At 44.4% G+C, this 71,474-nt stretch overlaps 3 protein-coding genes across 3 annotated transcripts; 1 reads left to right on the top strand and 2 right to left on the bottom strand.

Moving 5' to 3' along the window:
• Positions 1-3,594: 3,594 nt before the first annotated feature.
• LOC144260541 (uncharacterized) lies at positions 3,595-8,398 on the bottom strand. Its single transcript, XM_077809193.1, has 3 exons — positions 8,158-8,398; positions 6,238-6,384; positions 3,595-3,763 (listed from the first exon to the last, which is right to left on the bottom strand). The coding sequence occupies exons 1-3, from the start codon at positions 8,303-8,305 to the stop codon at positions 3,741-3,743; spliced, it is 318 nt and encodes a 105-aa protein (XP_077665319.1). The 5' UTR covers positions 8,306-8,398; the 3' UTR covers positions 3,595-3,740.
• A 34,097-nt stretch (positions 8,399-42,495) lies between these two features.
• On the bottom strand, positions 42,496-44,984 carry ALG2 (ALG2 alpha-1,3/1,6-mannosyltransferase). Its single transcript, XM_077810875.1, has 2 exons — positions 44,496-44,984; positions 42,496-43,936 (listed from the first exon to the last, which is right to left on the bottom strand). Exons 1-2 carry the CDS (start codon positions 44,982-44,984, stop codon positions 43,034-43,036), a joined length of 1,392 nt encoding a protein of 463 aa, XP_077667001.1. The 3' UTR covers positions 42,496-43,033.
• Positions 44,985-45,169: 185 nt separating this feature from the next.
• SEC61B (SEC61 translocon subunit beta) lies at positions 45,170-53,319 on the top strand. Its single transcript, XM_077810876.1, has 4 exons — positions 45,170-45,308; positions 45,392-45,489; positions 45,937-46,038; positions 52,955-53,319. Exons 1-4 carry the CDS (start codon positions 45,306-45,308, stop codon positions 53,040-53,042), a joined length of 291 nt encoding a protein of 96 aa, XP_077667002.1. The 5' UTR covers positions 45,170-45,305; the 3' UTR covers positions 53,043-53,319.
• Positions 53,320-71,474: the final 18,155 nt, after the last annotated feature.

Here is a 71,474-nt window from a genome sequence, read left to right as displayed (position 1 = left end):
CTCTAGGACCCTGTGAGGTGGGACAGTCTCAGAGCTTGGGCTCCTGCTGAGGCAGGAAGTCTACACAGCAATGAAATAGACCTGCAGCCTGAGCCCCGGGAGCCTGAGTCAGCTGCCACAGGCCAGCCAGGGGTTTTTCTTTGTTCTGTAGATATGCCCATACTTCACTTTTAAGCATTACTTAAGTTCCATTGAAGTCATGTGATTTAAAGTTAAGCATGAGCCTCAGTGATTTTCTTAACACAGCTGCTTTCCTGAAATGGAGGCTTATTTTTAATCCATTTGCAGCAGAGTAAGTGCAGCTCCCCTTCTGCCACTCATTCAGCTCCTCCTTATCCAAGCTCCTCTCTTTTTGCTAAGGCAACTGACTAAGTATTTTATTCTAGAGTAGTTGTAACTGGGGCCAAGAAGAATTTCTCAACGTCAGCTCAGGTAGCAGCCTAAGAATAAGGAGGGAGCAGAGCTAGTCGTAGGGGTATATGATGCATGCAGATTGTGACATTATCTAATTAAAATATGACCATGTAGATCATTGCTGCTACCACTGTTACATAATTGCAACAAATCTTGTACAAAGTATGTCAAGTAAGGTGTCTATGGAAAGGTTATGATTTGTTGAATGTGGTTATGCTATTTGTATGTATGTATCATTTTTGTATTTGAAGTTCTGAATATTAACTATGTACCTGTTTCAAATGTTTGCTCCAGTGGTAACACCCACAAAGTATTTAGCCTGTACATCTTGAAGGGACTGTTCTAGTTAAATGGCTCATCCAGGTATACTTAACTCACAATGGACCATGGAAGACACCTCTCTACACTTAATGGACTTTCCTGTGAACATTCTAACTATGACTAAGCGAAGCATGCATGGGCATGTGACTTGCTCATGTGACTCCAAACACCATCTTGTTCCCTGTAATTTTCCACAGAGAGAACAACGGGTTTCCGTTCACATGGCAGAAGCTGTAAAAGGCCCTGGAAACATCTCCATTTTGCCTCTTTCCTGCTCAAATCTCTGGACTATGTTGAACTTGTACTAATGGGAGCATTCTAACCAAGGGACTGAGGACCTTCCAGTGATTTGGAAGCAACCAGAGACTTAACAAGCCAGCAGTTTATTCTATCACTACTACAAGCCTGATCCAAGAACTTTGCAATTATTTTATGTATTTGATTCCTTTAACCAATTTTAACTCTCATCTTTCTTTCTTTCTTTCTTTCTTTCTATACTAAAGGATTGGCAACAGCATGCTTATTGGGTAAGATCTGAGTTGTATATTGACCTGGGTATGTGGCTAGACATTTGGGATCAGAAGAACCTTTTGTTTGATGAAATTGGTTTTAAATAACCACGCGTCACTAAGTCTAGTGTCTGGGTGTTGAATCCAGGACTGGAATGCCTAAGAAGACTGCTTTTCTGACTTCTTGTTAGCCAGTGAGGTGAGACAGAAGTTTATTTTTGTTGGTGGTTTGGTACATCTCATGGAAGAATAACCACCAGTTTTGAGGTGTGTCTGCCCTCTCTCTCAGCAGCTTGTCCTGAATTTGGTATTCTCAGTTGTGACCCATGGAGGCACAGTGACAAAGGTGCACAGGGCTCCCTCCCCGAAACTAGTTATGTGACTCAGCACTTCCCACACTGGCAAGAAGCTGCTGGGGAGGGAATGCTGGTGCCCCGAGACAGAGGTCACCTGTGCTAAGTTAGTGCCTGTAGCACCAGAGGCCTAACTCCTTCTAGACTATGGGAGGAAGGAAGCAGGAGTGAGGATCTCATCCCCTAAGCTCGGGGTGGGGAGAGGGAATGATGGTACCCTAGTGAGAATTCCTGGTAAATTCTCTCCCTTTGGGATTCAGGGTGGACATGAAGTAAAGATTTCACACACCACACAATTCTTTCTGATAGAAGTCTCTCTCTCTCCCACTCCTCCCCCCCACCCCACCTCACTCCATTGGATGTGAGGAGGACCAGGAAAAGAAGCTCTGCAAGGTTTATGGAGGGAAGGGTGACCAACCAAGACCATGGGAGGAAAGGAGGAGTAGGGATTTTGTATATGTATGTGGAGGACAAGATTGTGGGAATATGTATGTGAGGGAGCAATGATATGTGGGGGCAGGGGAGTAGGAATAGAGGAGTATATGTATGAGGTGGGCAGAAAATTGGGGGCGGGCAGTGAGAAGGTATGTATGAGGTGGGCAGGAATGAGCAGGGCAGTGAGCCAGTGTGAATGTTGGGTTAAAGGTTAGGGAAGTGAGTTGATTGGCGTAAGGCTTTCCCCTACACAAGAGAAAATGTGTCCTTCTGGGCTGTTCTTAGATGTCCTACAAAAATGTGTAGGAGTAGTTTTGATCTTTTAGTGACAAAACTGCTGTTTCCTAAATTTTGAGTGGAGTGCCTAGATACTATGCACATTAGAAATAAATTATAGACAGATGAAAATATAGATACACTTATGTTAGATATTGAATTGCTTGCAACAGGGCCTGATTTTCATGCTATTTCATGTCGACACGTAAATAGCTCTGAATTCTTTCAGCTAGGGCATTAATTACATTATGATTTAATATTGCGTCACAATGGGAATTACAGATAGACGTTACATTGGCATGTGGTATCCTGTGCTGATGCAGTATCACATCAAGACAGTGTCGGGCACCTGGTATATCTCCTGATGACGTCATGACACTATAATATTTTCTTGTGTGGCAATTGAAGGAAGGCAGCCCTAATACTTGAACTCAGTGTAGTAAAGTGGCTATAAGAAACCCATGATCCTCCTTGAGTTAGCTGTTCCTATGTTCTACACTTGTAGTCCTTACTGCGATGTCATAGACTCGTGGTAGGTAGGCACAATCTAAAGGGGAGGACACGCGACTGTCCCACATGTCTCCTCCGCCCAGGGACAACCCCTGTCCTACACCCAGCCTGGGACTGCGGTGCTCTCCCCACCCCACTAGAGTTACCTGCGTGTGGTGGGGGCGGCGGGGGGGAGGGATGGCTCTGTCCTTCTCCCGCTGTGTCTGCCCCTGGCGTGTTCAGCTGCTCTCCCTGGCAGCTGGGTCCAGGCTGGGAATGGCTGAAGCTGCCTGAGAGAGCCCAGCTGGGGAGGTGGCACAAGTGGCAGGCCACTGCCTACCCGGTCCCAGCTGCTGGGGACAGGAACTGAGTGAGCTGGAAAAATGCTGGGGATAGAGAGGACTCCGGATCACTCGACCCCTGTCCCGGGCAGCCGGGCCTGGGCTGGTGGGGGCTGGGGTAGGCCACCACTGCTGCTTACCACCTCCCCAGCCAGGCTCTCACAAGCAGCCACTGTGCTGCACAGAGCAGTGACCCGGAGTGGCCGGCGTGAGAAATGGCTGGTCCTGCCCCACCTGGCCTGGCTGCCAGGGACAGGGGCCGAGCATCTGGCTCTGTGTGTGCACCTACATTTCTGAGAGTATTTCAGAAAGTCATAAAACTCACTCGCCAGACTCACAGAAGCTTCATTAGGGAAAAAAAGCCTTTGGAGGATGCATTCCGTGCCAACAAAAGAGATATTACCTTAATGAATAATTAACACACAACTCGAAAAATCAAATTTCCTGCACAAGTCCGGTACTTCAACAAAGGTTTTATTCTGCATGTTAAAGCTCTGACACTTCATATCAGTAAGGTGTGGGGGGGAAAGGTCGCCAGTTATGTCATCCAGGGATGTGGTGTCTGCAGGGCTGGCAGGCTGAGCAATGCTTCTTTCTTCATTTTATTTTCCTTTACCACCCATTGCTAAAAGAAAAACAGAGACCTTTATATTAACATTAATGACCTTAAATTATGTTTATTTAAGTTAAGGGGAATTTATGGAATATAGCTGCCTTTGACACCTGATCAGCTGTTCAAAACCTGACCAGACATAACCCTTTGAAAATTACTCAGTGACGTATGTAAAATGAGTCGGAGGTCTCAATGGAGTGTCTAGTATAGCACGAAACCCACCGCCATTATTAGCACCTGCCCTCGTTGGCAGTCTCATCAGGAAAGCTAAGTAATGAATGGGCTGTAGAGAATGAACTACATCCTCACTCGTAGGAGTAGTTCCTCAGCCAGGTCTAGGCTGAGGAAACTTGGCAGTGTAGTGAGAAGTAGGTTGCACTGCTGTGTTACCCACTTTCTGTGGCTAAGTGCAGATTCCCCTCCCCCAGAACCAGCAGGGAGATTCCCCTTCTGGAGACCTTTCAGGGACCGCCAGCCAGGAAACGAGGACTTGTGCAGCCTCCAAGCTCCAGCCACGTGGGGCGTGGGAGAGAGACCCTCCAGGCAGGGTCAGCCTGTGGGCAGTGGAGGCTGTAACAAGAGCAGCAACAGCTCCTTTGGAACTTTTGGACAGTGATGTCATTGGACTTTATCTTCTCAGGAATGTTTCTGAACAAGTTTTACTCCTTGCTGATTAGCTACTTGCTCTAAGCCTCTCCCACTGCTGCCAGTTCACTTCGAGCCTTCCATCCTCCCCTCTATACCTTCCTTCCTCCTCTCCCCTCCTTCCCTCATCAGTATTGTCCTTCCCTTACTTGGGAGGCAAACTCGCCACTATTCCAGGGCTGCTCACTCAGCTACGATGACTCACCCCCCTGCAGTATCTCATCCCTTGGGCATGCTGCAGCAGCTTATCTCTGGGCACAGCCCAGGTCAGATGGCCCCCCAGATACAGGAATTCACTCTCACTGCCAGAGTGCAAGTTAGGCTGTGCAGCGGCAGGGCTTGCAGCGGCAGGGCTTGGTTAGGAACCTCCTGCTGCCTCACAGTGTTACACACTCCCAGCCTCTCCCTGTCCCCGCCTCAGCATTACCTGAGCCTTGTTCCAGCCCGCCTCAGCCTTGTCCATGGCCTGTTCTGACTCTGTTCCAGCCCTGCATCCACCTGCTGCCCCCCAGACCTTTGGACTGATTCCAACCTGGCTTTGACCTTCAGCCAGCTTCCATCTGACCATGACCCTGATTTGGCTTGCTATGGACTCTGACCCCCATTCTGATCCTCGGCCTGCCCTTGGACCCTGGTTTCAGTGCTGCCTTCAACCCTACATCTGGCCTCGAACACTGCTCCAACCACCAGGCCGGTCTACCTAGAATCCAAAGCCTGACATACCTTCCTTTTTCCATGCTCCTATCAACTCATCCTGTCCCCCTTCCTTCTGTTCACAACATCCTATAATCTACTTTGTAGCACAATAGAGCACCACTCTTGATTTGGGACCTTTAGGTGCTACCGGAATCCACATAATGTATACTATCAATAATAATAAAAATTGCAGGATAATTCTTCATGGTGGATGAATTATGTACTTTTCCCAGTGTAATTTTAAATGTGTCTAAGTATGTTCATATTCTTTCAGTACTTGTAGAGAGTCTTTCTTTCTCTTTTTCTTTCTTGTAGCACCTGAATGAAGGCCGCATGCAGAATTTAAGCCCTTTTGTGCCAGGCACCGTACAAATACAGAGGTAGATATATTCCGTGCCCTAAAGAGTTTACAGTCTCCTTCCAATGTCGTAATACTTTTCCTTTGTCTATACTTCCAGTTGGTCAATATATTTCTGGTACTGAGATGCCAGAACTGAATGCAGGGTTCCAGGTATTGCTAACCCATCTTCTACAGCCACTTTCTGTATTAGGGAATTTTTCTGAACATTTCCTATCATTATAACTTGCTCATCTGCACTGGTTTCAGCAATGTTGGGAGTTGTAGCATAGATGATTTGCTGGTTGCCGCCACTGTTTTTAACAGTGTAGATTATACCCGCTGCGAGCAGAGTTATATCTCATGGTGATAAAAATGCCAGCAGTAGCTGGCAGTCCAACTCTACTAGGACTTCTAGAGAAACCAGTGCAGTGGAAACAGTATTAGCAAGAGTGGGAAATTTTACAGATTCTCTAGTGTGAGCATGGCCCCATAGAAGAATTATTCCCTCTGATGCCAATGCAAACCCAAAACTCTGTTGGCCTTTTTTTTTTCTGCCATAGCAAATATCACACTTTGTAATCCACTATCTGCTGTCACTCTCAGCATTACAGTTTTCCAGCAGCTTTCCAATTTCTGTTCCTGACTGAATATCAGGTAACAAGCAGGAGAAATATTGTTCAATGCCGTGGCTTTGCTTAGCCACACCCTGTTCATATAATGACATTTCTGAAGTAGATGTTGACATTTCTGAATGAATGAATGAATCTTTCACTGAATTATAAACAATAAGAGGACTTTAACTTACAGACAGACTGGACGGTGGATGTTGTCCCACCCTTTGGTGTTTGTCCTCCATGAGACTTAGCTTCGTGGGACATCATTCCAGATGCCTTACTTCCACTGGAGATCCCAATAGAGGTGAAACCTGATGAATGGGTTGAGCTTTTGGCACCTACAACAAAGAGAGTTATAAAGAGTGTGTTGATAAAGATCTCCAGGCTGGAAGGGGCCTCATGGGACAGTATGGCATTTTAAAGCTATAAAACACTTAAATTCCACCAAATGTTTCAAATAGTGATATCAAAAATAAATGCAAAGAGATGGCTAGTCACTCATCCCATTCCACCAATATGCAAGAATACTAGCAATGTGCACTCTTTTGGCTGCTACTGTTTCCAGGGTGGAAGGACACCAGGAAGGAAGCTAGGAAACCAGTTCTAAATTTCCATCACAGTTTCCTGCAGGGGCCGTATAATGCATCTCTAAGTAAGAGTCCTCCACTGTAAAAGATCAACTAAAGCTCTGGGGTGAGGAAGTGGTTAACAACACTGCTCATTTGGCTCAATAGAGCTTTCTACAATAAAGAACTAAGGACCGTCACAAGCCTCACCACCTTCCACTCGAAGTGTAAGGTGCTTTTGTTTGACTTTGCATTCTCAAATATCAATTTCGAGCAGCATATTGCACTTTCCCCCTGGGAGAGAGGATGAGAGAACAAACAACATGTGTAGTCATGGAGCTTAATGCACAGCTGGAAGGTGCTCAGATACCACGGTCATGAGTGCGGTATAAAAGCCTATACTGACTAGAATAGAGTGACACGGGACACTGCTCAGATGCTGCCGCAGACAGAAACACTCCCCTGCAAATGTCCATGCTGGGGTAAAGGTGAGGGGCGTATGTTTATCCAGGGGGAAAAGGTTAAAACACAGTGTTAACGAGCAAGGTTTCCAATGAATACCTGTGCAAGCGAGACTAGAACCTCTCATTCTCACCCAGGCAGGCACAGCATGCATGGCAAGCTCTTACACTGCAGAGAGCCAAAGCCGTCACCTACCTTGGTGGCATTACAGGGCTAATATTTTCACAAGGATAAGAGCGATCTTGGAATATCTCCAAAAGGCACAGGTACGATTTCCTTTGGCATCAGGCACGCATCCTTCTCTTCTCCAGAAACGTGTTTCCCATAAACACACATTTGATATAGTCGTTGCAACTGTAACCCGATAGTCTCTGCTAAAGTTTCAGTCCCTGTCTGTGCCTCTGAATGAATCTCAGCTCTGAAGGCAGCGCCACTGTCAGCAGCAGTGCAGAAGTAAGGGTGGTAATGTCATACCAAGCCACCCTTACTGCTGCGCTGCTGCCTTCAGAGCTGGGTGGCCAGAGAGTGGTGGCTGCTGGCCAAGGGCCCAGCTCGGAAGGCAGCAGTGCAGATGTAAGAGTGGCGATACCATCTCACGCCATCCTTATTTCTGCTCTGCTGCTGGCCGTGTTGCTGCCTTCAGAGGTGGGCTCCTGGCCAGCAGCCGCCGCTTTCTGGCCACCCAGCTCTGAAGGCAGCGCCACCACCAGAAGCATTGCAGAAGTAAGGGTGGCAATACTGCAACCCATTACAATAACCTTGCGACCCCCCCTACCACTCTCTGTTGGGTCAGGACCCCTACAGTTACAACACCATGAAATTTCAGATTTAAATAGCTGATATAATGAAATCCTATGACCATGAAATTGACCAAAATAGACCCTGAATTTGGTAGGGCCCTAGGTATATTGGTCAATCATTTTTACTTCAATTAAAATTGTAAGTGAGAAGAGAATACTTAACAGAGATTATTTTTTAGGGCAGAATTGTATAATCAATACTAGGTTCTTTTTACCCCTCCTCTCTAAGGTGCAGTAGCCTTTAATTTCTTTTCTATGCGAAAGAAGAAATTCCAACTCATACCCATTTCTTGTAGGGTAGAAGTAGGTCCTCCAGAAGGCACACCTCCTCCATGGCTCCTCGCCTCTTTGGACATTATCTCAGAGGCAGTTGATCTTCCTTTTATCCCACCTGGGGTAAAACCAGCCTTGTGCACATTTTGGTCTGCCATCCTTCCTTCTGCTTTTCTGGACTGAACTGAGCTCCTGGGCAGAGCCTGTGTCCTATAAATACTGCTTTGGGGCAGGGGGAGAGATTCAGTGCAGGGAAAGAAATGAAACTGAAACTGAAACCTTAGCTGCTGCAGTTTCCATTTACTGAAAAACAAAACTGATCACAGCTCTGTGAATCAATTCTGTGATAAGTTACAAAGTAGCAGCCGTGTTAGTCTGTATTCGCAAAAAGAAAAGGAGTACTTGTGGCACCTTAGAGACTAACACATTTATTTGAGCATCAGCTACATTTATCGTGAGCTACAGCTCACTTCATTGGATGCATTCAGTGGAAAATACAGTGGGGAGATTTATATACATAGAGAACATGAAACAATGGGTGTTACCATACACACTGTAACTAGAGTGATCACTTAAGGTGAGCTATTACCAGCAGGAGAGTGGGGGGGGAACCTTTTGTAGTGATGATCAAGGTGGGCCATTTCCAGCAATTGACAAGAATGTCTGAGGAACAGTAGGAGGTGGGGGGGGGGGGGGAATAAACATGGGGAAAGAGTTTTACTTTGTGTAATGACCCATCCACTCCCAGTCTCTATTCAAGCCTAAATTAATTGTATTCAGTTTGCAAATTAATTCCAATTCAGCAGTCTCTCGTTGGAGTCTGTTTTTGAAGTTTTTTTGTTGAAGAATTGCAACTTTTACGTCTGTAATCGAGTGACCAGAGAGATTGAAGTGTTCTCCGACTGGTTTTTGAATGTTATAATTCTTGACATCTGATTTGTGTCCATTTATTGTTTTACGTAGAGACTGTCCAGTTTGACCAATGTACATGGCAGAGGGGCATTGGTGGCACATGATGGCATATATCACATTGGTAGATGTGCAGGTGAACGAGCCTCTGATAGTGTGGCTGATGTGATTAGGTCCTATGATGGTGTCCCCTAAATAGGTATATGGACACAGTTGGCAACGGGCTTTGTTGCAAGGATAGGTTCCTGAGTTAGTGGTTCTGTTGTGTGGTGTGTGGTTGCTGGTGAGTATTTGCTTCAGGTTTGGGGGCTGTCTGTAAGTAAGGACTGGCCTGTCTCCCAAGATCTGTGAGAGTGATGGGTCGTCCTTCAGGGTAGGTTATAGATCCTTGATGATGCGTTGGAGAGGTTTTAGTTGGGGGCTGAAGGTGATGGCTAGTGGCATGCTGTTATTTTCTTTTTTGGGCCTGTCCTGTAGTAGGTGACTTCTGAGTACTCTTCTGGCTCTGTCAGTCTGTTTCTTCACTTCAGCAGGTGGGTATGTAGTTGTAAGAACACTTGATAGAGATCTTGTAGGTGTTTGTCTCTGTCTGAGGGGTTGGAGCAAATGCGGTTGTATCGTAGAGCTTGGCTGTAGACAATGGATCATATGGGGTGGTCTGGATGAAAGCTGGAGGCAAACACCTACAAGATCTCTATCCAGCATTCTTACAACTACAATACCCCCCTGCTGAAGTGAAGAAAAAGATTGACAGAGCCAGAAGAGTTGACAGAGCCTATTCTGGGGCTACATTATATGTACAGGGACATATAGCAAATGCATAAAGTACTCTTAGGAATTAGGATGAGGGAAGGGTGGCCCGTTCACTCAGCTTCTCCCTCCCCTTGGATCTGCTTTGGAAAGAGATCAGATAAATCCAAACTTCTTGTATGCTGATTTTGTCTGTCTCTATGTTGTTGCTGTTTATTATTTGTATTGCAGTAATGTTCAGAGGCCCCTCCGAGGATCAGGATTCCTTGTGCTAGGTGTTGTACAAACAGAGTAAAAGACATTCTCTGCCTTGGAGAACTTTCAACCCAACTAAGGATTGGTCTACACAGGAAAGTTTACCAGCAGAATTATACCAGTAGCACTTAGAATCATAGAATCACAGAATATCAGGGTTGGAAGGGACCCCTGAAGGTCATCTAGTCCAACCCCCTGCTCGAAGCAGGACCAATTCCCAGTTAAATCATCCCAGCCAGGGCTTTGTCAAGCCTGACCTTAAAAACCTCTAAGGAAGGAGATTCTACCACCTCCCTAGGTAACGCATTCCAGTGTTTCACCACCCTCTTAGTGAAAAAGTTTTTCCTAATATCCAATCTAAACCTCCCCCACTGCAACTTGAGACCATTACTCCTCGTTCCGTCATCTGCTACCATTGAGAACAGTCTAGAGCCATCCTCTTTGGAACCCCCTTTCAGGTAGTTGAAAGCAGCTATCAAATCCCCCCTCATTCTTCTCTTCTGCAGGCTAAACAATCCCAGTTCCCTCAGCCTCTCCTCATAAGTCATGTGTTCTAGACCCCTAATCATTTTTGTTGCCCTTCGCTGGACTCTCTCCAATTTATCCACATCCTTCTTGTAGTGTGGGGCCCAAAACTGGACACAGTACTCCAGATGAGGCCTCACCAATGTCGAATAGAGGGGAACGATCACGTCCCTCGATCTGCTCGCTATGCCCCTACTTATACATCCCAAAATCCCATTGGCCTTCTTGGCAACAAGGGCACACTGCTGACTCATATCCAGCTTCTCGTCCACTGTCACCCCTAGGTCCTTTTCCGCAGAACTGCTGCCTAGCCATTCGGTCCCTAGTCTGTAGCGGTGCATTGGATTCTTCCGTCCTAAGTGCAGGACCCTGCACTTATCCTTATTGAACTTCCCATTTCCCATGTGGACGCTCGACAATAAGAGTGCCTTTCTCTAGTTTAGTTGTATTGCTTTGAAAGCACCAGAGGAACATGAAGCCAGACCACTGACCCAATTTTTGTTTGAGACTCTAGACCCTGACTGGAAAACCCCTGAGTCTGGGCAGAATCGGATCTGGCCTAATCTGTTTGTTCTTTTAGGGCTGTGGGTGTTCAGCTTCTCCAAGAAGAACCGTCACTCAGCTGCTGAGAAATTTAAATAAGAAATACATGGAAGGCAACACTTTCGTTTTTCTAACATGCTTTTAAACCATTAGTTTTTCCTGTCAAGAGGCCTCTTCAGCTCACTGTTTTCTTGTCAAGAGGCCTCTTCAGCTCACTGTTTTAAAAAAAAATTGCCTTGGTATGGTCTTTATCCACCTTTCAACTGGAAACCAAATGCTCCAGCCACTTGAGCTCTGATGGCTAGTCCCTGTTGCCACCCCCATTTACTCCAACCCCTAAAACGTTCTCATGCACAACTCACCTGTGACTTTCTCCATATTCCTCCTTCCGCTGGAATCATGAGAAGACTCCTGGTTGTGGTCCAGAATCTCAAATAAAAGTTGGGTCAATGGTCTGGCCTTGTGATCACATTCAGCAGTAACTATCCCCATTGACCTACTTTCAGGACATGGTCTGGTGTCTCAAACTCCAATTGTGTCAACATTGTATTAGTTTCTTCAGTTCGCACAACTTTCCCTCATAACTTATCTTCACAAGCCACTTGAGCGTTGGTGAGGCTTGATTCAAGGGACTTTTAGGCACTTCCATCTTTAATCAACAGGCTTCGCAAGTCCATTGGTCTCCCTCTCTGTGCAAGGAGGACTTTCTGGCCGGGTCATAGTAGAATGGGGACGGTTGTGGAAAGGGAAGGAGGTAGGGCAAAGGCATTGACAAAGTTAGTTTTGCATTGTTTTTATGTTTTATACTTGGTAGGTTACAGTTTATCAAAAACGAAAGGCATATAGCCTGTTTCTCGGGCAGGGGCCCCATGTGCTTGTGTATGTGTGGTAGGCACATGGGTGGTATGGTGTGTGGGCCAGCACAAGGTACCTCTGAATCTCCCTGTGATGGGGCCCCTTCACATCTTGTGAGTGTGTCCTGTCATCTAGGTGTGAACCTGAACTCTCTGTCTGCTCATGGTGCCCCCTGTCGGCTGTTGCCCTTATCAGGTGGATCTTCAGTAACTCAGCCCTCTGACTAAGTCACACAAAGCCTGAAATGGATGAACCCCTCCCAAAGTAACAAAGGTCCAATAAGGACTACTGCTGTGCCCTTGTCAGTGTCTGCAACCTTGTTTCTGGGCTTAGTTCTCAGCCCCTTCTAGTCTAGCATGGCCATGGCAGAACAGGTAGCAGGAGGGACTAGCCACCTGAGTACATACCTAGGATCTTGGTTGGGATTGTACTCTGGTGGCTAGCCTGAGGCACTGCCTGTGCCAGCAGGCCCACACCGCTGTCTTTAGCATACTATCTCAATCAGCATGTACGCTACCTGACCTGGGAATTACACCTCTCAGCTACGGATTCAGTGCTTGTGAGAGGCAAAGCATAGCCTACTAAGGGTACCCAGGAGATGTATTTAGTTTTCCCAGGTTTCTGTCAGGGGCTTACACTGCTTTGGTTTTGTAATTTTAAGAGGAAACCCTAGATATGGAACTTGGTCCTTATTGCTGCCAGCAATACCTGGCAGAAGGGTTACATAAACAAATCGAATTAAAAGGAAGTGAGTTAATATCAGAATGTCTAATTAACCTAATTATCAGGTTGATTAAAACACACCAAACAAATCAACAATTCCTTAAAGTAACAGGCCATCAATTTCAATGCAAAATTCTACATTTATGTTCCTTCGTTCTCAACCTAGTACGGGGAAACTCAAGTTACTCTCAGGCTGAAACTAATGTTGAGACTACAGCTCTGATGTCAATTAAAGCATGATACCAGTCAGCTCTGTGTTCTTTGGATACTGTGCCCTGGTTCCCCGCCTGTCTGTCTGACTCATGAAAGACACCCACCCACCCCCGCCCCCAGCCTCTGCTTGAACTGAAACCAATCAGAGAAAAGACTTGCAGAAAGCAATGAAGGGCGGTGGGAGACACACTTAGATCCCTCCTGACAAGGGTGACAAGATTAAAGGCAACTCCCCTAGCTTCATCTGCATCAAAGATGGGACAGGGAGGCATCTCCATCAGCATACAGAATGGAGAACGGAGATTCCAAGGCAAGAACCGCACTGAACTCTGGGACCAGAAAAGCAGGGAAGCACTGCATCATGGGGGATCTCTGTTCCAGATGGTAATGAACCTATGCCTGTACACACCCAGCTCAGCACTTATCAGACCAATTCTAGTAATGAATCCTTGATTGATATCCAAAATATTGAAGCAGCCTAATTGCATTGTGAGCTTCCTGGAAGGAACATCATCCATAGCCAAGAGTGATCAGCTCCTATTGTCTAGCCTAAAGAAAACCCTTGAGTCATCAGTTTACCCATAAACAAACCTAGTGTTCTCCCTTGAACCATTGTATTTTCCCTGCAAAACCCCTGCTCACACTCCGGTAGGTGTTCTGATGCATGGACTCAAACTCTGCATCGGTTCCACTGGGACTCCATCTTCTCCTGACTGATCGTGCTGGGGGCTCTGTCTGTCTCCAGAACTCAGGACCCTGAACTACCACCATCACCTGGAAACCCCAACCAGTTCAGGCTTCATGGAGCAGTGAGATGCTTCTCTCTCACTGTTTTCCTTTCTACCTCAGGTATTAACCTTTAATAATGTAACTGTTATGTTGGTTTAGGCTCTCCTTGTGTAGTTATCACTATTATTCAATAAATAACTTTTATGGTTAAGCTGGTTGCCTCTCTCTCTCTCTCTGAACTTTACTCTTCTATGTTTTTAGCTTCCCCATTTACCCTGCAGCAACGCTTCTTTTACCTAAGCTAAAAATCCCTGTAGCGCCCAAAAATACTGTGGGGTTTGCTCATCAAGTGGGTGGGATAGCGCAGTGGTTTGAGCTTTGGCCTGCTAAACCCACGGTTGTGAGTTCAATCCTTGAGGGGGCCATTAAGGGATATGGGGCAAAAATTGGGGATTGGTCCTGCCTTTGAGCAGGGGGTTGGACTAGATGACCTCCTGAGGTCCCTTCCAACCCTGTTATTCTATGGTACTACCAGAACAACTGTGACGTGAAAGTGGGGATAGGGACGTGCTGAACCCGTGACATACGAGGGTGGCAGCTTGAAAGTGCTGCTTGACCCAGTCCATGGAGTCCAGGGGCACATAAGGGTGGCAGCCTGGACGTGCTGTTCGACCCAGCCTGCTCAGGCTCACTCTATTCCGGTGCGGTACCTGTGGCACATAAGGGTGACAGCTTGAAAGTGCTGCTTGGCCCAGCCTATGGAGCCATGGGGCATATAAGGGGGGGAAGCTTGAAAGTTCTGACTGACCCGGTCCGCTCAGACTTGCTCTGTTAATGTGTGGTTTCAGTGTGGTTTCAGAGTAGCAGCCGCGTTAGTCTGTAATCGGAAAAAGAAAAGGAGGACTTGTGACACCTTAGAGACTAACCAATTTATTTGAGCATAAGGTTTTGTGCATCCGATGAAGTGAGCTGTAGCTCACGAAAGCTTATGCTCAAATAAATTGGTTAGTCTCTAAGGTGCCACAAGTCCTCCTTTTCTTTCTGTTAATGTATGTGTGTGTCTGTGTGTTCATCTGGTTCTGGGGCTGGAGTTACCCAGAGTTCCCAGCAGATTTGTACGCGGAAGCATACATTGATCCAGTTTCACTCTTCTACTAGGTTAAAGCTGAAATCATACCCTGTGATTGCAGTGGAGACATACACGTACCCTAAGGGTCAATTGGTGTAAATAGGCGTAAGCTCCACTGAAGTCAAAGCAGTTGAGGAACACAGGAAATGCCATACTGGATCAGACCATTGGTCCATCTAGTCCAGTGTACTGTCACAGGTGGTGGCCAAGACCATCTGCTTCAGAGGAAGGTGCTCGAAACCCGACATTAGCCAGTTATAGGATAACCTGCCCTCATAGAAAACTGCTTACTAACCCCCAATAGTTAGAGTTGGCTAAAGCTGTGAATCACAAATGTTTACATCCCTTCAGAAATCCTTGACTACTTATAATATTTATTATGTGGATACTCTTGTTATACAGATAAAAATCAAGTCCTTCTGGAAACATTCTGGGATCTTGGCCTCTGACTACACATGGGGGAAGTTTAATTAATCTTTTGGTTTTCCTTCTCCTATCAGAGTTTTGATGAGTTACTCTGAGCTGAATGATATTCTGTCAGAGCCTGAATATCAAAGCTAGATTCAAAATGTTTATTTTCCCTGCATGCCTCTCGGACAGGGCTCAGATTGGGCCAGCTTGGAGAACAAGGACTATTTTCTTGAGGTGCCCTTCTTGTGCTTCAGAATCTCAGCTTTCAGTTTATTATTTTTAATTATTATTATTATTATTATCATCATCATAGTCATAGTGGATCACAAGCTAAATATGAGTCAACAATATGAGCTGTTGCAAAAAAAAGCAAACATCATTCTGGGATGTATTAGCAAGAGTATTGTAAGCAAGACACGAGAAGTAATTCTTCCGTTCTACTCCACACTGATTAGGCCTCAAATGGAGTATTGTGTCCAGTTCTGGGCACCACATTTCAGGAAGGATGTGGACAAACTGGAGGAAGTCCAGAGAAGAGCAACAAAAATTATTAAAGGTCTAGAAAACATGATCTATGAGGGAAGATTGAAAAAACTGGGTTTGTTTAGTCTGGAGAATAGAAGACTGAGAGGGGACATGATAACAGTTTTCAAGTACATAAAAGGTTGTTACAAGAAGAAGGGAGAAAAACTGTTATTTTTAACCTCTGAGGATAGGACGAGAAGCAATGGGCTTAAATTGCAGCAAGGGCAGTTTAGGTTGGACATTAGGAAAAACTTCCTAACTGTGAGGGTGGTTAAGCACTGGAATAAATTGCCTAGGGAGGTGGTGGAATCTCCATCACTGGAGACTTTTAAGAGCATGTTGGACAAACCCCTGTCAGGGATGGTCTAGATCAGAGGTGGGCAAACTACGGCCTGCGAGCCACATCCGACCCGCGGGACCATCCTGCCCGGCCCTTGAGCTCCCAGCCGGAGAGGCTACCCCCCCAGCCCCTCTCCTGTTCCCCCTGCCTCGCAGCCTCACCTCGCTGCCAGCGCTCTGGCCCGATGCTCCTGCCGGGCAGGGCGGCGGCGTGGCTGTGAGCTCCAGCCGCTCTGAGTGGCATGGTAAGGGGGCGGGAAGGGGTTGGATAAGGGGCAGGGAGTCCCGGGGGGCAATCAGGGGACAGGGCGCAGGGGGTGGTTGGATGGGGTGGAGGTTCAGGGGGTGGTGTTCAGGGGACAGGGAGCAGGGGGGTTGGATGGGGGAGGTCCTGGGGGGCAGTTGGGAGGGTGTGGATAGGGGTCGGGGCAGTCAGGGGACAGGGAGCAGGTGGGGTTGGATAGGAGGTGGGGTCCCGGGGGGCAGTTAGGGGCAGGGGTCCCAGGAGGGGGCGGTCAGGGAACAAGGAGTGGGGAGGGGTGGCGTTGGATGGGCGTTCTGAGGGGGCGGGAAGTGGGAGGGGCGGATAGGGGGCGAGGTCCAGGCTGTTTGGGGAGGCACAGCCTTCCCTACCCGGCCCTCCATAAAGTTTTGCAACCCTGATGTGGCCCTTGGGCCAAAAAGTTTGCCCACCCCTGGTCTAGATAATACTTAGTCCTGCCTTGAGTGTAGGGGACTGGACTAGATGACCTCTTGAGGTCCCTTCCAGTTCTATGATTATATGATTATATTATTTTAAAATAAGCTTTTGGTTGTGACTGGGTGAAACAGCCAGGAAAGGGTTAAAGGCTACCTGCTTGACACATTGTTAGCCTGAGACAGTTGGAACTAGGTTTTACTTTACAGAAGATGGGCTATCTGCAGTGTTCTGCCCCCTCCGCATCTATCACGGGTAATTGTGTAGCTAAGACAAAGGCAGACTGAGGTTGCAAACAGTCAGGTGGTATGTATTAAGAGTAACAATAACAGGCTAAGACTCCCTGCAAACTAAGATAACACAGTAACAGCTCGGTTGTTAACACAAATGATGTAAATGGGGGTGAATCCCAGAGCCCCAAACCCTATACACAATGAGGTACACAGGACTAAACAAGAAGGACTATACCATATCTTGCAGACACTGGATGGGAGAACAGGAACAGGAACACAGATGGGAACCAGGATCTCAGGGACAGGTGCCAGGAACAGGAACACAACAGGAATCGGACCTCAGGAACTTCGGTGACAGGTAAGTAGATCTTCAGTATGATTTCTTCTGTCTTCTATTCTTGATGTCATCATCCTGCGTGCTGAATGTGAATGCTATCTCTTGTGATGATGGAACAGGTGAATGGAGGTAAGTTAAGGGAACCTTGGTAGATGTTACTGGTTCACCTCAAGTCCTAATCCCTCAGGGCTCTAGCTAATAGCAAGGCTGGTGTTCTGTGGGAGGGCTTCTGTGCCTCACTGGGGTGACCTGCTTTCACAGCACCTAGAGTGCCCCTCAGAGGGTGACACTCCCTTGTATGCATTCTCTCTTGCTAGGCAGATTCTGCTGCCACAAGACACTATCTTTCCCGCCTTTTCCTTGTTTTGGTGCCAAACTCGAAAAGTTTGCCAAAAGTTGAAGGAGAAGGGATGGCAAGATGGAGGACAGGTTGTCCTTTTACCAGTCCAAAATGGCGACTATGTACACTAAATAAATTGAACCTTTCCTACCCAACAACATGACCCAGCAGGGGACTGAAGTGAAGGGGGAGTGTCCTCCTTCCAGGACAGAGAGGCAAAGGGGAAAGGCCTCTGGGGACTGCAGCCTGCTTCGGGCAGGGGAACTGTTTGGTTTTATGCAGCAGTTTTGTTTTTGTGTCCCTGCAAGTGGCTGGTTCTTGGAGAATATTTCTACTTATTTTTTTCCCAGTCTGACCATTGGAGCCAACAAGCCAGAAGGAAGAAGAGCACAGGAGAGGGGAACATATGAGCTGAACCAACGTAAGAAGCCCGAAAGAGCCCAAAGGCACATCTGAGTCTCACTGAGGGGGAGCCAATCCTGTATTTAAACATAAAATTTCCTGTGAATTTCATGTAAAATTTTCTGTGAATGGCATCTCATTTTGACATCTCATATGGGTGGAGCTTCGTTTGTGGGCAGGGCTTTGAAGAGTTCAGCTTCACTTTTTTTTTTTTTTCAAATTGACCCCTATTCTCAATACATCTTCTGTTTCTCTACACAGTGATCACTCACCTTGACATGTCCTACTTCTCAAACTGTGCAACAGCACCTGTGAAAATGTGATAGTCAAAGAGCTTAACTTAAAAAGCTATCTGATCAATTACATTGTGGAGACCCTATATTTCCAAAGCAAATGTACGGAAAAAGCTTTTAGATTCTCAGATTGAAACAAAGTGGGTTGGGATCTTTAAATATTATAGACCAATTTTTCAACAATAGCCTCTCAATGTATGAACCCAATTTTTTCCATGTGCAGTGCCAGGCACTGGAACTTTTATACCTGCAAACTAAATATCTGGACATTTAACTATTTGACTTTGTCACATGGAAAACTGAGTTCGTGACTGTCTAAACATATGTGCCATCAAAAGTGCATTCTCTTTTATGGAGACTGCAAAATCAGAGGCTTGGCTGAAACCACTTGGAAAATATTACCCAGAGGTATCCTTTCCATCTTTGGTTTCTTTAAACATGTAATAGCAAAGGAGACAGATGTACATGTGGTTCTGGTATATTTCCCCAAGGAATGATCTGATTCACTTGTATGTGTGTGGAAATATATTGTTGTCCTTTTAGTATGTTTTCCTTGAAGTCCTGATTGATGTGCTACTTAGGTATATTTTTCTCATAATGAAGCTTGGCAGCTGATCGTGAATATTAATCTCCGCATACCCTGCTTTTGATAGTCACCTTTTTCATTCTAATAACACTTTCATTGAAGTCACTTTTTCATAAACATTTTCCCCATAAACCTCTATTTAAAAAGAGATTATTCAAACAGCTTTTAAACAATTAGTCTTTTGAGGGGTTTAATTGGAGAAAATAAACCTGTAGAGAATCTAACTGCACCAAAGATCTCCAGCATCCAAGATTATCTATCTGTCACCTTGTGACCTATTTCCTTCACACTACCTTTTAATTTTTGTAGCAATTATAGTGTATATGGATAATACCTATTAGCATATTTATGGTCATTGCTTCATATTTATTGTCTGCACAACTCATTAATCTTCATCTAGTGTGTGGGGCTGACAGCTCAATCTATTTTGCAATCTCTGGGCAGCAGCCATATCCAAAAAGCCTTTGTTTCTCTGTAAATAAACTGTGTTCAGGAGCAGAGGACAATGGTGCATCATACAGTGATTGACACAAGCCATGGCTGCTAATCAAAAGTAGATTTTATTACCAGCTGAGTCAAGTGCATTATGGGGCCATTGTTCTAGTGCTGTCAGGGCAAGAGCATACGTAGTCAGTCACCTTCTCAAGATGGGTTGATTGTTCTCCAAGATTAGACAGAGTTGCCTTATTATCCATCCTAGACAACAAGGCATCTCACCCAAACAGACGCCTTTGCAGAAACTGCCTGTACATTGAATTGATTTGAATTGCTAATGCGTAATCTGTCCGGCACAGATGTGCAATGAATATTTGGATGTTGTTTTGCATGTCAGTTGAGAAGGCTGAATGATGAGGTGATGATTATTCAATGATCGGTACTGGACATTCGCCAACAGTTGAGTTTGAGCACTCACACTGACAGTAATCAGATCAGCTTCCAAAGTCTCTTTTCTTCATTTTGGTGACAATTTATGTTAGAAGATAATACAACTCTCTCATAGTTAACAGAGTTGGCAGTAATTTGCACTTTTTCAAATAATTAAATTTTTCACTTTACCCAAGATAAGAAAGATATAAGCCATATGCAGCTGAGGTATATATTCCTAGACACTTGTAGAGCACTCTATTTGAAATGGCAAAAGAAAGCTGTTTTGAGAAGTCCAAAAATACATTTTCATTCTTTTTTCACAAACATATATGGCACATATTTTGTTAGTTGCAAAACCGTATACTTTTAAAGATGCAGATGTATTGGGAGAAGGTAGGAAGCTTGTTATCAAAACATACTAGAAAAGTAATCCAAAATGACAAAATACTAATAATAGTTGTTAAAAATATGAATATGGCACTGTGCCTGAGCGAAAAGGTTAAAAGTGTGCCTTCTGGACTGGTGTGATACAAATAGTGCTTTGTGATTTTCATTTCTGTTCTTATCACGTCACCACTAAAACCAACATTACACAAGAATGAAAGCAGATACTTTATAATGATTCATACCTGAAAAGCAGGAAAACAATGTACATTTAGAATACAATAGCTTAGTGGCTACTTCTAGGCTATCGTCAGAAACTCTGAGATTGATGTAGACATCTCTGTTTTTTCCAGAGACACTGCAAACTTTATTCTTGCTCTCAGATACGTTTTGCATTAGATCCGTATTCACAAATTTGCACATAATGCACCTGACTGACAGGGCAGAGCTAGCACCTCCATCTGCTCAGGATCCTCAGCAGTAAACCCTTTCCAGCAGTTAGGCACCTAAACCAGGTCAGATGTTTAGTTAGCCTGTGCCCTAGCAGCTGGAACCATTTTGTGCATTCTCTTTCTCTGACTCCAGATCATACTCAGTACCTCTCTCATGCTTTACTTTACATTTCCCTCTTTTGTGTGGATGCTGTGCTGCCCTCTCCCACCTATGGGAGGCTTGCATCTGGTCCTCCTGCTGCAGGGTCTGACTGGTATCAGGTTATAGGTATGATCAGAACCTGATAGGCATTCCTCCCACCCCAGATTTGAGAATCCTACTTCAGGGCCTCCAGGTCTTTGGTTTGAGCTAGGGCTCCAAGCCAATCATAAGCTTTGGGCCACGTCAGTGCTTTGGCAGCTTTGAGAATGCCAACTGGCAGAAACATAGGCACCTAAAGGACTTAAGTGTCTATGGGATTAGGTTGCACTTGAACAGTGGTTTTGAAAATGTCAGTAGTACCTAAATGGTGGACTTAATACATCAGAGGATCTGGACCTTAACTCCCAAGCAGTGTCTCAAACAGAAGACCATTATTCGCCCCTTAAAACTCCCTCCCTTAAAAATAAAACTTTTATTTGCCAAAGTATTAACTATATCTTTGCTTTAGTTGCTTTCAAATAAATGCAAACAATAATGTGTCTTTATTTTGAGGTCCAAATCTAAAGGTAAGGAGAACTAGGAATGCTCACAAACCTGATATGCATTTGAATAGAAAACAATATTGCACTGTATTCTGTCAAAGGAACATCTAGATACTAATAGGGGGGAAACTTGTAAAACTATAATCTGCTGATTGAAAGTTCCATTTGGTCACTGTATTATACTTTTCCCACATATGAAAGTCTCTTAACTAAACTTCCAGCTTTAAGTGATATGCACGCTTATAGCCAGAATATCTGAAAGAAAAAATGTATTAGTCGGTTCCTGGAATCTGCAGGAACAGACAAGAATGAAACAATGACATTATGATAATAAATCCTTCAGGAACCTGGAGGGCAAGCTCATGAAGCCAGAAGATTACATATATAAGCAGCTAATTAGTTGTAGCTCTCCCCCAAGACATTATAAAGTTTTCTCTGCAAGAAATGTGGTGGAAATAAATATAAACAGTGAAGAAACTGAATTAATAGGTAAATTATTACTTACTTGTAAGAGAGCTGAGATCCTTGCTGCTATTCAAATATAATCAAAATTGCTTATTGAATGGAACGCACTGCCAAATATGCTAATTGTGAACATTACATAACTATTTGCAATTATAACAGCCTTTAAAACCAGAGTTCATTAGTTCACAGACACTGGATGAGTAACCCAAGGATATGGCACAATGTAACAAAGAGTAGGAATTTGAAAGGGAAGTCTGACTCTCTAGCAGAGGCATTAGGGTGTTGGTACTAGTGTACATGAGGCTTAGGGGTGTTCAGAAATCATTTCAATTGAGTTATGTGACTAGGCACTTTTGAAAATTTGCAAGATGCATATTTACATCTTTAGGCATCTCAGTATCTGGTCCTTAGTCTCTCCAGCCCAGATTTGTAAAGGTATTTAGGCATTGCTCTACTCAGTGTGGCAAGGCCAAATGACCAGACCCTCAAAGGTATTTAGGTGCCTATCTGCCTTATTAGACACTTAAGTCAATCATTAGGCACTGTGGACATTCGAAACTGCTGCTCAGCTGCCTCCTAACCCCACAGGTGTCTAAATCCCCTAGGTGCCTGAGATTCTGCCAGTCAGCGCTTGCAAAGGAGCCTAAGCCCTGATGCCACCCCACAGCTAATGAGCAACTCAGAGCCACAGCTCAAGCCAAAGCCCACAGGCCCTGAAGTGGGATTTTCAACTAGATGGAGGAATGCCTAGCTTGTCAGAGGGGCCCAATCCTGTAAGTGTGCTCTGAGCCTACCTATAATCTAATACCTGTCATAACCTAATACCTGTCAGACCCCCGCAGCAGGAGGGTCAGACGCAGCCCACCAATAGGAGGAGGGGCAGCACAGCACCTGCACAAAAAACAGCTGAGGCCACAGGGAAATGTAAGACAAGTGTGAGAGAGATATTGAGTCAGAGCAGGTGACAGAGGAGGACAGATGGTTTTGGCTGCCAGGGCATGGTCTGCCTGAGTGTCTGACCTGATCTAGGTGCTACTTCCAGGGGAGGGTTCACCACTGAGAATGCTCAGTGAAGGAAGGCACCTAACTCTGGACCACCAGCCAGGCACACCAGGTCAGATGTTTAAGCCCGCCTCCTTTCCCCTCCCCTCCTCTCATCATTCCACTCCTGGCTAGCATATGCAGCTCCCCACTCAGACAGCTGGCTTCTGAGGATCCTTTTGTTAGGCTCCTAACTCTCCCTGTGCATTGCGGGGGAAGTCCTGGCACCTAGCTGAGGACTGAGGATCCCACTAGCCAATAGCCCAGCTAGGGGTTAGGTGTTGCAATGCCGAATGCAGCAATGCCTAAACACATCTGAGGTTCTGGACCCGAGTGACTTAGACGGCTAGGTCCCGTTTTCAAAAGTGACTGAGGAACTTCACAGGGAAAGTCTCACTGAATGCCAGTGGGACATAGGCTCTTAAGGCTCAGATCTTCAAGGTATTTACACCCCTAACTCCTTGCAATGCTGAGCAGAGCAGTGCCTAAATAGCTTTATAAATCTTGGCCTGTCAGTAAAATGGAGATAATAGTACTTCCCTACCTCACAGGGATGTTGTGAACAGTAATACATTAAAGATTGTGAGTCGCTCAGTTGTTATAGTAATGGGGGCTATATAAGTACCTGGGTAGATAAGTATATTGCCAATTCTAACACAGGTAAGTACTTGTCAGAGTATTCGCACTGGAAGTGCTCATGGCCATTTGAAAAGATGTTGATAGAATTCGTACTGTTATGTTGGGGGATGGGTGAAACTCACTGACGCTGGTGGGTGTAATCACTGCTCTTCATTCAGGGTAAATGTAAAAAATCATTTAAGCGCCTCAATGGAATAGAGAGCTGAAACAATAGGAGCTATCGCCGGTGATGAGCTGCCAAAATCTTAACAACCGGTTCCCTCTTCACCCCACGAGGGGGTCGTGGCCCACTCCCGCCCCCCGGGGGACTCCTGCCCCATCCAACCCCCTGGGTTCCTTGACGCCCCCCCCCCAACCCCTGCCCCATCTACCCTGCTCCCCTGTCCCCTGACTGCCCCCAGAACTGGGCAGGAGGGTCTCATGGGCCACCATAGTGGGTGCCCCCCCTGCCCCTAAGAGCCAGAGGGACCTGCCGGGGGGTGAGGTGGGGAGTCCCGGTGGGCCTTACTGGGGCAGCTCCCAGGAAGCATCCGGCAGGTCCCTCTGGCTCCTGGGGGGGGGAGCGTAGCTAGGGGGGAGCAGGGGGAGTGACCGCTCCCCCACTGATCACATCAAAAGTGCTGCCTTAGGCGCCGACTCTGTGGGTGCTCCAGGGCTGGAGCACCCACAGGGAAAATTTGGTGGGTTCAGAGCACCCACCGGCAGCTCCGCGCTCGGCCCCAGCTCACCTCACCTCTGCTCGGCCTCAGCCTCCTCCCCTGAATGCGCCGCCCCGCTCTGCTTCTCCAACCCCCCCAAATTTCCCGCGAATCAGCTGGTCGCGCAGGAAGCTGGGGACGGCTGAGAAGCAGGCGGCGGCTTCGTGCTCAGGCCCAGGGAGGCGGAGGTGAGCTGGAGCGGGGAGCGGCTCCCCTGCACACCCCCATCCCCGAGTTACCTGCTGTGGTGCACGTGGCCCTCCTCGGCCCACCCCCCCCGACCCAACTCACCTCCGCTCCACCTCCGCCTCCCTGGGCCTGAGCACAAAGCCACCGCTTGCTTCTCAGCCCCCCGCCCTGCCCTCCCGGCAGCTTCCCGTGCAAACAGCTGGTTCGCAGGAAGCCAGGGCTAGGCAGAGAAGCAGAGCGGGGTGGCGCGTTCAGGGGAGGAGGCGGAGGTGGAGTGGAGCAGAGGTGAACTGGGGCCAGGTGTGGGGCGGGGCGCTGCAGGTGGGTGCTCTGCACCCATCAAATTCTCCCCGTGGGTGCTCCAGCCTAAGGCACCACTTTTGGCCGGTTGTCAAATTTAGAAGCCCTTTTAGAACCGGTTGTCCTTCGTGGGACAACCGGTTCTAAAAGGGCTTCTAAATTTAACAACTGGTTCTAGCAAACCGGTGCAAACCGGCTCCAGCTCACCACTGGTTATCACCCAAAGCACAGACCAGGCAGGACTAGTCAGGAATCTGAGCTATGTGGGTGGAAGAGGTCTCACTTGGAAATGAATGCAAACACAGGGGGCTGGATATTTTAAATTATGTAAGTGGGGGAATAGTCCTGCTATTGTGGGGAACTTTCCTGGCTTCTGCACTACCCCAGTGAAGTGGGCTAGCGAAAGGATCTGAGTCCTCGCTCCCACTTCCTTTACCCAGTGGCCTCCCTGCCCTTGAGGACTCCCTTTCCACTATCCTGTCTGGCAGAGTCCTAGTAGTGCCAACAAAGCTGGGCCCAGGATTCCTGTGGGGCTCGACCCCCAACCCTGCTGTGGTCACCTGGGACAGGGGCTAGGGTGTCCCCACTCCGGGGTACTCTCTCTGCACTGGGCACTTCTCTGACCCACTGACCATTACATACAAGTTAAAGCAAATGCAAGTTATTTAATCAACAATTAATTTTAAAAAGAATAAGGAATAATGGGAAAGGTTAAAGGAAACACATCACTCCGCTCCGTGGCAGGGAACATCACAAACAGTGTCTCTGGAACGTCCGGGCAGTTCACAGTCTGTTCCTTGTAAGTCCCAGGCCTTCTTCTCAGGCCCTGGCTGTGCTGCAGGGATGCTGGGGGTTGGACACTTGCTCTGGTGGTGGCCACACGCTCTCAGGCTCTAAGTGGTAGGACCCTTCTTCCCAGTGTCGCCCCCGCCCTGTCGAGATTACGATCCAAGCCTGGCCTGCAGAGCCTCTTCGCTGAGGCGTCTCCCTGTGCTGGGCCTGCTGCCCAGGGTCCCCCTCGCTCTCCCCAGCTGCTCACCGCACCCAGCTCCGGACTGCTCCAGCCCCAGCTCCACCACTCGGTCTCTGCTGCTCTGCCTCCAGCTCCCTGGGCTGCTTCTTTGGCCCCTCTGCCTCTGGTTGCTGCAGCTCTGCTCCCAGGACAGGTCTGCTCTGCAGGCTGTTTCTGTGACTCTGCTCCCAGCACTGACCTGCTTCGTGGGCTGCTTTTCTGGCCCCTCTGGCTCTGGTTGCTGCAGCTCTGCTCCCAGGGCAAGTCTGCTCTCTCTGGGCTGTGCCTCTGGCTTTGGAGCTGCAGCTCTGCTCCCAGGACAGGGGCTGCTCTCTCTGGGCTGCTTTTCTGGTCCTCTGGATCTGGCTCAGCTCTGCTCCCCAGCTTAGCTTGGGCCCCTTTGCTTTCTCCTTAGCTCGGCCCCACTTTGTCTGACCCAGGCAAATCCAGCTCACACAGAGGACAGGACCTCCCTGGCCTCCTGACTCCCTGATTAGCCTGCTCGCCCTGTCATTCAGGCTGACCTGGAGCATTGGCCTCTCCCCATTGTTCCTGGGGGCTGTCAGTCTCAGGGTCCTGATTCCCCGTCGACCCTTCCCCCTTTTTAGTTCTGGGAGCTAACAACTAAAACACCCCCACTGAATGTTAGTAAGGGGGCAACAGTCCGCTTTCAATAAGAACATAAGAACGGCCATATTGGGTCAGACCAATGGTCCATCTAGCCCAGTATCCTGTCTTCTGACTGTGGCCAATGCCAGGTGCTTCGGAGGGAATGAACAGAACAAATAATTATCAAGTGATCTATCCCCTGTCACCTTTTCCCAGCTTCTGGCAAACAGAGGCAAGGGACGCCATCCCTCCCTATCCTGGCTAATAATCATTGATGGACCTATCCTCCATGAACTTATCTAGTTCTTTTTAAAACTCTCTTATAGTCTTGGCCTTCGCAACATCCTCTGGCAAAGAGTTCCGCAGGTTGACTGTGTGTTGTGTGAAGAAATACTTTCTTTTGTCTGTTTTAAACCTACTGCCTAATAATTTTGGGATGGAGTTGTGTGTATATGGCAGAGAATCAGCAAAAAGACTACAGAAGCACAGAAGGAAGGTGGGCGGAAGCCCTGAACACAGCCCTGCAAGCGCCTGTAGTGTGATCCTGAGAAAAAGATAAGAGAAAGGTTTTGATTGAGTACTGGCTGGAAAGAAGCTTGGAACTGTGAACACAGAAACTGTCTCCTACTGTTTGATTCCTATTGTGTTCAGGGAAACAGGACTTTATGTACATTCTTTGTAAATAAACAAGATTGTATCAAAGAAATACCTGACTCCGTCATTAATTTCTTTTTCTAAAGGAAACAACCCACTAGGCCCTGATTATTGGTTAACCACTTTGGTCAAAAGTGGAAACAATAGGTTTGTCAAACAATTCCAAATGTTTGTGGGTGATTCTTGAAGAGAAAAGAGATCCCTGCTATTTATAAAGCTTAGGTTATCCAATCATGGAGGAGACATCACATCTTTTGTCTTGGAGTATGTGACCAATCACACAACACAAATACTAAATAATGATTTCCATTGACTTTGGTGGGCTTTGAATCAGGACCCAGATAAACTATTTACTACAAATAGTTTGCATGGTGCAACAGGGATAATACTGTCAGCCACTCATTGCAAGAAAATAAAGCATCAGAGTTAAAATACTATTAGAATTTGCCTAGCTATTATCAGTGCAGTGAAGAATCTTCTGCAATGTGATTTGTGAACAGAAATATTATCTATAATGTACAAAATGCATATTTCAACAGAATGGTCAATTTGAATATTAAAAACATCTGACAATAAGACATATTTGTTGCCAATATGAAGGCAATTGGCAACACTCCCATAATGTGCATATCCCATAATAATCAGGTTTTTTCCATGTCTGTCAATTTGGCTTTGAACAATCTGTTGGGGTCCCATAATAGCATCCATCTAAACCAAAATGGAACCAGATTGCTGGCATGTAAAATTAAAAAGATCATAAAGGAGTTTTTAAACTAAGGGCTGGGGGAAAGCCAATGGATATGAAGGACGACATGATTCTGGAAGAGATATCCCTTAGAGGAGGATTTATCATAGAATCATAGAATATCAGGGTTGGACGGGACCTCAGGAGGTCATCTAGTCCAACCCTCTGCTCAAAGCAGGACCAATCCCCAACTAAATCATCCCAGCTTTGTCAAGCCTGACCTTAAAAACCTCTAAGGAAGGAGATTCCACCACCTCCCTAGGTAACACATTCCAGTGCTTCACCACCCTCCTAGTGAAAAAGTTTTTCCTAACATCCAACCTGAACCTACCCCACTGCAACTTGAGACCATTACTCCTTGTTCTGTCATCTGCTACCACTGAGAACAGTCTAGAGCCATCCTCTTTGGAACCCTCCTTCAGGTAGTTGAAAGCAGCTATCAAATCCCCCTTCATTCTTCTCTTCTGCAGATTAAATAATCCCAGTTCCCTCAGCCTCTCCTCATAAATCATGTGCTCCAGCCCCCTAATCACTTTTGTTGCCCTCCGCTGGACTCTTTCCAATTTTTTCACATCCTTCTTGTAGTGTGGGGCCGGAAACTGCACACAGTACTCCAGATGAGGCCTCACCAACGCCGAATAGAGGGGAATGATCATGTCCCTTGATCTGCTGGCAATGCTCCTACTTATACAGCCCAAAATGCCGTTAGCCTTCATGGGAACAAGGGCACACTGTTCACACATATCCAGCTTCTTGTCCACTGTAACCCCTAGGTCCTTTTCTGCAGAACTGCTGCCTAGCCACTCGGCCCTAGTCTGTAGCGGTGCATGGGAGTCTTCTGTCCTAAGTGCAGGACTCTGCACTTGTCCTCGTTGAACCTCATCAGATTTCTTTTGGCCCAACCCTCTAATTTGTCTAGGTCTCTCTGTATCCTATCCCTACCCTCCAGCGTATCTACCACTCCTCCCAGTTTAGTGTCATCTGCAAACTTGCTGAAGGTGCAATCCACGCCATCCTCCAGATCATTAATGAAGATATTTAACAAAACCGTCCCCAGGACCGACCCTTGGGGCACTCCACTTGATACCGGCTGCCAACTAGACATGGAGCCATTGATCACTACCCGTTGAGCTCGATGATCTAGCCAGCTTTCTATCCACCTTATAGTCCATTATTAGAGGAGATACTCTATATCCTAGTAAAGAGGAGAGGATAGAAGTTGATAAAATACAGATAGGAATTGAAGAGAAACAGTCAAATGGGAAGACTCCCATTCACTTACATCACATGAAGGCAGTCAACTAAATATTGACAAATGTTATGAATACTTGTATACAAATGCTAAAAGTCTAAAGACTTGTGAACTTGAATGCCTGTTATTAAATGAGGATATTGACATAATAGACCTCACAGAAACTTGGTGGACTGAACATAATCAATAGAACATGGTAATACAGGGTACAAAATATATAGGAATGACAGAGTAAATTGTGCGGGTGAGAGAGTAGCACTATATGTGAAAGAAAGCACAGAATCAAATATAGTAAAAATCTTAAATGAAACAACCTGTACCACAATCTCTGTGGATCGAAATTCCATGCTTGAATAACAAGAGTATAACAGCAGGAATATACTACCGGCCACCTGACCAGGAGGGTAACTATGACAGTGAATTGCTAAAGGAGACCAGAGAAGCTACAAAAACAGAAAATGCACTAGTAATAATAATAATAATAATAATAATCTTTTTTTTCCTAACTGAAATCTCATCCACACACACAAAATGATCGGGTTTAAATTAGCTTTTTGCAACTAAGAAAGAGACCTTGGAGTCATCGTGGATAGTTCTCTGAAAACATCGGCTCAATGCGCAGCAGCAGTCAAAAAAGCTAATAATGTTAGGAACCATCAGGAAAGGGGTAGATACTAAGACAGAAAATAGCATAATGCCACAATAGAAATCCATGGTACGCCCACACCTTGAATATTGAGTGCAATTCTGGTTGCCCCCTCTCAGAAAAGGTATATCAGAATTGGAAAAAGTACAAAGAAAGGCAAAAAATGATTCGAGGTCTGGAGCTACTTCTCTGTGAAGAGAGATTAAAAAGCCTAGGTCTGTTCAGCTTGGACAAGAGACGACTAAGGGGGGATATGATCGAGGTCCATACAGTCATGAGTGGTGTGGAGAAAGTGAATCAGGAAATATTTTTTACCCTTTCACATCACAAGACCCAAGTGTCAAGCAATGAAATTAATAAGCAGCAGGTTTAAAACAAACATAAGGAAGTACTTCTTCTCGGGTTGCCAGGTGTCCGGTTTTCGAAAAGGGACCCTGGAGGCTCTAGTCAGCACTGCTGACCGGGCCTTTAAAAGTCCGGTTGGAGGCACAGTAGGGCTAAGGCAGATTCTGCGCAGCTCCCCAGAAGTGGCTGGCATGTCCCTGTGGTCCCTAGGTGCAGGGACAATCAGGGAAGCTCTGTGTGCTGCCCCCACCCCCAGCGCTGCCCCCACCCCCAAGAAACATGACCAATGGGAGCTGCGGGGGCAGTGCCTGCGGGTGTGGGCAGCGCACACCGCGCAGCGCTGCCTGGCCAGTGACTGCAACTCCACCTAGGGGGCCGGACATGCTGGCCAGTGACTGCAACTCCACCTAGGGGCCGGACATACTGGCCAGTGACCGCAACTCCACCTAGGGGGCCAGACATGCTGGCCAGTGACCGCAACTCCACCTAGGGGCCGGACATGCTGGCTACTTCTGGGAGTGTGGAGCCAGGGCAGGCAGGGATCCTTCACCCCACTGTGCTGCCACCTGGGAGCCGCCTGAGGTAAGTGCCGCCCAGCCAGACCCCACACTCTGAAACCGCTGCCCCAGGTTGGAACCCCCTCCCAAACCCTAACTCCCTCCCAGACCCTGCACCCCCACCTTAACCCCCTGCCCCCAGCCTCCTCCTGCACCCCAAACCCCTCATCCCTGACCCCACCCCAGAGCCCACACCCCCAGCTGGAGCCTGTACCCCCTCCCACACCCCAACCCCCTGCCCTAGCCCTGAGCCCACTCCCACACTCCAAACCCTTTGGCCCCAGCCCAGAGCCCCCTCCTGCACCCCAGCCCCACCCCAGAGCTTGCACCCCCAGCTGGAGCCCTCACCCTCTCCCACACGCCAATCCCCTGCCCTAGCCCAGTGAAAGCAAGTGAGGGTGGGGGAGAGTGAGTGGCAGAGGGAGGGGGCTGGAGTGAGTGGGGGTGAGGCCTCAGAGAAGGGGTGGGGCCTCAGAGTAGGGGCGGGGCAGGGGGGCAGGGCAAGGGTGTTTTAGTTTTTCTGCAGTTTCTGGCAACCCTAACTTCTTCACACAACACACAGTAAACCTGTGTAACTTGTTGCCAGGAGATGTGAAGGCCAAAATTATAACTGGGTTCAAGAAATAATTAGATATGTTCTGGAGGATAGGTCCATCAATGGCTATTAGCCAAGATGGTCAGGGATGCAACCCCATGTTCTGATTATCCCTAAGCCTGTCACTGCTAGAAGCTGGGACTGGATGACAGGGGATGGATAACTCAAAAATTGCGCTGTTCTATTCATTCCCTATGAAGCGTCTGGCACCGGACACTATCGGAAGACAGGCTACTGGGCTAGATGGACCAGTGGTCTGACCCAGTATGACTGTTATGTTCTTCATAATACTGTGTGAGCATTTTATTTTGAAAATAAATAAATAAATTTCACATTTAAACAAATATCCTCTCACTGTTCCTCATAAACATTCCTGTTCTTTTCTGTGGTCCTCCTCCTCCTGGACTGAAATGAATAAACTTGATATTGTTGGGGGCTAAAAATACATTTGTTAGCACAGACTAGAGTAAATTCATTTCCTCAAATGGCGTTTTCAGATTCTGTCTAGTCTAAGATTTCATTTTTTAAAAATTAAGTTTCTAGCCCCTCCTCTTAATGTAAATTGAAAATATAAATCTGGACCTGGCCTGCAAAATTGTCACCAGCTGAACAGTGACTCTTCTAAAGGTGTGAACTCATCTCTCCCCTACCCTATTGATTCCGGGGACATGTGAATTTCAAAGACTATGGGATGCAATTTAAATGGTAACACTGGCTAGTATGGCTATTCCAAATAAAACCTCACAATGGGAATTCACCCATCTGTTAAAATATCGGCAAGGCCAGTGGTAGGCAGGAAGGCCAGGATGGTAGGGTGTGATATTTGCTTATTGTTGACCCTCAGCGTATGGGAACAAGGGCCTGAACTTTTGTCTACACTACGAAATTTTGGCACTGCAAGAATTTGCCATGTTTGTTTCACACCTCATGTCCACAGTGCCGGGTTTACAATGGCACCAGTGGCACCATGGAGCCGGGCCCACTCTCATAAGGGGCCCCAGCCTGCTCCACTTGCACTGCGCCCCAAGACCCCACTGGCTCCCCCCGCCCACCACTTGCTCCTCTTGGCCTGCCCACCACCTGGCCGAGGGCTTCTCTCCGCTCCCTGGCCCCCACCCTGCTCCTCTCTGCCCCCTGGCCAGACCCCAGTGCACCTCCGGCTCCAGACAGTCTCTGCTTCCTACCACCTGTGGGGCACCCAGACCTGAGCCGCCTGGGACTGGTGCAGAAGCCCTGCCAGTCTCAGCCAGGTGGGGGTGGGGGGAACAGTGTGGGGGGCTTGGCTGGGCCTCTCCAAGCAAGTGCGTTTTGAGGGAGCCCAGCCAGGGCCGGCTGATCGTGTCACTCCCGAGGGTCCAGAGCGATTCCCCACCCCGGGACCAGCCCTGGCTATGCTGCCGTCTCAGCCTCCCAGCAGAGCAGGTGAGTGTGGCTGGGAGGCAGGGTGTGGGGGAGTGGGTCTCTGGGGTGTGGGGGGAGATGGGCTGTGAGGGGGCGTGGAAAACGTATGTTGGGGCACTAGGGAGTGGGGGTTCTGTGGGGGGTGCTGGGCAGTTGTGGTGGGGCTGTAGGCAGGGGGGCGCTGGGCAGCAGTAGTGTTGTGCAGGGCACTGTGCATTTGTGGGGTGGGGTGGGGGAGCTCTGGGCATAGTGGGTTCACGGGGGCTCTGGCCATAGGGAGTCAGGGGGATGTTGGACGGCGGGGGGGGGGGGGCTGTGTGGCACGGCATGGGCCCGCCCCCCAGGGGAAGGGGCATGCTGGCAGCACAGGGCCGGGGGGGCCACTGTGCGTCTGACAACTGACGGTTTGTAAATAGTGGCCTCGCACTGGGCTGGGCGGAGCGGGGCCACCCCTGCCATGCCATGCCCCATTGCCTCTGGCTGGCCCCTTGCTCTGGGGACTGACCTCCCCGTGCCATGCACCATTGCCTCCATTGGGGCCCACACATATGTTTGGCGCTGGGCCCACAAAAGATTAATCTGGCCCTGTGTGTCCACATACAAAAGTGCTTGTAAGTTTGGCCTCCGTTTGCCAGATTGTGTTTCACCTAACAGAGCATTTCCTGGCCATGGGCCCTCCTCTCTCCCACACTTCTCCCTGTCTCTACTGAGGCAGTTAGTGCAACTAGGGGTGACAGGCAGGAACAGTCGTGTACTTAGGGGAATGCAAAGACTTCAGTTGTGGCTGACTCCCTGCTTAGGGGTTTTGAGGGGCAGAGGCTCTTGTCACTTACGTGTGTACACCCATACAGGGGCCAGGCACAGCCTGTCCCTGTGATGTGGAATTTGTACTACTGCAGGGCAGTGATAAGGTTTGGGTGGTGGACTGATATACTTTGCTTATAGGTCTTTTGTGCATTAATTATTAACTGTCTACCTCTTTGGTAAACTCAGAGCCTTCAAGGCACCATCATCTGGAGGAAGCAGCTGTCTTAAAATCCAGTGTGGAAGTCTAATGACCTAATTCACCAGTTTAATGCTCTTAAAGATTTGTAACAGAAACTGTCCTTATCAGTTCTAATCTACTTTCTATGACGGTGGTAAACATCCTTCCCTTTTGTGTGGGGGAAGTGTCCTGAGGAAAGAAAGAAAGGGATTGAGGAGGATTCTAGGAGGAGAGAGAAAATTGAAGGATATCCTGGAGGCAAGAGAGAAAAAAGATCTGAATGAAGTCCTAAGAGGAGAACATACATCTGTCTGCCTGCCTTCTGGCTGTCCATTGATCATCTACTTATCTATCTAGAGTGGTTGCCACTAAAAAGTCAGCATTCACAAACATTTACCACACATTGGCATCAAAATTCCATAGAATTTTCCCTATATTTAGCATGGGAAATAAATGAGATATCACAGCTACTACTGTGTTGTAGCTGTAGGTAAATGTTGACTTTTAAATGACAACTACTGCTTGTCTTTCTAGTGCTCCTAACACTATAAAATGAAGTTTTATTGTTGCCTGAGACTATCTTCTTGCTCCTGTCTTGGTTAGGTTATATTCATACAGCTCATTCTAGGATGAATACGTTGAGGAGAGGAAAAATCCCACTGGGCATTTTGTAGCCTCCTTTGTTGCTACAGAGGAGATGGGGGATTATTTGTATGAAGTGAAGAGGAATGTAAACTGGAAAGATAGGGGGACCTGAAGGGAGAGAGACAGAACAAGAAAACATGACATGTTGATATAAATGTAACATTTTTTCCTCACAGTGTGCACTGGGGTGGGGGTACCCAAAAACCACCCTCACTGGGTGCCCATGCACAATGCCACATTGACTGCTTTTTGTGCATTGACTTTTTCTTTCTCTACCTCCTTTTATCTCATAAAACACTTTATAACCTTCACTTGCTACTGAAAAGCAACTCTCTCTATGATGTATATTGTAGTTGTCTAATAGCCTAAAGCAACACTATACAATAGTACAGGGAAGGAAATGAAGACTGTTACAGTATCTAATTTAATTTACTGAAGGAATTTAAGAAAAATCCAACAAAAATGTAATTACCTCTTTGGAGCTGAGTGAGAGATTCCATGACAACACTCCAACTTGTTAGACTGAATTGAACATAAGAGTGGGATAGATGTAAACTGAAAGACAAAGGCTTCCAAAGGAATTTACAAAGGAATTACAAAGGATTCCATATTTAAAATATATTTAAGGCAGGGGAGTGACATAATCATGGTTCATTCTTCACTGAATCCCTGGCCAAGGTGACTGTTGAAAACATCTAAAAACAAAGACTGAACCAGAGAAGAAGGACTGAGCCCAGGCTGGAAGGTTGTCTAGCCTGTGAATGAAATATCTGAAGGTTTAAACTGCAGGCAAGAGCAGCTGTCCTTCAAGAATCTCTGCAATCTCCCTAAAATAACATTTAGGGTGAGAAATTACTACTTGTATCCAGTTTCTTTAGTATTTTAAGATTAGATTGCGTTTTTGTTTTATTTGTTGCGTAATCTGCTTTGATCTGTTTGCTATTCCTTATAATCTATCTTTTGTAGCTAATAAACTTGTTTTTGTTTTCTCTAAAACCAGTTTGTGGAATTCATAACTGGAGGCAAAAAGCTGTGCATATCTTCCTCCACATGGAGGGAGGGGTGAATTTCATGAGTTTACGCTGTATAGTTCTCTGGTGCAGCGGAAGACTGTACAATTTTGGGTTTACACTCCAGAGGGGGTGTGCACTTGTGTGCTGGGCAATTCCTTAGCTGAGCCTTCCCATGCACAGCTGATCTCAGCATCTGTGTGTATAGCTACAGCTGGATGTGTCCCTACCTGTGTGTGTGCTGGTAAAGTGCAGTCTGAAGCCTGAGGGAGGGCTTGGCTGATTTGCCTCAGCAGTACAGTGCAAAGAGAATCCAGGCTGGTGGGTCAGGCGGGGTCAGTGGTACCCCAGTTCCAAGTGGCACCCTGGCGGCGGGGGAGGGAAGGGGGGGAGGGGATGGAATTTGTCAGAATGTCCCGTTTTTAACTTTGTACCCTTAGGGGGAAAAGGCAGAAGTGTGTGTGTTTTGGGGAGGGGAAGACATTTTTTTAAAATCTGGGGCCAGGCCCTGTGTGCTTCATAGCCATGGAATTTTCCCTGGAATTTATCCCTTGGGTCAGAAGTATGCTCCAGAATTGCAGCTTTCATTACCTAATAATTATAAAAAAATCTTTCTTGCGTTAATGTTTGTGAAGTTAAGCTTGAAAATATGAATCAAGTGTAAACTGATGCAGTCTTGTCTCCTTGAGTCTGAAGACAGCCTGAAACAACAGCTCAGAAGAGTGAAATCTCCCTTTCATTTCAATGTATTGCTAACTCGGGACTAGGGACCGAATGGCTAGGCAGCAGTTCTGCAGAAAAGGACCTAGGGGTTACAGTGTATGAGAAGCTGGATATGAATGAAAAGTGTGCTGTTGTCGCCAAGAAGGCCAATGGCATTTTGGGATGTATAAGTAGGAGCATTGCCAGCAGATCGAGGGACGTGATCGTTCCCTTCTATTCGACATTGGTGAGGCCTCATCTGGAGTACTGTGTCTAGTTTTGGGCCTCACACTACAAGAAGGATGTGGAAAAATTGGAAAGAGTTCAGCTGAGGGCAACAAAAATTATTAGGGGACTGGAACACATGACTTATGAGGAGAGGCTGAGGGAAATGGGATTGTTTAATCTGTGGAAGAGAAGAATGAGGGGGGATTTGATAGCTGCTTTCAACTACCTGAAAGGGGGTTCCAAAGAGGATGGATCTAGACTATTCTCAGTGGTAGCAGATGACAGAACAAGGAGTAATGGTCTCAAGTTGCAGCGGGGGAGGTTCAGGTTGGATGTTAGGAAAAAACTTTTTCACTAGGAGGGTGGTGAAGCACTGGAATGCGTTACCTAGGGAGGTAGTGGAATCTCTTTCCTTAGAGGTTTTTAAGGTCAGGCTTGACAAAGCTGGGATGATTTAGTTGGGGATTGAGCTGGGGGTCAGACTAGATGACCTCCTGAGGTCCCTTCCAACCCTGATATTCTATGATTCTATGAATTCTAAAATCTAAAAATGACCATTTAAATCCCAACGTTAACTGTTTCACTGTTGGTCATTTTAGCAGAAATATTTTAAAGGTATGGCAAAACTTCTTTATGCACCCTTACATCCACACAAAGGGGGTGCAGGGCAATGCTGAACTGGTCCTCTGCATTATATAATGAAAGAAGGGAGGAAATGAAATAAAAAAGCCAACAGGATACCTTCGGCTGCTGAACGTGATGTCAGTCAGAAAACACTGAGTGAGCAGAGAATTTCCCCACATTAATGATGTCCATGAAAAAGCTCTGACTCATATGGAATAAAATAATAAACACATTACTGATTCACCCTTGGAAGACTACATAATTCCTGTGTGAATTTCACAGAGACCTCATCTTCGATAGGAAAAAAAGGTGTGTTTTTTAACTCTAACTCACTCAAGGTAAAATCCTAGGGAAGACAATGCAGCTTGTAGTTTGCAGATGAGTTGGCAGGTCAAGGTACAGATTGTGAGGGAGACTATCTTTACCTTCATCTGTTAACATATGTAAACTACAAATTGCCTTCTCTTCACTAGGATTTTCTTGACTGAGTTAACTCAAATTAAAAACACACCTTTTTAGCCTAGTGAAGATGAGGCCTTATGGACTAGCTAATCTCCATGTTTTTTAGTTTGGGGCACTGTGCCGGGCATCAGGAAAGTTTTATATCTGCTGGGAGGTGGCACTGCATTGGCATTCATGCTTGCACCCCATTGAGAATCCTCCTTTCTCCCCAGAACTGCCCTTCCAGTGTGTCATTCTCCTTTCCTACTAGGTATCAATGCCATCTCTAGGCTGGGCACCAACAATGGGTAGGTTGCACACATCATGACAGACAGGGCAGGGAGCAACTGACGCAGAGCTTCAACTGACCCTGTGTAGGAAGACAGGGCTGGCAGCAGGCAAGAAGTGAAGCTCTTTCTATTTCAGATTTTCTTGGGGGGTTGGAGTAAGCCATTATCTTTGTTGCAAGGAAAGAGGGAACAAGACATGGGAAGGAAGGCATATCTTGTTATGGAGCAGAGAGAGGGAATCAAGACAAACATATTTTTTTCTCAGGCAGAATGCTGAGGACAAGTTGCACAGTCAGCCTGTGGAACTTGTTGCCATGGAATGTTGAGGAGGCCAAATGTATAACTGGGTTAAAATAAGGATTAGATAACTTGTGGAGGACAGGCCCATCAATGGCTAATAGCCAAGATAGTCAGGGATGTAACCTCATGCTCTCGGTGTTCCTAAACCTCCGACTGCCAGATGCTGGGACTGAACAACTAGGGACGGATCGCTTGAAATTGCCCTGTTCTGTTCATTCCCTTTGAAGCATCTGGCACCGGCCAATGTCAAAGACAGGATACTGGGCTAGATGGACCATTGGTCTGACCCAATATGGCCATTCTTATGTTCAAGTAAACTTGTCTTCAGGCTACTGAAGGGTTTAGGGTCCTTTAACAAGCTTGCTAGGCAGCATAGTAACAGCTCCTCAGACTTCAGGTAGAGAAGTCTATGGCAGCTGTTGAGGGAGGATACAACCCATAAAAGTGTTTCTTGTTAAAAAGCATATAAACTATAAGTATTTATGTGATATCTGTTCATTGTATAAAGGTTGCATAAAACTACTGTGGGTACTGATTTTGTTTTTTCAGTGCAAGTGTAGTGAGAAGGACCACAGCACTAGGTGTAGCTAATTCCCCCTTTGAACTCTCCTTTACAGGTATGTGACAGCAAGGAGGCATGGCCTCCTTGAGAGACTAACAAGGACGGATGACCATGCAGCCTACAGCATATTTATGGTCCTGATCCTACAAACACTTATTGCCCATCACAAGTACTTATTTCCAGGAGTAGTAGTGCTAGCAGCAATCTCTGCACTCAGTAGTATTTGCTGGATTGTTCCCTGTTTGAATAACATCAAAACTTGAAAAACTCATGGCAAAGAGGAAGTTGGAGGGGATGAATGGGCTGACTGGGACCAGATCACCTGGAGCTGCTGGCTTCTCTTCCTGAAACAAATAAGTAAGCTGGTGAATGGTGGTCATGGGTTTGCTGCCCTTATAAAAGGAAGAAGGGGGGAGGGGAGAGAAAGTGGCCTGGACATTGAAGCACCCCAGAGAAGGAACTGAACTGCAGAGGCCCAGCTGGAGAGCTGCCGCCAGAAAGCCCGAGAAGGCGAAGACATTGTCACCTGGGAGGAGCCCTGGCGCACAGCTCTATCCCAGAGCAGGGACAAACAGAGAGAGTGCAGGCACACACGCTTGGCCAAGGGGGCGCTCATGAGAGATGAGTGCACCCTGTTACAATAGGACAGACAGAAAACTGCTTGGGGATAAAGAAGGAGGGACATGTGTAGGAGAGAATAGAAGACAGCATAGTGGGGAGCAAAAGGGTATGATGGGTGGAGAATGCATAACAAGATACACGATCAGTAATAGGAAATAAAAAGCAGAGTGAAACAATATAATAAAAGATCAGGAGACAGAGAAATGTACTTTTTAAATATTTATTAATAGAAAGTTGATTGACAATGCTTCAGTTATGAAGAGTCCACAGATGTTTTGTTCCTTTAAATTGCAGGGATGTGGGATTTCAGGGGCTCAGTGACAGATGTTTTCAAATGAGCTAGTAGGTGTTAAGGAAATTTTTCAATCCCTGGATGAGAACACTATGTTAATCTACTTCAATTCCAACAGCTTCCTGAGCTGAATTGGGACAGGACCTCTTTCCCTTCTAGATACTATAGGCCTTCCCACCTAAAGGTAAGTGTCACATCCTTGGTCCATGCTCCATCCCAGCTGCTGTAGCCATATAATGATTGAAAGCTCAGCATGGACCATTATTGATTTTATAGGTATGCCATAGACTGGGTCTGCTGAGTCAAGTTCCACAATAGTCCTTAAGGATGTGAGAAGTATTACATAGACTGGGTTAGCACGAAGAGAATACAGACCAAGCCATTCTTGCCTGAGAAGAAGTGGCAGCGCAGAACAAGGGGATAATGAAGACTGTTCAGAAAGTGTGTGTTGAAGTCCTATTAGAGGAATCACTGTACCTACAAAGCTTTTCCTGCCCGAACTAATGGGAATGAGAAGTTATACGTGCTCACACCCACTGACAAATGTATTGCTCATATAATGCTTTTACATGAAAAGGCACACAAATTTTAGATGTAGGCTTTGACAACAAAAATGTTCTGAATTGACATGGGTTTTTTTCCCTCCTCCTTTTGGCTTTCACACTAAAAATACTAGCCCTTTGCACATTTTTTCATTAGCGGCTTCATTCTTGGTTTTTGAAAAATATTAGCTGTAAAAGTTTCTTTTTGCTTGAAAACTGACACCCTATTGGGGGGAAGTATTTACTAATTCCTCAAATATAATTTATTTTTAGGAAATAAGAATACAAGAAAATATTTTTGAAGTTTCTAATAAGTTATTTCAAATCTTTTGAGCTGGAAAAGTGTAAACTGAATTTCCTTCAAAATTTCAGGAAAAAAGCCCTTTTCCTTCCAAGAGTCCATCTTAAATTTTTGAAAACATATGTTTTTTTAAGGTGCAAGGGGGCTTTGTAATTACATTCTCATCACATTAACTATGCCCTGGTGCCTTTGCAATTGTCACAGAAAGAAAACAGTTTAAACACAATGCAATACATCACCCCAGCATCACTGCAACTGTCAGTGACAATCCGATGCAACATCGCACCATGGTTGGTGCAAAGTCCAGCGAGCAATTTCAACTAAGCATATATACACCACTGACAAGTTTGCATGACTTGTATTAGTGAGTTCAATAAAATGCTGATCATTTTAAAGTTGAAGCTGCCACCAATGAATGCTATCTAGTACATATTGGGGTACTTAACACTCAGTGTTTATTGTCAAGGCCCTGTAAGATTCATTAGACCTAAATTATGCAGCAGGGGGCTTGGATCTGTGTGGAAATAGGCACCAACCACCCCAAACTCTCTCCTCCTCTTCAGCTCTCACCCATCCATATCAATTGCCTCCTGAAGGTCTCAGTTCATTGAAAAAGGTGCCTGCTTAGCAGAACATTAGAGACCAGCTTCCCCTTCTTCCTCTTACAAGTCCTTTTCACTTTTTCACTTACTTTAAAGGGATGAATTTTTCCCTTCTAAAAACTTTACATGTTTTAACTTTGTCAGCTTAAAGAGTCAGTGAAAGGAAAAGATGTGAAGAAAAGATGTGAGGCTTAAGGGACAGCAGACTTCTGGCTGCATGGTGGGGACTTATTGGAACTTCACGTATCAGTGGCAGAGTTGGGAATAGAATCCAAGTTGTCTGACTCTGATTCCAGTGCCCTAGCTACTGAAGCATGCAGCCTCCAGGGGATTTTATTTAGTTAAAAAGTGGGGAAGAGTAAAGCAAAACATGTTACAGTAGGATTTAGGCTGCAGTCTTAACAATGGAAAGGTTAAAATCTCTGCATAAATCAAACAGCAATTCAATTCTAAAATTCTGAGAACTTCTAGAGACACCTTGGAATAAAAGTTAACTATCCCAAAGCGTACACACAGTGTGGTACGCAGAGAGCCCATACAGAGTAAGTACAGAACCTAAACCTCAGAGAATTATGCAAGTTACATATCCATTTATAGTATATTATATGTATATAGTATATGGTAGATCAGTGGTTCTAAAACTTTTCTACTGGTGACCCCTTTCACATAGCAAGCCTTTGAGTGCAAGCCTCATTATAAATTAAACACGTTTTTATATATTTAACACTATTATAAATGCTGGAGCCAAAGTGGCGTTTGGGGTGGAGGCTGACAGCTCGTGACCCCCACATGTAATAGCCTTGTGACCCCCAACGGGTCCCGACCCCCAGTTTGAGAACCCCTGTTGTAGATGAAAAAGCATATAAGACAAAGTTAAATAAAGTGAATTGGGCCTGCAAAGCTCAGTAAAATGAGTTGAGGTATTTATAAAATCTGATATTCCTTGTCCTCAGATTAATGAGCTAATATTTGCCCCCCTCAATAGGATTTCAGACCAAAATATAACTAACTTGTATACAGTGCATAAAATATAAACTTAGAAGCAAATTTCTAGCAAGCCACAAAATGCAGTCCCTTAGAATCTTTTCAAGTGATGTTCTGATACATTGTACACTATAAGAATCACTATATATCAAACATATCTAAGGCCTGTTTCACAGTGAAGTCTCCCTGAACAGAGAAACTTGCAGAATCTATATCTAAGGCTGTTAGTTAACTTCATGCATTTTTTACTCTTTGTGTGATTTTCTAAAACCAAAACAGAGGACTGTATACTTTTCTCACTATGACTTCATCCACCATCTTAGTTTTAAAAGACATAACTGAACTTTTATGCAGTGATGGACATATTACCGTCTCTTTTAAAAACTCAATTTGACATTTTGATTGTGGGAAATATTCATTCATATTATCATTTTTGCATGACTCAAGACTATGGGGATACATCTTGAAAGGAAATGGAAGAAAAATGCCAAGGCTTTTTCCACATATCTATCTGGTTATGTGCGGATCAGAAAATCCACAAAGGAAAGCCGTATCAAGACACGCTTCTAACAGACAAAATGAAACTCAGTAGATGTAGACATTTAGTATAACAGCTGATATTCAAGAAGATTTCAGGGACTTTTGAGGGGAAAATGGGGTTAAATCCTAGCCCCCTTTTTTGTCTGAGGGATTTTGACATCCTTGGTTTCATCCTTCTCTCTCTTTCCTCTGCTACTGCTCCAAGAACAACAGCTAGTTACTGGGATTATGACATCAGAGATGATTAGGTGATACAATTTAAGGACAGGAGTTCTCAGACAAATAAGATAGTTTAAGACTGTTCAACATCACCAGGCTACAGGTTAGCATTTAAAAAAAAACAAAACACAAAAAACCATGGGACTTTATTGCATATGTATAGCTCACTGTATTTTCAATGACTGCATCCACACCAGAATTGGCAGAGATCTGGCAGAGCCTTTCAGTAGAAATTCATTCAAGTGGAAAATTATGGTGCATAGTATTACAACAGAAGAATTGCACTGTAAAGTTAATTCATAGCAAGTGTAGAGAAGAAAGTTTAAATAAGAAAGTTAATCATCTTATACAACCTGAAGACTTGCCATAATTTTAACTTTCCCCAGTTTAAACTAGCAAGTCTAATAAATTTACTAAAATATTTTCCAGTACATGATATACAGCAAAAATTCAATGTAGTCAATGGTAAACAAATCCACCTCAACTAAATCTTGTTATTTTGTGGCAACCGGCATGAAACAGACTATCAAAAGTGTAGTTTAAAGATTAACTCAAATTTTCTAAATATTTCAGCATCCTTGCACTAGCCTAGACGTTAGTTTAATCAACTGTCTCACGTACAAATCAGAAACATGACAAAGCACTAAATTACACTACGGCGTGTATCTGTTATTGTGTTAATCTACATATGTATTGGTATAGCTGTTCTGTAAAAGCGTCTGAAGAAAATTTTTCTGTAACTCTTGCTCTTCCAGCTGCTCCCATTGTATTCTTTAAGGCAGGGTCTCTCACAAATTTTTCCATGGCCTCAGAAAATTGTGTTGGAAGAGGATCACACAAAAATCCTGTAAAATTATTTATAACAGATTCCAAAGGACCACCTGAATTAACTGCTATAACTGGACATCTCATATACATAGCCTCCAAAGGAACTATGCCAAAGTGTTCATTGCTTGGCGTATAAAGCACACACACACAGTTATTGAAAAGAGAGATTTTTTGTTCATCTGAAAAAGACCTCACAAAAGTGACTTGCTTGCTAATATTAAGCTTGGTCGCAATAGTCTTCAGCTCTTCATAATGTTCCACGTTTTCCAAAACCCTTTCATCATAACCACCAGCCAAAACTAGATGAACTTCATTCCACTCTTGAGCATCGAGCCTGCCACGAAGATCATGTAAAGCTTCCAGAGCTAATGCTAGGTTTTTTTTCCTTTCAAATCTATTGATTGAAAGAAACAAATATTTTTTCCCCTGGGGAATTATACTAGCTATATCTGCAGGAACAATTGTTTCAAAGGTACTGACATTCAACGAAGGGTATAGGACGTCTGGTTTAATCTGATTTAAGGATTTAAATGTATTCTTGAAGACATTAGCTGTAAAATTGCTGTTGACAACAATGCAATCTGCCATGCCAGTAGTATACTCTTCCAACCAGTCAAGTGGAGCTCTATAGATGCGTTTAAGAAAAGATTCTCTCTTGGTCAGAAGCTGATCAGGAAAGTGACAGTAAAACAAAACCTTCTTAGGAGTTCTGGCCAGCCTGAGGACTGGGATACAAGCAGACACCTGGATAAACCGAGAGGTGGGGGTGAGAGTAAGAGACAGCACTGTTTATTCAGTCCCAGTTTCTACAATAAGATCTATCCTGGAGCGACACTTGTGGATTCAAAACTAAAGCGTTCCGCGTGAGGAAGAAGCGGCGCGGACTGTAACGACCCGGTGCTTACTCTCACTCGCGGCCTTCCGCAAGGGGTGGGGGGGGGGTTCAGATGCTGCTGGCAAACCGCCACTCGGCGGGCTTCCCTTCTCGGTCCAGGGAGAGGTGACCCGAAGGGCAGGCGCCTGGCGGTCTCCCCTGCCCGCCCCCCGCCCGTGACCAGCGAAACACGTGGCTGTGCGACTCGCAGCCCCACCCGTGCGGTCCGCACCCGGGCTCAGGGCCCGTGCCCAGCGAGGGGAGGCAGCGCCCTCCCGGCTCAGGGCCCACCTGACGCCCCCTCCCTTCGGTTCCCGGCTGCGAACCGAGCTGTGACCGCACCGCGCCGCCCCTCCCCGCCACGGGCGCGCGGCCCCGGCAGCTCCTCGCGCTGGGCCAGAGCACGTGCTGCTGGCCCCGCCCCCGCACCTGGTCGCACACGAACACGTCCATCTCCTCCCCGCTCAGCAGCAGCACGTAGAGCGCCACGTAGGCCATGCGCAGCGCGGCGCAGAGCGCGTGGCCCCGCCCGAAGAGGCTGCGAGGCAGCCAATCCCCCACGCTCCGCACCGGCAGGCCGCGCGTCTCCGAGAAGCAGCGCGCGGGGTCGTAGTGCGCGGTCCAGATCTGCACGCGGCAGCCGCGCGCCCGCAGCGCCAGCGCCGCGTCCACCACTAGCCGCTCGGCGCCGCCCAGGCCCAGGTCCGGGTGCAGGAAGAGCACGGACGGGCCCGAGCCCGGCCCCCCTGCCATGCTGGCGCCTGCACCCGCCAGAGAGGAGGCGGAGCCCGCTTCTTTTGAGCGAAGAAGTGATTCCGGGACCTGGGCTAGTCCACGTGTCACTGCAGAGAGCGCATGCGCTGCTCCGCCCTCTCGCTGTGCTGCCAGCTTGGGACACATCAGCCTTCGTCCCCGCATAGGTGACCTGGTGCTGCCTGGTTCCTTAGCCCGCGCGTCCTGTGGTGTCTCCGTTTCAGGCGGGGTTCGGGCACAGGAGGGGGACAGGACTCTGGCGGCTGGAGCCCTGAGCTCGGTTCGCTGCTCTGGAAACTGTCTCCTGAGAGGCGGCTGGAGTCAGGCAGTGTCCTAGTCCACCGCGGGGCCTTGGGAGGCCCAGGAGGCGAGCGGTCCTAGGGGCGGGGCAGCTAGACCTGGGGTATCTGCAGCAGCCGCAGCGAATTTTGGAGACGGGAGAGTTCTGAGGCCCGCGCGCGCTTCCTTGAACCCAGAGTCGCTGCCATGGTGAGAGCGCGAGGCCCCGATCCCCCCTCCGCGCCCTGGCTCGCGCTGGTCCCGTCTCACGCGCTGTCTCTTTCTCTCCGCAGCCCGGCCCCAGCCCCAGCGGCACCAACGTCGGCGCCTCTGGCCGCTCCCCCAGCAAAGCGGTGGCGCCTCGAGCTGCGGGATCCACCGTCCGGCAAAGGTACCGGCGGGGGCTGACCCCGAGGTCGGGGCTCGGTAAAGCCTGGCTGCGCCGCCCGGCCTCGACCCGATGGAGACACCGGTCGCGACAACGCTCGATAGCGCCGCCTCCTGCCCCCCCTCCGACCCCCCGAGGCTGACACTTGAGCTGGGGGAGCCTCGATGGGCGTCGTTGCCCCTGGTGCCAGCTGGGAGCGGGCGGCTGGGGGAGGGTGTCAGGCAACTGCTCTCTATGTCTGTGGCTAACGGCACTGAACCGAGCCTGGCAGCGCCCTGTGGCCCGGGCCCAGCGCTGAGCACGGTCGCTTCGGGCCAAAGTCTGAGACCAGCACCAGGAAGAGATTGTGTGGGGTGGGGGGGTTTCTTCTTGACTTCTAGGAAAGGTTGGTGGTTCTCAGCTGATCGCGAATGCAGGTCAGGTTCTGATTCCCTTGTTCTTCCCTCCAAGGAAAAACGCCAGCTGTGGGACTAGGAGCGCAGGCCGCACTACCTCAGCAGGCACTGGTGGCATGTGGAGATTCTACACAGAGGACTCCCCTGGGCTCAAAGTGTAAGTCCCAAAAGCAGCAAGAGGGTGACAGTGTTGTTTTAAATCTATATACAGTAGTCCAGGCTCCCCGAGTCATTTGATCTGGCCTGCACATTATGCATGAAAATATGGGAAAACCACAATTGCTTAGATAAATCAGAAAGAATGCCTTGAGGAGACCTGGTTATAAAAATATAAAAGATCAATCTTGTAGGTAGATGTTTAAGTTAATACAGTACAGTCAAGATGATTACTTGAATTGTTTTTCTCTAAGGTCCCAAACCTGCAGACGTGCACGTGCTTTTCTTGAATACTATGAACGGTCCTAAGAAATCAAGAGAGGTTACTCACAGTAGTAAGGCACATGCATATGTGGTTGTAGGCTTCGGACCTAAGGCTTCATTATCTACAGTTTTTCTGGGTTTTTTTAATGCCAATAAAAACACCATTGCAGAAATACCAAAAAACATTACACATCAATACGTACCGTTTGCAGTCATACACGCAGTAAGAAGCAACTCACTGCTAATGAGGTCCACTGGACGCGGTAACTTCATTAATCACACGTCTTGAGTTAAACATAATGAAGTGACGAACATTTTAAGAGACACTGGTGTTATGAGGCTAACCTTTTCAGCCTTGGCTCACACCTATGTCACAGGTTTGTTTTAATGCTTCAACCCAGTATTTCCTTGGTCTTCTGTTGTAGGGATGAAGAAAGCCAGGTGCTCTCAATCAGTCCCTTTGCCCATTACACCATATCTTCAGCACGCAGCTTCTTAGATACCTTAAGTTGGTAATCGAAGTGGCAGGTGCTGCAGCTGGCTGTAAAAGAAAGAGCTTCCTGAGCAAGCAGCAAAAGCAACATAAAATAAAATGGCCATTCTGATAGAGCTATTAAAATACCATCCCATTCACAAACCATTTTCTCCTATACACTTAGGCCTATAGATTTCTCACTTCTGCAAGTGTTCCTGACACTCTTGGAGATATCCTTGTCCCTTCCAAAAAAGTGATAGATCCCACCCTCATCCAGGCTTGGGTGATGGGCAAATACAGTCAAGAAATAGAGAGAAACAGCCTCTTTCCTTGTCACATGGAAACTTGAGGCAGGAATAGCATGTTATTTACCAGAGCTGTATTTACCAGGTAAAATCATGGTTTTTAACACCCAGGGAGAAACTAGTTAGTCCCAGTTTAAGGCCTTTTAAAAACTGTTTCATTAATGCACACCACAGTACACTTTGTTTTAGTTACATATTCAAATTGTGGTTACATGAGGCAATAGACTCAGAGATTAATTTAGAATTGTTTAGATAAAAATAAAACTGCAGAGGGCATAACATATAATTATAATACTGAATATTGCACAGTTTGGTTCAGTATCTTCTCAAGGAAGTTACACATGTCAGCTCATTTCAGTTTTCACTGTTATGTAACCAAAAGTCAAAAACATTTGATTAGATGAAAATGCAGAGTTTCAGGTTTGAAGCATTAAGCAATCAGAAGCATGCATAGTTGCAGACAACTGGTTGAAGTCCACTTGGGCATGTAGCATTCTGTAGCCGGAGACCAACGTTAGTTGTGGCTAGACCAAGCCTATTCTCCAGATTTGAATGGATGTATCCAGCATTTGAAAAGATTCGTTCTGTACTTGCTGGATGTTGAAATTGCACCACCAATTCTATTCTAACTAGGGCCCTACTAAATTCACTGTCCATTTTGGTCAATTTCATGGTGATAAGATTTTAAAAATTGTGAAATATCAGATTTAAATAGCTGAAATCATGAAATTCATGGTGTTGTAATTGGAAAAGGAGTTGTGGGAGGGTCACAGGTTTATTGTGGGGGGGTTGCAGTACTGCTATCCTTACGTCAGTGCTATCCTTTGGAGCTGGGCAGCTGGAGAACGGCAGTGGCTGGCTGGGAGCCCAGCTCTGAAGACAGAGCTGCTGCCAGCAGCAACGCAGAAGTAAGGATAGCATGGTATGGTATTGCCTCCCGTTTGTCTGTGCTGTTGCTGGCGGCGGCTCTGCCTTCAGACCTGGGCTCCTGGCCAACAGCCAGTCTCCCAGATTAAGAAGTTTTTGTTTCAAACAATAGCATACCTCTTTTGAGGCTCTTTTTTATTTTGTTTTGTTTTCCTTATTTTTAAATTAAACAGACCACATTACTGCAAAACTATTATCAAATTGCTAAATGATATTATAAATGATAAATTGCTAAATGATAAAGTAATATTCATTAGTATATTCTAATAAAAAATTTTTCCTCAGTTTCCTGGTTTAAGCTTTTATTTATCAGCACTCTGTCCTAAACTAGTTTTTCCCAGGAAATTGCCAACCCTGAAGGAAGGAACTATCTGTTCCAATCTCATCAAAATGACAAAAACCTTTATCCAGAAGGAAAAATTCTTCTTTTCTCCATGCATGTTTCTGACCTCCACAGACAATTTTAGTAAATATATGAATCTGATGTCTGAGCCAGGAATTTTTCAGCATGTGGTGGTGACAGTATTTAGGTCTAAGGGAGACTGGTCAAAATAGCCACTACAAAGAAAATCACTGGTGAACCTTTGATGTCTCACCTTTCTAAGTGTTAGTGGTCACTATCCAATAACATAAGCTCTTCTCCAGTATACACAGGTTAGTGCTGTCCCCTTCTCTGTCTCAGTTATGACCTGCCACATCCGAATTTCATCAGCTCCTGCCCTGCGTTCTCTGCTAGTCACCAGTTCAGCAGACAAACTTCAAGGCCCTGTTTCTGAGGGGCTTCTCCCTTTCACTCTGGTTGTGAGTGTTACCAAAAAGCAATGGGCTAAAGTTGAAAATGTCTTGGCTATTAAGGGAATTGGGGGGGGGGGGGGGGGGATATGTTTTAATGGGAAGGATAGTCAGAGCAAAATAGTTCTCTTGAGACCTGTTGCCCTCCTTCTGTGGCACTCTGAATCTGATCACTGTGAGAATGTCAAGACTATGTAATAGAAATCTTGAGCAGAATGGTTTGGTTTGATAAAACTAGATTGTATAGAAAATCGAAGTTGACTTCAAATTTATTGACTGCAGGGAACTCTAGATATGGAGTCACTGCTGTGGTTATTTAACATGGTTACTCTTATTAAGGGAATTCATCCGGCTAGTCAGAAAAAATGTTGACCTTAGTGAGGGTGAGAAGCATGTGTGTGTTGGTGGGGAGAATGGTTGATCTCCTAGGTTCTAGCAAGGACCTTCCATGGGATTGGAGGAAGTGTAATTGAAAATGTAATGATTTGTCAGTACTGAGTAGTTCATTTTGGGGTTTTTTTTGTAATCAGTTCTGTAAAATCTGTAAACTATAGAAACAGGCTTTTTGGTCTCTTTGTAGCTAATGTTCCTGTGTGTTACCATCGTGGCATAATGTAATTTATGTAGCAGATGTTTACTAAATTTCTGAAGTACAATTTTTCTTTACTGAAGTTTAGTACTCCTTAACAGTGATGATAATTAGTAAGGTACCAAGGTCTTCCATGAAGACTAATGCACTTGAGAGTCTTTGGTTTTGCATATGTTTATGAAGAGATAGAGCTTATGTAAGATCTGTGTCACATGCAAATTCATAAAGAGGGAACCCATAACAAAACTGTCTGCTTTAAGGAGGCCCATTTTGCCTGTCACTATATGCTGATGTACTTGCACCAAAGTAAGATTAAAAAAATAAAATGCTGGTATAAAAAAACTTAAGTCTTCACACCAAGATGTCAATATGGCAAAGTTCTTTCCCACCAGAAGATTTTAATAATCTTAAATTTATTGCATGTTTCACATATGTTTACACAAAATCCTTTATAAATGACCATGGGTCTGTCTTACACTCTTTATGGTTATTGTGTTGTTGAGAGAGGGGTTTTTTTTTTCACGTACCCATTTACCAGTAGGAGCAGCTGTTTTCGATCAGTTTTGTAAATCTTCCTGATTGTGAACTTACATTGAGGCAAACCAAATGGGCTCTTAGAAAAACAAACAAGTATTTCATGTGTTATTGATCCTTAGAATATAATAAGTCTAAAATGAAATAAAAAGTTCTGTTGAGGCCATAGACAATTAGAGATCAGCTTTAGAGAAAATAGTCTGATTGTCATCACAAATGTGGAAGAGCTAATTTGTCCTAACTGAAATATGGTAGATAAATTATAATTGTTCACTGAATAGATCACCTGTTGTACTTTTGGAAAGGATGAGAAATAGGAATGGTCTGAAGATGATTTGTATTTTAATAAGGGTGAGAATGATTTATTGATTCAAGTGGCAAGTCAGATATATTTTGGAGTGGGTGGGGAGTTCCTCTTAGTTTTTGGTTTTTATTTGTTTTTTATGATTGTGGAAGATCCTAGAGCTTCATTAATTTTATGTATTCATATTTATACTTTTGGGGTCTGGAACTATATTGTGAAGATGGTGGAAATGATGGATTAGCTAAGAGTTGCCTATGGAATTGCACTGTGGAATTGCAAACTAAAATATATTGCATATTTACACTTAGTTTGATTGCTAAATACATCTACGTATCTATATCCAGTTGGATAAAATTCAAGATTCTGCACAAAAAGCCAAATTGGGCTATGCATAGTAGATAGCAATTATGATTTAAAATAGTTTGTGAGATGAGGATGTTCAAAAGCCTGTGAATCAGAAAATTGCATGAGGAGTTGAAAAACCTTGAAGACAGTAACATGAAGGAGATCAGTTGCTTCAGTTTCATTTTTACATTATGTTCAAATAAGATCTGCTTGATCATAAAAACTCCATAGCATGAATCATACTTTTGGAAATCTGGTGCTGCCTCTAATGAAGGGAGATCAAGTACAGTGTTATGAGTAGAGCTGTCAATTAATCACAGTTAACTCACGCGATTTAACTAAAAAAAAATTAACTGATTAAAAAAAATTAATCGTGATTAATTCCACTGTTAAATAATAGAATACCAATTGAAATTTTAATACATATTTTTGGATAGTTTTTCTACATTTTCAAATATATTGTATTCTGTGCTGTAATAGAAATCAAAGTGTACAGTGCTCATTTTGTTTTTATTACAAATATTTCCACTGTAAAAATGATAAACAAAAGAAATAGTATTTTTCAGTTCACCTCATACAAGTAGCATAGTGCAGTCTCTCTCGTGAAAGTGTAACTTACAAATGTAGATTTTTGTTGTTACATAACTGCGCCCAAAAACAAAACAGTGTAAAACTTTAGAGCCTACAAGTCCACTCAGTCCTCCTTCTTGTTCAGCCAATCGCTAAGACAAACACATTTGTTCACGGGAGGTACTGCTGACTGCTTCTTATTTACAATGTCACCTGAAAGTGAGAACAGGTGTTTGAATGGCACTTTTGCAGCCGGCGTTACAAGGTATTTATGTGCCAGATGTAAAAATTTTATTAAAGCTAATTTAAAAAAATATATATAATACATAGGTTGGGAAAAGAGTGTCTAGATTATCCACAAATACAAAGTTTGTTTTCAAATATCATATGATACATAGAGTACATAATCCGCAATAACTCAAATTTAGGTGAATAGATTTAACAATACAGTTTAGCTATTAGAATCTGAATACTTGGGTACATTATTAATGAAAACTTGTACAGAGATTTGGTTGTGGGAAGCAAATTATCAGTAAGTGGAGATTGAGAATTAGGTGAATTAAAATATACTCTCGTTTTTTACAGTGCAAATATTTGTAATCATAAATATAAAGTGAGCACTGTACACTTTGTATTGTCTTGTAATTGAAATCAATATATTTGAAAATATAGAAAACACCCAAAAATATTTAAATAAATGGTATTTATTATTGTTTAACAGCGCAATTAATCATGTGATTAATCGTGATTAATTTTTTTAATTGCTTGACAGCCGTAGTTATGAGATGCACAGTAAGAAAATGGTGTTTTTATTGTAATGGAACGCTCACGTTAATTTGCTTGGGATCCCCTTCAGACTAGTCACAGCATAGATCAGCTAGTTTAACACAGTCTAAAATTGAAAGTGTGAGAAGTTTTCCAAACAATAATACCCTAATTATAATTTCTTAAAAATAGAATTAGTGACCATAAAAGATTCCAACACGAAGTTCAGATTGGGAGTTTTAGATAAGGATTTATAATGGACAGAGCTTCCACTTGTGATTTTTTTCAGTGTCACTTGCAGTAAATTTAATCAAACTGAAACTGGTGTAACTATAAAAGCCTACTTGAAAAATGATTGTATCTGTTGCCTCGCTGCATTTAAAATTCTGTTCACTTCTTAAAAACTGGAGAGTTGGCTGTAAATTACTTCCCAAGCTAAAATATTCTAATTTTGAACCTAAGTTTGATTAGCTGCTAGGGGACTCTATTGTTTCTTGTGCTCTATTTGTGTACAAGTATGCTCAGGTCACTAACTCAGTAGCAGACCCACCAGAATGTGAGGCGGAAACATGAATTGGAAAATGTGGAGATAAAGTTTACAATCAGAGTATTAAGATCCTGATTTCAACAAGTGATTAGCAGTGAATGACTAAATACTCCCTGTAATAGTTATAGTACAAATGGAAGCATCCATATTCTTTCAGCAATTCAAAACTGAGGTATCAAAATTAAATCTTAGCTTTCCAACTTAATGTGGCAGATACGAATTCTGAGAAAATGGTTCTTATTTCTGTTAATCTTAAAGGGTTAACTTGTACTACTGAAAGCTGCATTCCAGTAATGTTTGTATTAAAACTTTTGCAATAGATAACAAAATAATCCCCATCACTAATTTGGTGAGGGGTATGGAGTGGGAGCAGGAAGGAGCTTTGATATTAAGTCTGTGTATTTACTGAGTAATTTATTTGGCTGGTTCTACCTAACCTTCAGAACAAGATGTCTTTGTGTATCGTTGAGATTTAACTGACTTTTTTTCTTTCTTTCTAGTGGTCCTGTTCCAGTTTTGGTTATGAGTCTCCTCTTTATTGCTTCTGTATTTATGTTGCATATCTGGGGCAAGTACACTCGCTCATAGACTCCTCTGCATCCATATGTCTGTCAATTTAAAACATACATCTTGGACCAAAAGTATGGAGGATTTTGTTTGCTCATGGAGAGAGAATATTTGGAAAGCTTCCTGTTTGGCTATTGAGGAGTCCCTTGTCACTTTTATTTGGTATTAGTGTTGAATGAACTGTTAAATTTTTCTGTTTGTGCTGGTTTTGAAGTCTTTCTGTCACAGGTCATTGTGTGTTTGCCTGTAGACTTAAAAATTACAGGTCTTGCAATAAAATTTGTATACATAAACTGAAGCAATGCATTCTCTATTCCTCTTCTCCTCCCCACCCCCCAACACAGCACTGTCATGAAGTATTATAAAGAGCGCTCTGAATAGTTTTGAGTAAACACTGGTATAACAATAGTTCAAAATGGAATTTTGAATACTGTACAATATAGGTAGAAAATAAAATATTACATCAGAGAATTGTTTTTGGAACAAAATTTGTGAGACATGAAAATAGTTGAAATAACATATGCTAATGCACTTGGTCATAAAAACGTAGTGTGGTACATGTGCTGGTAGATTGCTCCACCTCTTTGATCTGGCATTCCACAGCAAAGACCATGTAATCAGCCAGCTTTGGATCACAGAAAAACCTTTTCCCATTCTCTCTCTCTCTTTCTCTCCCGCCCCCCACTTCCCTCAGTGCATATATATCTGTGCTACAATTAGAATTGCTTATATTGCACACTGTAAACTCTTGAGTGAGGACTGGTTCATTTATCTGTTTCCCTCAATATTGGGTAGAATGACTTTTAGCTCACTTGCTCTTTTTTCACTTCCCTAGTCAGGTGCACTTAAAACTATTGTGCAAGAGAGGCTAAATGCATGCTTTTTGGCTTCTTGGATATGTAGCCCTGAGTAAAAGAGCTGTCTTTGGGTAGTAGGCTACAGCAGCATCATAGACTCATCAATTTTAAGGTCAGAAGGGACCATAATGATCATCTAGTCTGATCTCCTCCTGCACATTGCAGGCCACAAAATCTCACCCTCCCATCCTTTTTCTCTCTTTGAATACTCTTGGTATTGAGGCTGATAACTATTTGAAAGTCATACTACCACAGAGAGAGGGCAAATATCTCCTTTTTCTCTGACAAGACATCTGGCAACTTAATTACACATGCATTTCTATTCATTAGGATTGGAGTACAAAAACAGTTAGACAGTCCCTGTGCTGGGGAGTTCACACTTGTAGCTGTTTACTGAATTCACTTTAAATAAAAAAATGTGGTATTACACCACCATGGGTTTGGCTCTGGTGGCTACAGTTTCAAGCTTAACAGAACGAAAGTAACCTCTGCTACTTGCTTTAGATTTAGAGCCTCCAGGAACACATGAAGACCAAGGGTGTAGTGACCACACATACATTTTCAAGTACAAGGTCTAGTCTGTTTTACAAGTTTTATTAAAGTTATGATTACCCAAGCATATAGAAATCCTCTAAAGACCTATGCACAAGGTACAAATATAGTCATACTCACATCCTTAATGATATTCAGAGGGTCTGATAGATGCCTTGCCAATTGATCATCAGTAGAGGGATGAGTCCTGCTGGAGTTTTCCCTTAGGGAACTCATTTTACCCAATTTGGGAGCCCTCTTTTATCTTGTGATATTGACTACACATACACTCTGCGCATGTGCGTGAAGGAGTCCACCCTGTTTCCTTATTTGCAGTGTCCCCCAAGAATATTGGGGTACCCCATTTTTCATAGGCTGCTTATAGTTCCTTTTATTCTCATTAGTATTTATGCACATAATGCACCCTGCGGTTAGGGCGCATGTTAGAAAATTGACTACTGGGTATCTTGTAATCAAAAAATCTTGTGGTTCATTTTTCGCAATACCCTCCATTGGCACATCTGTTCCTGTAATTTTGTGGCATAGGGTCAGTCTTTGGTCACTTACATCAAGCATTTCCGCTGCACTTTACATACTGCATTCTTGATTCCCCAGAATTTACTTTCCTGAAATACAACATCCTTGTACGAATGCATTTGGTGAACCAATTCCATGTTCATTTGCTCCAACATTAGATATCTGTCCCCAACCGTCCATTTGTTATCACCTCTTTTGAAATGTGTAGCTAATTGGTTCATTTTATCATTCATTTATTTAGTGCGATGTTATGATTAACTAACATGTCATATATATATATATATATATATATATATATATATATATATATATATAATTGCATGCTAAATAGATCTAAGTTGTAGGAGTATAATTAGCTACCAAATTCGTGGTCCATTTAGTCAATTTCACCATCATAGGATTTTAAAAATAATAAATTTCATGATTTCAGCTATTAAAATCTGAAATTTCAGGGGTGATAATTTTAGGGATCCTGACCCAAAAAGGCATGTGAGTGGTGGGAGGAGAGGTGGTACTGCTGCCTTTGCTTCCGCACTGATGTTGGAGGCGGTGCTGCCTTCCGAGCTGGGCGGCTGGAGAGCAGCTCTGAAGGCAGAGCTGCCGCCAGCAGCAGCGCAGAAGTAAGGATGGCACGGTATGGTATCGCCACCCTTATGTCTGCCTGCAGAACTGGGCCCTCAGTGAGCAGCCGCCACTCTGGCCGCCCAGCTCTAAAGATAATAGGCAGAAGTAAGGGTGGTATGGTATGGTATCACCACCCTTACTTCGGTGCTGCTGCTGGCGTGGTGCTGCCTTCAGAGCTGGGCACCTGACCAACAGCCGCTGCTTTCCGGCCGTCCAGATCGGAAGGCAGCACAGGAATAAGGGTGGCAATACTGTAACACCTCTAAAATAACCTTGTGACCCCCTGCAACTCCTTTATGGGTCAGGACCCCCAATTTGAGAAACGTTGGTCTCCCCTGTGAAATCTGTATAGTATGGGGGAAAACCACACACAAGACAGTTTCACGGGGGGAGACCAGATTTCATGGTCTGTGATGCATTTTTCATGGCTGTGAATTTGGTAGGGCTCTAAGTATAAGTTTGGTCAGTATTTAGAAGGGATAAGTATGTATTAGATATCTAAGTAAGAAGGATGGAAATGCAAAGCCCACAGGCTAAGGTCTGTAAGATGTCAGCTTAGCCGTACTGGGCCACTGTCCCTTAATGTTTTATTGCCCACATTTCAGTAGGGTTTTAGAGACCTCTATGAAGGGGTGCCATATTTTTTCAGTTTTATGCAAATTATTTTCTCTGCTACCTTCAGTTGGAAAGATCAGTTCTCCAGGTAAAAAGACTAGCAGTCCAGCAAAGAAGGCGTACCTTCTTATTTCAAATTCCCTTTATAGCATCAGACAGCCTGGGATGTGGGGACGAGTTCTATCTATGGAGGAAGAACTTAGGTAAATGAATGTGAGCAGCATCAACATTAATTTACCTGTAAAGGACCTGTGGGGTTTCGGGGGAGGAGATAAGCTGCTGCGGATAGCAGTTGGTCCACCCCACTCCTCTTCTACCTGCCCCATCTTACCCTGGAACCCAAACCCTGTGCTGCTCACGTGGTGTGGTTTCATGGAACAGAGTAATGGCAGGAGCAAAGAAATGCCATGGAGATAGTGCCCTTGTTTAGGGCTCTACAGTGTTTTGATCACTTCCGTCAAAATAGGGATAGGAAAGGATAGGACGGTTGCCCTATGTGCCAATCTCCATTTCTCATTAGTCTCCTTGAAGTTTTGGTAAAGAGTCTAATTCAAAATCACAGAGGATATGAAATACAGTATCTCATCCTTACATTATTTCCAGTTTCTGGTAACTAAATTATGAGGAACATTGAGTATTTTCTAAAATATTTGGGAATGTGTATTTTTAGACAGTGAAGTATGTTTTAAATCTGGGATTAAACACTTGCATTTATATATTCATCTAAGTCAGGGGTGGGGAACCTCCGGTCCACTGCTTCATTTCATCTGGCCCTCAGCAAGTCTCCGCCCCGTGGGCCAGAAGCCCTGAGCCTCAGCACCCCTGCAGCACTGGAGCTGCAAGTGCCGGCTTGTCGGCTGAGGGGGGAGGGTTGCCAGGCTGTTAAAAGCCTGGTCGGCTCTGTGCAGCTCCCGGAAGCGACCAGCATATTCCTGCGACTCCGGAAGCGCCATGCACTACCCCCACCTCCAGCGCCGGCTCCACAGCTTCCATGGCCGGGAACTGTGGTCCATGGGAGCTGTGGGAGTGGGGCCTGTGGGCAGCGCACACCGCGCAGAGCCCCCTGGCCCCTCCGTCTAGGGGCCGGACATGGCAGCTGCTTTTGGGAGCAGCAAGGGCAGGTAGGGAGCCTGCGTTAGCCCCACTGCGCCGGTAACCACCTCCTAGCTGGAGCCTGAACCCCCTGGCTTGGGTCGGAACCCCCTCTTGCACCCTAACTCCCTCCCAGACCCTGCACCCCAACCCCTGCTGGGTCACAACCACTGTGATGGGTTGGGTCACAGAGACCCCCGTGGAACCGCTACCTGATGTGCTGAGACTACCTCTGAGCCTGTTTTCCCAGCCAGCGTGGGAGTTCAGAACCCTGCCTTGTTGAGTCAGACACGTAAACCTGCTGCAAACACAGACCCAGGTCTGAACCACGTCCCCGAAAGTTGTAGGCTTTAACTGAAAACCACTTAGCAGGTACTCCTGTCTCCAGCACACAGATACCCAGGTCCCAATGGGGTCCAGACCCCAAATAAATCCGTTTTACTCTGTGTAAAGCTTATATGGGGTAAACCCATAAATTGTTCGCCCTCTATAACACTGATAGAGAGATATGCACAGCTGTTTGTTCCCCCAGGCATTAATTACTTACTTTGGGTGAATTAATAAGCAAAAGTGATTTTTATTAAGTATAACAAGTAGGATTTAAGTGGTTCCCAAGTAATAACAGATGGAACAAAGTTAGCAAGCAAAATGAAACAAAACACGCAAGTCTAAGCCTAATAAATTTAGAAACTGCATACAGGTAAATCTCACCTTTGGAGATGTTCCCACAAGCTTCTTTCACAGACTGGACTCCTTCCTAGTCTGAGTCCAGCAGTCACTCACACCCCCGTAGTTACTGTCCTTTGTTCCAATTTCTTTCAGGCATCTCTTTGGGGTGGAGAGGCCATCTTTTAAGCCAGCTGAAGACAAAATGGAGAGGCTTCCAGGACCTTTTATATTCTCTCTCTTGTGGGCAGAAACCCTTTTGTTCTTCTCTGCAAAGTCACAGCAACAAGATGGAGTTTGTAGCCACCTGGGCAAGTCATATGTCCATGAATGATTCAGCTTTTTGCAGGCCGACGCCATTGTTTACATGTTAGTTTGAATGTTCCCAGGAAAGCTCAGATGTGGATTGGCGTCTCCCAAAGTCCATTGTCAGTTAAGTGTTTCTTGACTGGGCACTTACCAAGAATAGTCCTTTCTCAAGAAGCTGACCAAATGAGGCTACTTAGGATCAAACACATTGAGATACAAGTACATAGCCAGAGTAACAGCCGTGTTATGCAACAGCACTTGCATCCGATGAAGTGAGCTGTAGCTCACGAAAGCTTATGCTCAAATAAACTGGTTAGTCTCTAAGGTGCCACAAGTACTCCTTTTCTTTTTGCAAGTACATAGCCAATATTCATAACTTCAAATACAAAAATGATACACACATACAGACAGCATACTCATAACCAGCAAATGACAACCTTTCCATAGACACCCCACTTGACCTCCTCTGTACAAGACCTGGTGCAACCATTGGACCCTGGTTGCAACAATGATCTATACGGTCACAGTTTATGTCAATAACGTCACAACCACCTGGCCAGAACTTTTTCAAGTAAGATGCTCTTAAACATGATAAAAATCAGCAAACACTTCCAGAAACTTCAACTCTCTGCCCCAGCTCTGAGCCCACTACCGCACTTCAAACCATTTGGCCCCAGCCCAGAGCTCCCTCCTGTACCTCAAACCCCTCATCCCCAGAGCCTTCACCCCCAGCGAGAGCCCTCACCTCTTCCATCCCATCCCGTTCTCTCCCTCCCCCCGCACCCCCATGGGGCTGGAGCCGTGAACTCCGGCTTGCCCTGCTGCAGGGGGAAGCCCTGAGCCTCTGTGCCCCCCGCAACAAGGCTGTGTGTCCTACCACTGATTTTTTTCTGTGGACCAGTGGCCCCTGATTGAAAAATGGTTCCCCACCCCTGTTATAAGTGTTCCGGGCACCACACTTTTTTCTGAGGTGAGATGTGTTTTATGGTTTTCCTTTTTTTAAACTTTTGGGTGGGAGGAATAACCAACCCATTCCCAGGTTTTTCACATGTAAATACGTTTTTAAAATGTGTGTTAGGAATCTGAAATATAGATGCACTTATTTAATTCCTTATCATTTACCAAATTCCTTTATCTTCCAACTGGTCAATAATGGATTACTATAGTTGCTCCAGGAAGTTCCCATATCTTTACCATGATGTGAGTCAGAAATGACAACTTCCTGAAGTACACATCACCTTAATGAAGAAAAAGATAATATTGGGATGGGGTATTAGATGGGGTGGGATCCGAGTTACCCAGGAAAGAATTTTCTGAAGTATCTGGCTGATGAATCTTGTCCATATGCTCAGGGTTTAGCTGATCGCCATATTTGGGGTCGGGAAGGAATTTTCCTCCAGGGCAGATTGGAAGAGGCCCTGGAGGTTTTTCGCCTTCCTCTGTAGCATGGGGCACGGGTCACTTGCTGGAGGATTCTCTGCTCCTTGAAGTCTTTAAACTACGATTTGAGGACTTCAATAGCACAGATATAGGTGTGAGTTTTTTTGCAGGAGTGGTGGGTGAAATTCTGTGGCCTGCGTTGTGCAAGAGGTCAGACTAGATGATCATAATGGTCCCTTCTGACCTAAATATCTATGAATCTATGAATGCTTATGGTCCTGCAGGTGTGTCATTAAAAACTGAAAATTGTAATATCTCCCCTTTACCTTAAATCTCAAATGTAAATACACTATAGTCTATGTGACTCCAAACATCTAAACCAAGTAGGAGGGTCTGAGAAATTTAGCTGAATAAAAATTAATAAATATTGACATTGCCTTGCAAGCAACATCATGTTTTTCAAACCCTAGGTGGTCTGTCCTTTCCAAGGATAAAGCAAGTTGACAGATACTGACTGTAGAAGCTTTAACTTGCATATAATTTTAGGAAGTAGATCCTCAGCTGTGTAAGCTGACATAGGGCCATCAAGTTCTGTCCTTAAGAGTTTTAGATTTGTTTTATAAATTAGGTCTTAATGTGACTGGAAGATGTGCAATACAGAGTAACCTAGGAAGATTTATTTTAATGGACTGATTTCTTCTTGGCCTTCTGGAATGTGCTCCTTTTGTGGCACTAAGAATACACAACAGAGTGCAGTGGAGGGAGTGAAGAATGCCTTGTTTGAAGCTGTCTGATGCTATAAGGGGAATCTGAGACCAGGAGATATAGAACTGGGGGGTTAGTGGTTAGTTTGTATTCCATTTCTACTCTGACTTTTTAAGAGAATCCGTGATCTCAACAATTTCTTAAGTAATCTATGTACCTAATCTACTCTATTTTATTACACAAGATCCAGCAGTAGTGATTCAAACTTAGGGACCATGTTTGAGAATCTTGCTTAAACACAGTTTCAAAATGGTTCCAGCAAAATGGTTCTAGCATAGCAGGGGGATCAACCTGTTTTAGGGGGAAAAAAAGTAGAAACTATGTTGTATGCTAGGTAAGTAAACCAGATCAGCCACCAAAAGTAGCAAAGTATGAGCAAAACATTTAATAACATGCAGAATATTTGTAAAGGAGTATAAAGACTTTTTTAAAAGCTCTAAACTGCAGAGAATTTTGTGATGAGGCACAATTATGTGACCATCATCTCAATAGTTTTTAGTTCAGTTGACTTATTTTACGGAGCTATCCATTCTCATAAAAGCAGCATCTCCCAGATGCTGGATCACAACCACCTGGCCAGAACTTTTTCAAGTAAGATGCACTTAAACATGATAAAAATCAGCAACCACTTCCAGAAACTGAAAAATCAGCTTGTTGATCCTGTGTCACTGATAAATAGACTGCCTTGGATAATCTTCCATCATGTTTGTTGTTGAAAGGGCTACATAGAAGACAGTTGCTCAAGTACATGGATTCATTAGCTAAAGAAATCTGTTTCATACTGAGACTGCCCTTTGTTTGGAAACAGCAGTATTTTTTTTTTCTTTTATCACATCAGACTGGGAGTTTACCCTCCAACAAGAAACTGTCAGCTCTTTTCGTTGTCTCTTGTACCTTCCACTGTATCGCAACATCTTTGAGCCTATCAGACAGTAACACAACATACTGTATGAATTACTCAAGACCCTTCACAGTATGTTCCTTCAGTATTATGATGTCTTTACCAAATACACAATCTCTTCTTTAGGAACGAAAATGTGGGCAGCTGGAACTGTGACATGACTTGCCCTCATCAGAATAAACCATGACATATTCAGTACACATAAGAAAGTAAATTGAGCAGCCTGTATTTTTCCATTAGTCATGTTGGTTAGAGATTAGTTGGTACTTTGCTCAATGAGGGCTACATAATTACATAGATAGACTGATAGATTCGGGGCTAGGTTGATAGATAGCTTTGTCATGTTTTTTCTGGAAAAGTCATACAGCTCTTGTTTCCTCGTAGGTGAAGTTGCTTAAATATTGCTATACATATGACATTGATATAGATACTTACCACTTTGGTAACAGAAAGGGAAATGGTGCCATTTTCAACTGTTTACCAGTATTTATTCATATGGTAAACTCATTTATTGAAGTGGCCATTTTCCTCTTCCTCAAAGCAAATTATATTACAATGTTAAAGGAAACACAAGCAATCTATTTCATAAGTGTGCATCAGCATGTGTTCATTTTGACATAAATCTGGTTAAAAATCCTTGACTATGTAACATCCCTTCAAATATTATTATTAATTATTATTTTATTATTTTATTATTTATTTATTTATTTATTTACTATTACTGTGATCAAGCCTGTATTGCTCATCCAGGACCTATTGTGCTGGGGAATTATCAAACATAAAGCAAATGACAATCTCTGCCTCCAAGACCTTACAATATAATATCTAATTGAATTTTTACTCAGACAAGTGGGGTGCTGTTCATCTGTGTTTCTGGGCCAACCCAGAGCAGCACCATTAGGGATGAATGCTAACGTGTCTGGACGGGAAACATGGGAGGGGTATTTTTAACTAAGAAACTATTTTAACCCTATATTTTAAAAATGATAAAACATGTATTTCAATTAGTTTTGTAAAAGCATTTATTTTCCTTTAAGAACGTAAGCGTTTTGGGACAGGGCACTAACAGTAGTTTGGAAAACGTACGTTTTGTGCAGCACCATATATGCAGGTTTGACAGTGCTATTAATATTAATAAGAACCTTAATTAAGCTGAATTTTGGGCTTGGGCTAAAGTGTGTGTCCACTGGTTGATTTTGACCTTTTTTTAAAAAAATGGGGGGGCGGGGGGAAATGGTTATATGGCTTCTGTTATTTCTTCTTTGTTTTCTGGATTTTATTCAGTGAAAAGGTAGGCATACCAAGCACAGGTGTTTTGTGAACCTTCTGCATACAGCTAATTTCTGACCTGCAGTCTCCTTGTTACTATATTCCAATCACGTACATCTGAGATTTCCAGTTATACTGAATTGTGCCAAGTAGTAGAATAGTGTTTTTATGCAGAGTGATGTCAGCTGGTGTCAACAATTAACACAACAAACCCATTTCACTAATGACAAAATCCGTGTGTGAACTCTCATCTCCAGAGATCTGGTGTGTTGATTCATTGTGCTATTTCACATAAATATTTATCACTCTTTGCAATTTCTAATGTGGAAGGATTTTAAAATCAGTTATTTCGTTTCACAAGGTTATGTTTGAGGTTTTATCAGCCAGAATTGGAATCTGTCTAAATTATACTGCTTATTTTAAAAGCCCTCAGATCTGAGACTTTTAATGTTGATATGGTGACATTCTGGTTTGTCTGGTGTGATCTTTAAATGCAGGCTCTATTCACTGAGTTGCACAAACCTAGCTCACCCAATTGCTTCTTCTGGTACTACAGAGAAAAGTTAATGAATCTGCATGAGGTGTAGAAATAAGCAATTGTCTAAAATACTGAAAAGCTTCCAGAACAGGATGAGAGAGGCTCAATTTAGCTCTGGAATGAGCAGGCTCAACTCTCATTGAAGTCCATGGGAGTTGCACACATGCCAGCAATGAACTGAATCCCAGTATCTATCAAATGTGCATCATTATAGTGAAGATATGACTTGATGCTGGTTAATTCTGATCAAATTCAGTTTTCTGATTGGCCAAATCTCAGGAAGCACCAGAAAATGTACCCAGTTTGGCACTGTGTACTGTATTACTGACGCTACCGAGTTCTAAATCTGAACTTTCCCCAAGTGTGAGGATGGTCAGACCTGGGTTTTTGGTTTGGTCCATTATTATAGAGAGGTTGCAGCCATGGTCTCATTGAAAGGCTGATTTTTTAACCCTTTGTAAATCATATACAAAAAAAGCTTAATGCTTTCAAATTTGGGGGAGGTTAGTGTCTTTGAGATTGATTTACAGGTGCAAGTTTATAAATGATGAACTTACAACTATGGGGCATGACACTGAGAGACTTTTGTCCAGGTACAATGAAATAACTTCCCTATGATCCACATGCAAGACCAACTTTCTCCACCAGTTCCCCTCTCCCAATATGCTGAGGTTCTGTGGAAGGCTCAGAGAGGCCTTCAAGCCTCCTTTGGTGTCTAAGGGTATCTAGCTTTGGGCACATTATCCCACCCTGACTCTTCAGGGAGAGGCTGGTTGGTCCTCCTTGTGGCTTCTGTGCAATAGGTGACTTGCTCAACCCCTCTTTTTGTAGGAACAGGTTCCATAAGGCTCTCAAATGTTTATACTGCAATAAAAGAGCCTTGACCTGGCTGTTGCTGGTCAGATCAGTTGACTCTGGCTCACAGGGCATAGGGTGCAGGGCTAAAAATTGCACTAGAGACATTTTGGCGTGGGCTGGAACCCAGGCTCGGAGACCCCCTTCCCCCAAGAAGGGAGGGCAGGGGCGCTGGAACAGGGGGCCATGGCGCCATCACTTTTTACCTGCCTTATGGGCAAATGACAGTGGGAGGGGAAGGAGAGGAGCAAGGGTGGGGCCTTGGGACGAAGAGGCAGAGTGAGGACAGGCCACACTTCAGGCACTGGTGGCCCCTCCTGCACTTCTAGGGAGCTTCTGGTGCTCCTGTGGGAGGGTCTCAAAGTCTGGACTCCCACTTGAGCTTGAATACAGACACTGCTATTTTTAGCCCCGCAGCTTAAGCTCCACAAGCCTGAGTCAACTGACCTAGGCTCTGAGCTTTGCTACTGGCTTTTTACTGCAATGTAGACGCACCCCTACAGTCCAACAGCTGCCAGTGCTACTGGCCCTTTAACTCACTCAGATGCCGAGATAGCCCAGGCTGTCTTCTGCTGACAGGAAAGTCCCATGACAGAGACACTTTGCCAGGCATGTTCATCAAAGAAGATGTTCCCCAAAACAAAAATACCAAACACAGCATGATCCCTGAAGCAAAATCAGGAAAAATAAATGACTGTAAGGAGAAGGATTTGAAATAAAACCTGGTAAGTAGGCTGGAGCTAATATTTTTCCTATGTAAATAACATTGAACCTGCTCATTTTCAGTTGCTCCCTGCTAGCGGTTCCACAGAATTAGATTCTATCTGATAGCAGTATGGCATTGCTAGGCAGTGTTGCTAGGCAGCATCGTGTGCTACATATGGGTGGTCAGCCACCCCTGTGTGACAGTAAAGAATTAAATTAATTTTGTGTACATTACAAATATTTTTAGCTTTAATTCTGTATTGAAATAACTATGTAGCAGATTAGGAATAAATGAAAACCACTTAGAGAGGTGTAAGCGAATTGTACACTATGGGCTTGATCCTGCACGCATTGAAGTCACTGGTATAACTCCCAGTGACTTCAGCAGAGCAGGATCAGGTGCTGTGCTGGTAAGTGCAGCTGGCTGTGCCTCTCAAAGCATGAGACTTAGTGCGCAGGCTGTTCAGTGTCTAGACTTGTTCTTTGCTGTAAGCCTCACTGCCTGCCAAAAAAACAAACAAACAAACAAAAAAAAACAAAAAAACCCCCAAAACTAAAAAGCCAAACGAAAATAGCAAGTAGAAATTCTGATGTTGAGTATTATTATTATTACTTATTATACCATAGCACCTAGGAGGTCCGATGATGGACCAGGACCCCATTCTGCCAGGGACTGTGCAAATACAGAATGAAAAAAAAAAGGCCCTAACTTCAAGGATCTTACAATTTAAGTATAAGACAAGAAATAGATACAGAGGGGTGAGTATAAGGAAACAATGAGACAATATTGGTGATAGGCACTGATTACATAAATTGAATTAGAAAAATAGCCCCATCTTCAATTTATAGTAAGGAATGAGCTTTCAAAACAATTTGCTTCTTTTAAAAGACTTAATTTTTAATTCTGCCCAAATTCAGTGTCTGGAGCAATGCCAAGATGAAGGCAGGTTCATGAATATGTCCTATCCTAACATAAACCCTTATCCAGTGTTTGTTCCTAGTTAGAGGTGAGGTGTTTCCATTAGGACTGTCAAGCGATTAAAAAAAATTAATCGCACGATTAAAAAAAAATTATTGCGATTAATCGCATGATTAATTGCACTTTTAAACAATAATAGAATACAATTTATTTAAATATTTTTGGATGTTTTCTATTTTTTCTAATATATTGATTTCAATTACAACACAGAATACAAAGTGTACTGTGCTCACTTTATATTTATTTTTTACTACAAGTGTTTGCACTGTAAAAAACAAAAATAAATAGTATATTTCAATTCACCTAAAACAAATACTGTAGTGCAATCTCTTTATCATGAAAGTTGAACTTACAAATGTAGAATTATGTACAAAAAATAACTGCATTCAAAAATAAAACAATGTAAAACTTTAGAACCTACAAGTCCACTCAGTCCTGCTTCTTGCTAAGTCAACTGCACAGACAAACAGGTTTGTTTACATTTGCAGGAGATAATACTGTCTGGTTCTTGATTACAATGTCACCTGAAAGTGAGAACAGGCGTTCCCATGGCACTGTTGCAGCTGGCGTCACAAGATATTTACATGCCAGATGCGCTAAAGATTCATATGTCCTTTCATGCTTCAACCACCATTCCAGAAGACATGCATCTATGCTGGTGACGGGTTCTGCTCGATAACGATCCAAAGCAGAGCAGACCAACGCATGTTCATTTTCATCATCTGAGTCAGATGCCATTAGCAGAAGGTTGATTTTCTTTTTTGGTGGTTCTGGTTCTGTAGTTTCCGCATTGGAGTGTTGCTCCTTTATGACATCTGAAAGCATTCTCCCCACCTCGTCCCTCTCAGATTTTGGAAGGCACTTCAGATTCTTAAACCTTGGGATGAGTGCAGTATCTATCCTTAGAAATTTCACATTGGTACCTTCTTTGCATTTTGTCAAATCTGCAGTAAAAGTGAACATGTGCTGTGTCATCATCCAAGATTGCTATAACTTGAAATATATGTCAGAATGTGGGTAAAACAGAACAGGAGACATACAATTCTCCTCCAAGGAGTTCAGTCACAAATTTAATTAATGCATTATTTTTTTTAACAAGCATCATCAGCATGGAAGCACGTCCTCTGGAATGGTGGAAGAAGCATGAAGGGGCATATGAATGTTTAGCTTATCTGACACGTAAATACCTTGCAGTGCTGGCTACAAACGTCACTTTCAGGTGACATTGTGAATAAGAAGCAGTCAGCAGTATCTTCCGTAAATGTAAACAAACTTTTTTGTCTTAGCAATTGGTTGAACTGGAATTAGGACTGAGTGGACTTGTAGGCTCTAAAGTTTTGCATTGTTTTGTTTTTGAGTGCAGTTATGTTACAAAAAAACAAACAAACATGCAGCCCAGAGGATGATTTGGAAATCAATTCCTCAGAGGCAAGGAGAATTAGAAGTGCCCTGGCAGGTTTGTAGTTACGAATATCCTTCCTATTTCAAGGGTGGATGATTTGTACTTCGGGTGGATCCTAAAACTACTGAAACCTCATTATTGGCTGTTTATGAATAATTTTTTTGCTTACAATGTTATCTGTGTGTGAGAAAGTTTTCCAGCAAGTGATCATTCCAATTTTCTTTAAAAAAACCCATGAACTGCAACTCATCTTCTACAGCTATCGTGACACAAAGAAACACCTTGTGGTCTTTTCTGGGGCTAACATCAGACCAGATAGACAATGAAGTCAAAAGAACAGTTATTTTGTACTGTGAGACTTTCAACAGCAGAGCCTGTTTTGGAGCAAATTCTGGGCATGTATGATAAAAGGCAGATTGCCAAAGATGCTAATCACAGGGTGCTCTGAGACAATGGGTCTGACAAAATAAAAGCTTTTAGTGACTGAATTAAGGATGCTTTATTAGAACAACCATCTGCCCATCCATATTCAGTCAGAGGCTGGTCAACATATTTCAAGTAATAGTCAACTATGAAATTGGTGAATCTTCATGTTACTTGGAATTTATGTTTGCTCCATATCCAAAATATACATTGGAACTGAAATTTGTCTTGACAAATATGCACAACTAAGGCCAGTTTCAGATCTTCCCTGAGACAGTTGTAAGTGTGAGGTTTACTTCCACTGTCTCCAAGGTGCACAGTATAAAAATGGAGTTAACCGACCGTTGATTGCAGATGTCATAGCCAAGTGGAATGTCACCTATGACATGCTTGGACATGTGCTGGAAAATTAATAGGATCTCATTCTTGTAATGTCCCACTAGAATCTCTCGGAGACTGTAATTCTAGTGCTGAAGTAATAAGAATAAACCGGAAAAATAACCTTTGATCAAGCCTATTTTTGTCTACATGTACACTTTGTTCACAGTAAGCTGGGGCGTAAATCTACCCTGCATTAGCCTGCCATGTGCTAAGTGTCCATGTGGACCCTGCTACTGTACCCTCAAATTCCCTAGCGCACTTTGATCCACCCCATTTTCCATTTCAATGTTAGAGCTCACAACATATGTTCTCTAAAACACCCCAGAGGTCTTGCAGCTAAACCAGAGAGCAGATTTGACATTCCTGATATTTCTAAGGTAGAAAAACGCAAGGGGGAAAAATACTTTAAACCCCCCCCCCAATAAACCAAAAACCCTTTCAGGCCTTTTGTTTATCTAGCATAAAGAAGCAAACAAGGACACTATCTAAAAACTAACAGGCAGATTAGCTGTAAACCCCCCAGGATCTAAGTTTCTTAGGCACTTTGCAGATACAATGCTATGTCTTCATTGTAAAAAATAGGTATCTTTTTACAATGAGATACTTAACAGAAGTTTCAGAGTAGCAGCCATGTTAGTCTGTATTTGCAAAAAGAAAAGGAGAACTTGTGGCACCTTGGAGACTAACAAATTTATTTGAGCATAAGCTTTTGTGAGCTACAGCTCACTTCATCGGATGCATTCCGATGAAGTGAGCTGTAGCTCACGAAAGCTTATGCTCAAATAAATTTGTTAGTCTCTAAGGTACCACAAGTCCTCCTTTTCTTTTTGGTTTATTATTGGTAATTCCTGAGTCCAACGGCTGGAGAAATATATCATGAAAACACGTGGATCCCCGTCAGAGCATCCCATGTTACATTTACAGTCTCCTCAAATACTTGGCCCAGAAAAAGCCTGGGGAGAAGAAATTAAATGGTTAAAATGACTGAACTGCAAGCTGTGAAATGCCTCACGTTACTCAATGGCTTTATTCTATGCAGTGTTGTAGCCGTGTTGGTCCCAGGATATTAAAGAGACGAGGTGGGTAGGATAATATCTTTTATTGGTCCAACTTCTGTTGATGAGAGAGACAAGCTTTCAAGCTTACACAGAGTTCTTCTTCAGGTCTGGAAAATGTATTCAAAGGGTATTGTGATGCTGGCAGCCAGGTATCAGCTCTTGCTCAGACTGCAGGCACTAGCTGAGAAACTTGTGGCTGGAGACCACACCAAGTCACGTGTATGTTAGTTTTGCTCAAAATAGGTACTAATCTTGTAAGAATGTATTTAGTGTTTAGACTCTATGAAATGCTTGTAAACTTCTGCATACATTAATCTCACTTGTAATGTCAGTACTCCATGCTATAAGAAAATATGTAAGTTTTGCTTTATAACTTTAAAATGTTTGCCCTGCACTTGTGAACTCAGGCACAGGAACCCCTCTCCACCCCCCGCCCTGCCTCTCCACCCCCCATCCATCCAAAAGGGCTATCAAAATCAGATGGGTCATCAAGAATCATCACAATACAAATGATTGGTTAATGGCCCTATCACACCTGGGAAATGCTCCATGCAAAGAAGCTTGTCCTGTGGACTTGGAAGCTGAATGAAGGAAATAAAACAAAGTCACAGGAAATTTTTCCATCCTTTTGGCTGTTTGAACTCTGAAGGGCCAGAGACTCTAAACTGAAGCCAGAGATCCCCAGGGGTTGCCTCCTGGGTCTACCCTGAAAGACACTTTGAATTGACAAAAAGAACGAGGAGTACTTGTGGCACCTTAGAGACTAACAAGTGTATTTGTTAGCCTCTAAGGTGCCACAAGTACTCCTCTTTCTTTTTGCTGACACAGACTAACACGGCTACCACTTTGAATTGACAAATCACTACAACTCTGTCACTCTTTGGATTTAGATGGTAACTCATTGGTGTGTATGTTTGATTGCTTTAACCTCTCTTATTTCTTTTTCCTGGTTGATAAACTTTTAGATATTTTATTACAGGATTGGCTACAGGTGTGGTCTTTGATGTAAGATCTAGGGTACCAATTGATCTGGGGGTAAGTGACTGGTCTCTTGGGACTGGAAGGAACCTGAATGTTGTGTGATTTTTGGTGTAAGTGACCATTTATCACTGAGTCCAGATCTACACGACACACTTACTTTGGTATAACTACGTCGCTGAGTGACTTTAACCCCCCCATGAAGACAGCGCTATGTTGGCGGGAGAGCTTCTCCTTCTGACATACCTACCCCTTCTGGCACAGCTGGCATTATTAAGCTGTCAGGAGAGCTCTCTCCTGTTGGCTTAGAGTGTCTTCACCAGAAGTGCTACAGCAGCCCAGCTGCTGCGCCGATGCAAGTTTGTAGTGCCCTAAGTCCAGTTTGTATGGGTGGTGAGACCGGAAAGTTTAAGGGGACTGTCTGTGACTCCATGGTAAGACTGTTACATTGATACAAGAATTCACATTTGTTATTGGCTTGGTGAAATCTAATTATAGAACCTACCACCAGTTTGGGGTGTCTGCCCTGAGGTAGACACTCACAATCATGAGCCACTCCAGACAGCATAACAGGTATGTCTACACTACAATTAGACACCAGCAGCAGGCCCATGCCAGCTGATTAGGGCTCGCTGGGCTTGGGCAAAGGGGCTGCTTAATTGGGGTGTAGACTTCCAGGCTTGGGCTGCAGCCTGAGATCTGGGACCGTCCCATCTTGCAGGGTCCTAGAGCCCAGGCTCTAGCCTGAGCCCAAATGTCTACACCGCAGTGAAACAGCCCCTGAGCCCGAGTCCCACAAGCCCTAGTCAGCTGGCACAGGCCAGACATGGGTTTTTAATTGCTGTGTAGACATAGCCAGAGTGTTACAGCTAAATAAATATAAGGTCAAACATTATCTAGCATAAGTAGTTAACGCATATTTCAAGGAATCATGCAAGGTAAAGTGGCCTGTTAACACTTCTCCAGTCATGGGGGGTGGGGGAAAAGCTGGAGGGTGGGATTAGTGGTTTATAGATTGTTGTAATAAACCATAAATTCAGTGTCTCAGTTCAGTCCATGATTTTTAGTGTCTAGCAAAGTTGTGAATTTAAGCTCCCAGCCTTGTCTTTTGAACGTGTTGTGCAGGTTTCCTTTAAGGATGAGGACTGAGAGGTCAGGTATAGAGTGATCATTTTGTGGATAGTGTTCACCCACAGGTAATATGGTGTTTTTGTCTTTTAACATTTTTCTGTGTTAGTTCATTAGCATGTGTAGTGATTGTCTGGTTTCAGCCACATAGTTTCTATTGGGGCATTTAGTGCATTGGATGAGATATGCCACATGTTGTGATAGGCACGTGTAGTACTGATGGATTTTTAAAGGTATATTGTATGGGCTATTGATCATTATAGCAGTGGAGATATGTATCTGTTGTTTCCAGCAGGGTATTGTACTGCTTTAAGTTGGTTTGTTCTGGTCTGTGGGGAACTTGCTTCTGAGGATGAGCTTGGAGAGGCTGAGGGGTTGTTTGAAGGCCAGAAGAGGGGGTTTCAGAAAATATTTCTTTAAGGTTTCCATTGGGTATGGGTTGTAATTGCTTGATTATACC

This window comes from Eretmochelys imbricata, chromosome 2 (genome assembly GCF_965152235.1).
Source record: "Eretmochelys imbricata isolate rEreImb1 chromosome 2, rEreImb1.hap1, whole genome shotgun sequence".
Classification (NCBI taxonomy): domain Eukaryota; kingdom Metazoa; phylum Chordata; order Testudines; family Cheloniidae; genus Eretmochelys; species Eretmochelys imbricata.
This window is presented reverse-complemented; position numbering and strand designations above follow the sequence as displayed.

Bases quoted from the DNA above. Each gene is read 5' to 3' on its own strand.
- ALG2 (XM_077810875.1), bottom strand. From the start codon at position 44,984: ATGCGGGGACGAAGGCTGATGTGTCCCAAGCTGGCAGCACAGCGAGAG. The intron at 43,937-44,495 runs GTGCGGGGGCGG...CGGTTTATCCAG, and splicing joins ACGTGTTCGTGTGCGACCAG to GTGTCTGCTTGTATCCCAGT.
- SEC61B (XM_077810876.1), top strand. The intron at 45,490-45,936 runs GTACCGGCGGGG...CTTCCCTCCAAG, and splicing joins GGATCCACCGTCCGGCAAAG to GAAAAACGCCAGCTGTGGGA. The intron at 46,039-52,954 runs GTAAGTCCCAAA...CTTTCTTTCTAG, and splicing joins GACTCCCCTGGGCTCAAAGT to TGGTCCTGTTCCAGTTTTGG.
- LOC144260541 (XM_077809193.1), bottom strand. From the start codon at position 8,305: ATGGCAGACCAAAATGTGCACAAGGCTGGTTTTACCCCAGGTGGGATA. The intron at 6,385-8,157 runs GTATGAGTTGGA...TCTTTGTTGTAG, and splicing joins TTCTACCCTACAAGAAATGG to GTGCCAAAAGCTCAACCCAT. The intron at 3,764-6,237 runs GTAAGTTAAAGT...TTTTTCTTTTAG, and splicing joins ATCCACCGTCCAGTCTGTCT to CAATGGGTGGTAAAGGAAAA.